Source organism: Vigna umbellata, chromosome 10 (genome assembly GCF_029865625.1).
Source record: "Vigna umbellata cultivar VRB3 chromosome 10, Vumbellata_1.0, whole genome shotgun sequence".
Taxonomy (NCBI): domain Eukaryota; kingdom Viridiplantae; phylum Streptophyta; class Magnoliopsida; order Fabales; family Fabaceae; genus Vigna; species Vigna umbellata.
The window spans coordinates 11,710,070-11,781,125 of NC_142174.1; the positions used below are offsets into that span (position 1 = coordinate 11,710,070).

General features: G+C 32.0%; 8 protein-coding genes, 1 long non-coding RNA gene, 1 other non-coding gene and 1 pseudogene across 15 annotated transcripts; 6 read left to right on the top strand and 5 right to left on the bottom strand.

Moving 5' to 3' along the window:
• Nucleotides 1–1,916: 1,916 nt before the first annotated feature.
• Nucleotides 1,917–3,991, bottom strand: LOC124836976 (Putative AT-hook DNA-binding family protein). Its single transcript, XM_047312253.2, has one exon. It carries the CDS (start codon nt 3,628–3,630, stop codon nt 2,728–2,730), a length of 903 nt encoding a protein of 300 aa, XP_047168209.1. The 5' UTR covers nt 3,631–3,991; the 3' UTR covers nt 1,917–2,727.
• A 1,960-nt stretch (nt 3,992–5,951) lies between these two features.
• On the top strand, nt 5,952–9,023 carry LOC148191912 (mitochondrial import inner membrane translocase subunit TIM23-2 pseudogene; annotated as a pseudogene). The gene is made up of 3 exons (XR_015782500.1): nt 5,952–7,664; nt 8,583–8,682; nt 8,774–9,023. The product of XR_015782500.1 is annotated as a mitochondrial import inner membrane translocase subunit TIM23-2 pseudogene (transcript).
• Nucleotides 9,024–10,902: 1,879 nt separating this feature from the next.
• Nucleotides 10,903–13,193, bottom strand: LOC148191913 (uncharacterized). 2 transcript variants are annotated; one of them, XR_015782736.1, is made up of 3 exons: nt 12,802–13,039; nt 12,318–12,389; nt 10,903–11,274 (listed from the first exon to the last, which is right to left on the bottom strand). It is a non-coding gene; the product is annotated as an uncharacterized LOC148191913 (long non-coding RNA). The 2 variants fall into 2 exon arrangements; XR_015782735.1 differs by having other exon boundaries at nt 10,903–12,389; nt 12,802–13,193.
• Nucleotides 13,194–23,126: 9,933 nt separating this feature from the next.
• On the top strand, nt 23,127–25,165 carry LOC124836966 (MATE efflux family protein). Its single transcript, XM_047312236.2, has one exon. The coding sequence runs from the start codon at nt 23,453–23,455 to the stop codon at nt 24,977–24,979; it is 1,527 nt and encodes a 508-aa protein (XP_047168192.2). The 5' UTR covers nt 23,127–23,452; the 3' UTR covers nt 24,980–25,165.
• Nucleotides 25,166–25,295: 130 nt separating this feature from the next.
• On the bottom strand, nt 25,296–32,970 carry LOC124836967 (Double Clp-N motif protein). Its single transcript, XM_047312238.2, has 5 exons — nt 32,718–32,970; nt 32,591–32,629; nt 32,387–32,496; nt 26,770–26,949; nt 25,296–25,588 (listed from the first exon to the last, which is right to left on the bottom strand). The coding sequence occupies exons 1-5, from the start codon at nt 32,933–32,935 to the stop codon at nt 25,431–25,433; spliced, it is 705 nt and encodes a 234-aa protein (XP_047168194.1). The 5' UTR covers nt 32,936–32,970; the 3' UTR covers nt 25,296–25,430.
• Nucleotides 32,971–38,779: 5,809 nt separating this feature from the next.
• On the top strand, nt 38,780–41,842 carry ACR7 (ACT domain repeat 7). The gene is made up of 7 exons (XM_047312245.2): nt 38,780–39,009; nt 39,607–39,652; nt 39,771–39,885; nt 39,998–40,065; nt 40,172–40,738; nt 40,827–40,931; nt 41,024–41,842. Exons 1-7 carry the CDS (start codon nt 38,948–38,950, stop codon nt 41,384–41,386), a joined length of 1,326 nt encoding a protein of 441 aa, XP_047168201.1. The 5' UTR covers nt 38,780–38,947; the 3' UTR covers nt 41,387–41,842.
• Nucleotides 41,843–45,047: 3,205 nt separating this feature from the next.
• LOC148191914 (protein cornichon homolog 4-like) lies at nt 45,048–48,095 on the bottom strand. Of its 3 annotated transcripts, none has more exons than XR_015782688.1 (5): nt 46,847–48,095; nt 46,569–46,750; nt 45,864–45,986; nt 45,656–45,783; nt 45,048–45,292 (listed from the first exon to the last, which is right to left on the bottom strand). XR_015782688.1 is itself a non-coding variant. In XM_088100918.1 (4 exons), exons 1-4 carry the CDS (start codon nt 46,916–46,918, stop codon nt 45,759–45,761), a joined length of 402 nt encoding a protein of 133 aa, XP_087957044.1. In that variant the 5' UTR covers nt 46,919–48,095; the 3' UTR covers nt 45,432–45,758. The 3 variants fall into 3 exon arrangements, 1 of the variants encoding a protein (XP_087957044.1); XR_015782689.1 differs by having other exon boundaries at nt 45,048–45,521; XM_088100918.1 differs by lacking the exon at nt 45,048–45,292 and having other exon boundaries at nt 45,432–45,783.
• Nucleotides 48,096–48,245: 150 nt separating this feature from the next.
• Nucleotides 48,246–50,535, bottom strand: LOC148191915 (PPR containing protein). The gene is made up of 3 exons (XM_088100917.1): nt 50,081–50,535; nt 48,899–49,115; nt 48,246–48,777 (listed from the first exon to the last, which is right to left on the bottom strand). Exons 1-3 carry the CDS (start codon nt 50,357–50,359, stop codon nt 48,533–48,535), a joined length of 741 nt encoding a protein of 246 aa, XP_087957043.1. The 5' UTR covers nt 50,360–50,535; the 3' UTR covers nt 48,246–48,532.
• A 3,462-nt stretch (nt 50,536–53,997) lies between these two features.
• On the top strand, nt 53,998–54,070 carry TRNAK-CUU (transfer RNA lysine (anticodon CUU)). Its single transcript has one exon. It is a non-coding gene; the product is annotated as a tRNA-Lys (tRNA).
• A 3,858-nt stretch (nt 54,071–57,928) lies between these two features.
• Nucleotides 57,929–61,204, top strand: LOC124841656 (uncharacterized). The gene has a single exon (XM_047317969.2). It carries the CDS (start codon nt 58,544–58,546, stop codon nt 60,800–60,802), a length of 2,259 nt encoding a protein of 752 aa, XP_047173925.1. The 5' UTR covers nt 57,929–58,543; the 3' UTR covers nt 60,803–61,204.
• Nucleotides 61,205–67,125: 5,921 nt separating this feature from the next.
• On the top strand, nt 67,126–70,613 carry PHR1 (photolyase 1). Of its 2 annotated transcripts, XM_047317974.2 has the most exons (9): nt 67,126–67,520; nt 67,967–68,316; nt 68,395–68,635; nt 68,768–68,925; nt 68,990–69,026; nt 69,262–69,320; nt 69,836–69,917; nt 70,012–70,083; nt 70,341–70,613. In XM_047317974.2, exons 1-9 carry the CDS (start codon nt 67,203–67,205, stop codon nt 70,527–70,529), a joined length of 1,506 nt encoding a protein of 501 aa, XP_047173930.1. In that variant the 5' UTR covers nt 67,126–67,202; the 3' UTR covers nt 70,530–70,613. The 2 variants fall into 2 exon arrangements, with proteins under 2 accessions (XP_047173930.1, XP_047173931.1); XM_047317975.2 differs by lacking the exons at nt 70,012–70,083; nt 70,341–70,613 and having other exon boundaries at nt 69,773–69,912.
• Nucleotides 70,614–71,056: the final 443 nt, after the last annotated feature.

Genomic DNA, 71,056 nt, shown 5'->3' on the forward strand with positions numbered 1-71,056 from the left:
ATTCTTTAAATAAAATTATTTATCTTATCCATATATCTATATATAAAAAGAATTTTTCTTTTTGTATCTGTTTACATTTATTTTTCAATTTTATTCTTAAAAAGTATTTTAAAATTAAAATAATTATTTTATCAATTTTATCCTTTAAATTTTTAAAATTGAATCTTTTTTAAACTTGATTATTTTTTAATTATAAAACTACCTACAAAATAAATACAAATTATTTACAGTTATGAAAATTATATATATTTAATTGTATAATAATAATAATTTTATTATTTTTTATTATAAAAGAAATTAATACACATATTTTCATTGGTTACTTTTTAAAGAAATTAAAATATAAAAAAATGTATCATTCCCTCAGTGTCAATTCAAAAGAAAAATACATTCTCGTAAGTTCCCTTGTATACTTCTTTTAACAAATGCTTAAAAAAATAATATTTGTATCTTATTTTTCTTTTTTCTATTTATTTACAGATAAAGAGAGAGGAAGGCACCTCTGAACAAATAAAAACAATGTCCTAAAAGAACTAAGAAAACAGCCCTAAAAGAAAAAGGTTTACGTGTTTCTTTCCTTAAAGAGAAAAAGGTGATTAAGAGGAGTAGAAAGAGTGAAGCATGGGTATGATTTTGGATGTAGACCAGAAGAGGAGCAACACAACTCAACAAGGACAAATAATTGGTTTAGATTAGACAAGCCAGCCTCTTCTAAAGTAGAGAACTCAGTTTAGGTGCATGGAATGTAATTTCAAAAACAATTTATTTACATTAGAAATATTGATCTAATTAACACTTAATATATATATATATATATATATATATATATAGAGAGAGAGAGAGAGAGAGAGAGAGAGAGAGAGAGAGAATAAAATTGGTATATTGATATAATATGATAAAAAGATATATAAAGAAAAAAGTATATAACAAATAAATAAAATTAAGGGTTGAAAATATTTTTAGTTTCTAAAATTTAATTTAAAATTAAAATTTGTATTTTTTTTTAAGTTATAGGTATAATCTTTCTAACTTCATTGCATTAAAAATTTTTTGGTTTATCAAGAGACGATTTAGTTTTAACATATTTTAGTTCAAATGTTAATATAAAATGTTGTTTAATAAATAAAAAAGTTAATTATTTTTAAAATTTAAAAATTAAAAATATTAACATTTTGAACAAAAATAAACTCTAATTTTAGGTGTAAGCTTAAAAACTTAAATCATATTTAATAGTAAAATTAACATGTATATCTATTATTCTTAATAGAATTTGAACTTGTTTGATTTGAGTTGAGCCTTGTGATGAGTTAAGAAAGGTGTGAGTGAAGGTTTAACATGATCTTTAGAACAAGAGAGAGACAAAGAGGGTGTGAGGGAGACATGTTATATATATAACGTTGTCTTGGTTAATGAAAATATGCCCGAATGCCTCGAAAAACAGCTATCATCAGACATTGCATGTGTCAATCTAGTTGCCAAACTTTCATCTTATCTTCTACTACTACTAACTATATACTATGTACCATAGCCTCTAACATAAAAAAGCATCAATATAATAATCTTTTTCTCTTTCTCTTATGTTGTATGTGCATGAGCATTATAACAACCTAAGGAAATTTTTTATATAAGCAAATTTACAGCGAAAAAACATTTATGATATACGAAAGCATCATGCACAAGGTACATCAAAATCACTAAAAGAAATTAACGATAAATAATTTTAAAATTTCCTAGAATAATATAAATGAGAGATATTGTAAGAATGATAATTAATTAACACTTATTGTTTTTTCATTGGAAGAAGAGTACTGTATTTCTCAAACAAGACAGTCACAACATTTTCTTTAGTTTTTAATGGATATTAAAGTCTAACTATTTAATTAGAATTTGAATAACTTAACTAAGATATTATGCATTTGCTCTTTGATCAAGTGCTTCCACAAGAAATCACTATCACCATTCACTAAATCCACCACAGTATAATGCATATATATGTGTTAACATAAATTAACAAAAGCATGAAACTGAAAAGAACAGAAGGACCGTTACCTTGAGTTCGGAAATGCGAGATACCCAAAACCATTGTTCTTTGGTTGCTAAACCTGCTTCATGCTGCGCTGATATAAGAACCACCACAGAAAAACGAGGAATATTGCAATGATTCAATGAATAACAACTGCAAATGTGAGTCTTCGATTGAAGACACGACATGCAGTAGAACTAGAACTCGATAATTGGTCCAGAATATCTTCGTGTTCTACGTCGTTCTCTTCTTTATTGTGGTTTGCGTTGGTTCTCTTCTTTAAGTAACACGAACTCGTACTACTTTTCCGGTGGAAGTGGATGATAGATAGAAGTAAATTGATTCACCGTTTTGTTTTTCCATAAATAGAATAAAAGTAGGCAATGATGATGCATCCATCCATGAATTTAATTACAGTCTCAAATACACGTGAACATATACCTAAGTAATAATCGAAATGACAGACAAATACTACGAAAGAAGCGAATGGAACCAGAATGGCACGTTGGTTCAACTTAGGATCACTATTCCCTAGCTTTTGGTAACACGACAGTTTGGTGAATCTCTTGCTACGTACGTACCCGACCCACCCAAAAAAGCTAAAAACAAAAGGCATTAATCAAGGAAATTAACCAGACACAGCGATTGATAGATAGCGTTTCACTTACACCAACCATCCACACTGTTACTGTTACTGTTACATGTCAGTAAGGAGAGCGACCCGTTGCCCAGAACGTTTCCGAAGGCATCTGAACGGAATTCAGAAGATTCGGATTAAAGCCGTGAAAAAGAGGAGCAGTTGAATCCCCCAGAAGCGGCTGAGGTGTCTGCGCTTGACCCACCCCGCCGTTGCCGCCGCCTGGTGACCCAATCGAACCTCCCTGAAGCGGCATCGAAGGGTCTTCGTCTTCCAACGGAAGTCTCTCATACGCAGCGTTGCTGAACGAAGCTGACATGATAACCACAGGCCCCGAAGCAATTAGTGCGCCAACCACGCTTCCTCCTACTACCTGCCCTTGTCCTCCAGCCAGATATATCGTCAAACCGGTAGCGGCGGGCGGCGCCGGAGGTGGGAGGAAGGATCCGGCTAGGGACAAGATCTCGAACCTGCCGTGGAGCGTGACGATGGCGCCGGAAGAAGCGGGTTGGCGTAGGGTGACATTGGTGACGGTTCCGGTGCCGCTCATGATGCAAACGCCTCTCTGGCGGCGGCGTGCGAATGTGGAGACGCTCTCGACGATGTCGCAGCCGTCGGCGACTTCCATGACGTGCGTTTTGAGAGCGTTGGCGCTGTCGCGCGTGATGATGATGGGGGGTTTGGGCTTGTTCTTGGATCCGGCGGGTCTTCCGCGAGGTCTTCTTGACATCTCGGTTTCGCCGGAGCCGCCAGCTCCTCCTTCTTTTCCATCACTGTTATTGCTGTTGGTGGTGTTGTTTTCTTCGCGTTCTCTTTTGTGAGCCATGTTTAGGCCTCCGCTGCTTCTGCTTTGCTCGTCTTCGGTGTTTTGTTGTAAGGAGTGAAACTGGTGTTGGTGGTGCAGGTGGAGATCTCTTGCCGCGTGGAAAGGAGGTGAAAGAGAATGGGCGTGTGATGTTATAGGATCCATTGCTTCTCCTTTCTTCTATCTTTTTATTTCTATCTTTCTATATATGCAGCGATGAATATCTCAACCTGATGAGTGGGTACGTATGAGGAGCAGAAAGTGATTTGAATTGCTGAATTCCAATATACGAAATTTGAAAGTAGCAGCGAGGTTACAAGCTTGTTTTGATGGAAGTTAATTTAGATACAGGAAGAGAAGATAGAGGGAGAGATTGAAATTGGAGAGCATGGAAATTGAAGTTGGTCTGCAAGATTGAGATTGAGGAAGAAAAAGAAAGAAAAGGAAGCAGAAAGAAGAAGAAGAAGCAAATGCTGTGTAATGTTGGGTTAGGGTTAGATTCAGAAAATAAATGAAAAGTTTGGGTTAAAGTTTTAACTTATGGACGGTGATTGGTCCCCACCTATGCATTACACTTATGTTTAATTTTTTATTTTATACATGGAGAATCATCTTATTCTACAATAATCCATATTTATTTTTAAAATTGTATATTTGATTCAAAATTACTTAACAACTTCATGTTAAAAATTCTGTCTCTGCGACCCAAAAACTATAGAAAGATAAAAAGTTATTCATATAGCTGGTTAATAAAATATTTGTAAATTGTGAGTGAAAAAAACAAAGATCCTTCATATTTATATATAAACTATCTTTAAGAATGATATCTAAATTCTTCTATATATGTTATAATATCTATAATTTTTTCGGCATCTCTCCTTTTATTCATATATATCATTTAATTTGCGAGGCTAAAACTTTGATTTAAAAAAAAAAATCGAATATCAAATTAAATTATTAAGGGCACTTTTTCTAACTCAACTAAATCAACGTCAAACACTCTATCGTATCTAAAAAGAAGATATATCTGGTGAAGACATGCACACACCAGAAATCATGCTCAATTAGTTAGAAGCCCATCAACCAATAGAAGAATTCTTCATGTTATCTTATTTTATGATTGAAATTTTACTAAATGATACGAAAAGATTAGCTCAGAATCAGCTAGTATAAAAGTTTTCATACACTATTCAATTATGTGTAAATTTTCTATCACATCATTAATTAAACGTATACAATTATAAAACGAGAGTCGAAGAAAAACAAAACCTATAAAACCAACTAGTAATTAATACAAAAAGTCCTGGTAACGGAAACGAAAAGATTAAGATCTGCTGGTGTTAGTTTCGTGATGCTATGAAAATACAAAGAATTAATAATAAATTGACGTGATTAAGTTTGAGTAGGTTTTGTTTGTCGTTTGTGGAGAACATCCACATCAGAAACGGGAACTACGGTCATATGTGGGAGATTTGATTTTTTTAATGAAACCATAGCTGGCACAATTAAAACTTAACTGGACTAGTGACATGCACACACACACAGAGAGTCTGAGGGTGTTTGTTTGTGTTTCAATTTTCTATGAATGACCACATGCACCACTTGGGTCTTCTGCAAAATTCCATCTTTATCGAATATATCTCAACCAAGTTCAACATCAAGGTTGAGCCTGTTCACCAGGTCCACCTCCTCCATGCATGACGCGTGCCTCTTCCCCCGTTTTTCTCGGGTCTACTCTCTGCTCTCTTCCTACTTTAATTTTACTCTTATTTCCCAAACTATCAATCATGTCATCACTCCATTGTTTTACCTTAATTGCTGGCATTAATTATATATATAATATAATCTATCGTGTCTCTTGTCCGCTTCTCGTTTAAACAGAAGAAGGGTTTGCGCCAATTCTTAATTATTAAGGATGCAGAGAACTATATATTAAAATATTAAGTGAAGAAGTTTAATACTTAACTTGTATTGGTGCAGGTTCTAATTAACATGATTGAATGGATGTAGTTGGGAAATTGATTTATTTGAATGGGAAGATTTAGAAGATGGGAAAGAGTTGCATGGTGTTGAAAATGCAATGAGAGTGAGAATGGAAGGGGGCACAGGGAGTGACCCACATGCACCACACTTTGGGACAATCGGCGGCTTAAGTTGAAACCTTTAAGGAGAGTGGAAGCAATGTATTTGATTAAATTATTACTTGAAAACTGAGATTAACATGCATGACATGAAACATTGGGTGCACTGCCACTGCCAGGAAATGATGAGTCTTACGAAAAGAAAGATAATGTAGATTGAGTAGTAATACAATGACACGCCTACGTGGCACTTACATTCATATGACACGGCCGACTTAATATTTTTTTAAAAAAAATTACAGTCTGGATTGAGGGTAAAAAGGGGAGAAGGTTTCGTTCTTGTTTCGGTTGTGAATGAAAAAAAAATTACTACTCTTTGTTTGAGAACCAACTTTGTATTTCTAAACCATAGCTTCTGCAAAACCCTCTCTCCCCACCCGAGCTTACGATCCCTACAAGGATCTCGATGCTCCAATTCGAAACCTTTACCACCTCCCAACCTCGCCGGAGTTCCTCTTCGTTGAAGAGGCCCGCCGAAAGCGCCGCTCATGGGGCGAGAACCTCACCTTCTACACCAGATGCGGCTACCTGGCCGGAGCCGTTGGCGGTGCGGGCTCAGGACTCGTTGAGGGCGTCAAGGCCTTTGAGTCCGGGGACACAATGAAGCTCCGAATCAACCGCGTTCTGAACGCGGCGGGACACTTGGGTCGGGTCTGGGAAACCGGGTCGGGATACTAGGGTTACTCTACGCCGAAATCGAGAGCAGAATCCAGGCGGCAAGAGATGCGGACGACGTATGAAATAGCGTCCCAGCGGGGCTCTGCACCAGCGCACTGTACCGGGCGGCGAGAGGGGTGAGATCAGCGGCGGTAGCCGGAGTGGTGGGCGGCGCTGTGGTGGGAGTGGCCGTGGCGGGGAAGCAAGCGTTGAAACGATATGTGCCTATATAAAAGAAAGATCATCACCCGGTTAGAGTGCGAAACAGAACCTCTAATATCTTTTAATTATATCAAACTTTGAGGGATAAAGAAATGACATAGATTACAGTGTTAGAAAATGATTGTAATAGTTATGTTAAATACGGTAGTGTTGATGGTAGTGACTGAGCATCTTTTGCAGGTTGCAGAGTATTGCTTTCATGCCATGTTTTTTCACTTTTACTATGACTGCAGATTATAGTGTGTAATTTATTGAGTCACCTTGTGATGAATATAGTTTGTGATGCCACTAAAAAAATTGTGATTCTTTTGCCTCTTTTTATGTGATGGGCTTTGCTGGATATGATTTTGAGTGAATACCAAACCTCATCTTGTGTTTCATTGGTTTGCTGGAAACATTTTGGACCGAAAAATCTCATTTTGAATGTGGTTTTTTGTGTGACTGAGATATCATATCAGAGTTCATTATAGTAAATTTTGTTAAACTTATGGTACTGCATAAATATATAGTTTCATCTGTGAGGGATGCGATGGAATTCTTACATAGATTAAAAGTATATTTTATTTTTCAAACCAATTTTATGAGATAAGTTAGACTTCAATTTACTATTATTACCTTATTCGGAAAAGATTGTTTGTGCCTCATCAGATTTTTGATGAATTTTGGTATCTTTGATGATATATTTTGCATGTTTCATTGTTTCTTACCTTCCTCATCTCTCATTGCAGCCTTGTACTTTGAAGGTGTATTAGTAAAGTTGATTATGGCTTGTGATTAGTGATGATGTTTACTCTTTTATGTTTGAATATATGTGCACAAAAGAAGCAGTTTCGAGTGTCAAGAAAGTATTGTGGTTATAATTTATAAATGTGTTTTTGTTGAGAAAATCAATGGTGTTGCTTGGGTTTTTGATAAAATGGATTCCTAAATAAACCTACGGTAGGAGGGGGAATTTTATGAAAAGCTTGTGGCAAAGGTATCTATGTTCAGACTTTTTAGATGAAAGTAAAGCAAAGGTATCATGGAGATGGCCTAAGAGGAAAAGCATAATCTTGGATGTGGCAAAGGGGTTGGCCTATTTGCAGTATGGAGTTCAACCTATAATTTTGCATAGGGATATCAAAGCCACCAATTTTGCAGAGGGATATCAAACCTGCAATCAGTAGTTGGGGATTGAAGGTTTGAAAACAAAAATTAACAAACTAATCTATGTAAAACACTGTGCTGTTTGCTATATTAAAATAAAATTCTGCAGAAAAATGGTTGTTGTTTTAGAATAAAATTCTGCAGAAAATGGTGCTGTTTTGACATAAAAATGCTGCAGAAAATTGCTGTTGTTTTATACTACAATTTTGCAGAAACCTTTGCTGTAAAACCTCCATAAAAACTTTGTTGTTTGCTGCCAAAAAGTCTGTCTGTTAACTATTATAAATGCTGTAAATTCCTTGCTGTTTTTACACCAGAAAAGTCTTTCTATTGGGTTAAAAATCCTGTATAAAACATTGTTGTTTGTTGTTGTTTTGGCTGTTGTTACTATCGTAAAATCCTTGCTTTTTTAGTATAAAAGTGCTACAGAAAAATTCCTTCCTGTTTTGGTTAAGAAACTTGCATAAAAGACTCATTGTAATTGCTGTAAAATCACATGTACATAAGTTTAGCATTGACCATGGCTGTTGGATTAACGTGCATGAAATGTGATGTTAATAGATGTGGTGGTTTAAATAGGTGATTTATATATATGAAATTGACTGTTCGAAAACTGAGTTCATTTGAGCAAATAAACAATTCTTGTTGTTAATCTTAGATGATGGATTGCTAGAAATTAAAGGTTATCATGTGAGAATGGATCATGATGATATTATATGCTATGCTAGTATGGTTTTACAGAGTTATATGGTATAATTGTGATGTTTATGTTGATTAGTGTATAATAGAATTAGTGACAAACTTTAAATGTTATGCTAAAATAGTCAAAGTGATATTATTGTTTAAAATATTAATTGATTTACTAATTTTATGGATGCAATTTTTGTATGTTTAAAATATTATTGGGTTGTGTGATATAAGTGATGTTTCTAATATTTCTTTAATGTGTAGGTATGATTGTGGTATGTTGGTGATTAAATATATGGAGTTATGGGACGACATACCTAAATTTGATAAATTTGATGGGAATGAAATGTCCGATTACACAATGGTTTGTATTATTTATGTATATCTTTATTTTAATATAATTTATGATAAGAGATTTATAACTGGAATATTTGACAAGAGTAATGTTATTGCAGGAACAATTACAACTTCTGCCACAACAATGTTCATCAAAGTACTGTCATGAAGAAATGTGGGATGCAATATTCAATGAAGTCATGAAGTAGGAGAATATAAACAAGTTAAATACACTAAAGAAGGGGAAAAAGTTGTAATAGGAGGTCAACATGATTTCATTGATGTACATATTGAACACATGCTTCATGAAATATGATTGATTAGGATATAATTTTTGTTATTGGTTTTCATGTTGTTTAGTTTGTGTAATGAAGAATATGTTGTACTGGTTAATGTTTATGAATCTTATCATTCAATATAAAATGCTTCATGGTTTAAAATATAAGTTTGGTTAAACATAAAAGTTTTGATGCCAACCATATAGTAGTCCCTACATTTTTAGGAGAAGGTGATAGTTCATGGTGATGAACTTGATATAACCATTTAATGCACCAAAGAAATTGAGTAAAAAATCACATAACATTTATGATATAACCGCTTACTGCACCAAAGAAATGTGATAATGGATATTGAATTTAATCACTTATATTATTGTACAGAATCTCTTTCAAAAATAATCACATAGGAATGAGTAGATAACCACGTAACACTTATTATATAACCACTTACTCTACCAAAGAAATGTAATCATTAATATTGAATTTAACCACTTCTACTGTTGCACAAAACCTCTTTCAAAAATAAAGACATATAACTTAGTAGATAACCATTTACTGGACCTAAGAAATGTGATGATTGATATTTAATTAAACAATTTCTATTCTTGTACATAACCTCTTTTAAAAATAACCGCATAGGACTTAGTAGATAACCACTTACTACACCTAAGAAATGTGATGATTGATATTGAATTAAATCACTTTTATTGTTGTACAAAATCTCTATCGAAAATAACCACATAGGACCTAATATATAACAATTTACTGCACCAAAGAAATGTGATCATTGTTATTGAATTTAACCACTATTATTGTTGTACAAAACCTTTTTAAAAAATTACCACATAAGGCTTAGTAGATAACCACATACGGCACCAATATATTTGATGAAATCTAACCTCAAAAACCACAACATTTGTTGTTCATAAGAAATTGAGTGTAAAACCACATAACACCTATTATATAACCACTTACTACACCAAAAAAATGTGATCATTGATATTGAATTTAACCACTTTTATTGTTGTACAAAATTTCTTTAAAAAATAACCACATAGGATTGAGCAGATAACCATATACTGCACCAATAAATTTGATGAAATCTAACCTCAAAAACCACAACATTTGTTGTTCATAAGCAATTGAGTATAAAACCACATAAGACCTAATATATAACATTTTACTGCACCAAAGAAATGTGATTATTGTTATTGAATTTAACCACTTTTATTGTTGTACAAAACCTCTTTAAAAAATAACCACATAGGATTGAGCAGATAACCATATACTGCACCAATAAATTTGATGAAATCTAACCTCAAAAACCACAACATTTGTTGTTCATAAGCAATTGAGTATAAAACCACATAAGACCTAATATATAACAATTTACTGCACCAAAGAAATGTGATTATTGTTATTGAATTTAACCACTTTTATTGTTGTAGAGAACATCTCTCAGAAATAACCACATAGGACTTGGTAGATAACCACATACTGCACCAATAAATTTGATAAAATATATCTTAAAAAACACAAACATTTGTTGTTCGTAAGCAATTGAGTAAAATACCACTTAGGCATGAGTATATAAGTACTTCCTGCACTAATAAATGTGATCATTGATATTGAATTTAACTACTTTGTTATTGTTTATTTGTACATAACTACCTTAACAAATAACCACATAACACTTAAGACATAACCACTTACTGGACCAATGCTTGTGAAATCAGTTTTTCACTCACTTGTGCCATTTATCTTTGATTTTTGGCAGGGTGTTCATAATTATTTGCTTTAATCATTGTACTTCGTTGTGCTATGGTTTAAAAGTTATTCAACTGCAACACTTGGTGCAATTTATTTTGTTATTAATCATTTCGTCAGTTGTACAAAACCACTTTAATATATAACATCTTTAACCAGTTTCTGGACGAATTTGTCAATTTTTTTTATATCACAACATCATATAAAACTTAGAACATAACATACATTACATTACCACTTAATTACATTATCACTTAATGCAACAACACATTCATGAAGCTAACTTTAGTACTTCACTAATTGTACTACATAACAAAGTCGTGTAACCACGCACAATATTCAAAAATGACAAGGATAAAATTGAAATACAAATCAACAAATTATGAAAGTCCTCAATTTGTTTTACTTTTAATTGTTCTTATTTGATCCACTGCTTTCATGTTTGTCGTTGTAAACAGGTGAAATCAATTTGCTAAGGATGTCATCAACAGAACGTGTTGGAGGCTTTTGGTAACAATTGGTATTGATAGACGTACTAGGTCATCACTTCGGCAACCAATATCACTTGCAAAAACCTGCACATACGGGGAGTATCATTCAAAGTGATAAAAAAAGTTCAAAAAATATATAACACCACAATAATTCTTTGTTAAAACTGCATTAGCCTCTTTAAAAATCTGTGGTTGAATGTAAATGTTTATCCTACTAAGTATCCTATCCATCTTTCCGATAAATGTACATCTCTTTAAATTTCCTCCTTATTGGTGTGCCTAAAAGATTAAAAATGCATGCGGTATCAATCAGGATACAACCACCTTAGTTATAATTGTAGCTAAAGGATAAATATTTCTATATTGTTACTTGGTTGATATGTGACCATTCCCAATGGTTATGTGCTTGTGGAGAACAATTAACTTCCAATAAAGCACTTCATATCATCAAGCATGATGGAAACACAAAAATTAGTATACTTAGAGCAACCAATAAATTTCTATAACTTATTTTAGTTGTTCCTACTTTATGAAAGGAGAGTAAATCTACCATGACAACTTCAGATGGCCATATAACCTGTTAAAAAGAATCACAACACATGTAACCAGAATCAATTAAAACAACACAGCATATATACTTCCAATTTCCAATCCACAAATTAAAACACTAACTAACACCCACATGATACTTCCAATACTTTCAACCCTCTTCAATTTCACCACCCACAAAAATCTATACGCACATTCTATTTACACTAAAGCCACTCCAGTATCCAACTTAATATTCTCCCTTGATATGACGCTCTTGAATTCTAAAGAGTGTTTCTCCCCTTTTTCAAATTTCAATTCCTAAGTTGTTATTCACAAATGGAAGGGCAAAATTCACAAATATAAACCATTTACCAAGAGAATATTTATTGTATATACTTAAGACATAAAAGTGAAGATACTTCTTCATTTTATACACTTTTAATTAATCCAAACATAATTATCCAAGTGTGAGAAATTCATTAATAACTGTGTTTACAGTTGTTAGCAACCCTAGGTCAAATAAATATGAAATGCATGACGATATGTCAATAGAGAAAAAGAAAAGGATTATTTATGATAAGGGAAAAATGAAGAACTTGTCCAGTATTTGCTTCCTCCTCTCCGACAACCAACATGTACTTGTACTGAGCTAATTGTGCTTCTCGTACCTGCAAAATGTCACAACTTCAATTTAAAGACATTTCTCTTCAATCAAGAAACAGCTTTCAATTACAGATTTACTAAACATTTAGTATACAAGTTACAAATCAAGCAAACCAGATTTGTCATAAATCAATATTAGTTTACAATACAAGACAATCAAATTTGTCAAACAGGGAAACTAACCAAAATAATATGCCAAATTACACATTCAAACACAGTTTTCAAATTAGACAGAGATAACTCCCCAAACCGTATTCTCTCAGTGCTTGTCACAGATTGAGAATTTAGTGTTCTCCCTACCGCAACTCTCCCTCAGACCACCTTGCCCCCTTTAGTATAGGGTTCACCAAAATGAAGCAAATACAAATGGAAAAATACAAAAATCATGACAAAAGAAGAAACAAAGAAGAACCATACACCCTCCGATTAAGTGGCACCCATGGAGTTCTCGCCTTCTCTATCAACCGAACCCTACCACAGCACGCTAAAGAAGAACCATACACCCTCCGATTAAGTGGCACCCATGGAGTTCTCGCCTTCTCTATCAACCGAACCCTACCACAGCACGCTCTTCCACTTCTCCGCTTCTCTATCACCCCCAACCCTAGCAAAGCACGAAGAGCTCTTCCAAAATGTGAAATCAGACAAACTGCAAAACTGAATACAGAGAGCACCCTAAATAAAACGCAGCGTTTAATTTAGAGGGTAAATGACAATATCACCCTTCTGTACATTCACAAAATTTGGGCCCCACCGCGTGTCATATGAATGTCAAATACTTTGACCGTGTCAAAGTATTCTTTTTCAATGTAGATTATAGCACTTCAGTTGCAACAAGGTGTGAAAAAGAGTACTCTCTCCTTTCCCTTTTTAATCATGCAGCCACTCATCCCTACGTACCTTCACACAAACTAAATTTTACAAATTTAATATTACTCACAAAAAAATTATATAAAAAATAAAAACAGGTATCACCATAATCTTTATCCAATATAAATCTTATAACTGTGTTCTCATCGATCATTATTCCTTCACACTTTACGTTTTTTTCTATTTTATCTAGGGTTTCCTATTTTTTTTATTTTATTTTGAGTTTTTTTCGGTTTCTTATTTTTTCAAAGTTGGAATCGAATGGATAAATAACTGTCAAAGCATTCTGATAATCAATTAATTAATTATATTGATCAATTATCACAGTTAAATTATGTTTAATAAATGTAATCATTTATTTCTTTACCTCTGTATTTCAGAGTTAGTTTTTGGTTAGGATTCATTCGATTGTAGTCCAATAACCAAATAAGTATGCTTTATTTTATTTAATTATATTGAATTTATGTTGATGAGTTTAATACGTAAGTTACCTAATGATCATCTATATATATAACAGCTAATCGTTGAACGTGGTTTCCAAAGTCACTAGAAATTAATCATTTTTATGAGATAAATACACCGACGATGTATACGGTACAGTAACTAAACTTGAATTTTGCTTTATCAATCTAGGAGTGGTGGATATAAAATAGAAGGCAAAATCCAGAGTGTGGGTGGACAGAGAAGACAACAGTGAAAAGCGGCGGAGAGTTTGCTGATATGAAACTGAAAGAAATTAATTAACAGAAAAGTGAATGAAAGAGAAGAGAGGTAGCTGGTGAGAATTAATCGAGAAGTTCCCACAAGCTAAGTTAAGATGAATATGATATATATGGTGTCATTCTGCGTAAATAAAAACTCACTCCATGCATCCAAAGATGCTCTTTGTCGGCTCCAAACCCTTTCTTTAACCAAACTCATGACGGTGGACCCCTCCCTCCTTCCCTGTCAGATTCTTAATTAGTGCTAATCCAAGTTTAATCCACTAACTATTCAACTCTAATTCAACCTTATTCAAACCTCATATTTCCATCTAATTACTTTTATATCAAATCCTCCTATTTTTTACTCCAAATCTTCAATACTTACAAATCACAACTATCACCAACAGTTCTGCATAATCTAACTATACTATGCAGTACTCTGATTTCTATCAGTAACTTGAGAAGTTGAATTCTGCAGAATATCCACGGTTTTTACTTCTTTAAATAATAATATAGCTGTTACCACATGTGTAAAATTAAAAGACAGGGATTGAGTATGGACAAAAATACAGACATGCAGGTTAACCACGCTTAATTTACAGTCATCCGCTGTGTTAATTATTTTAGTATTATTGACAAATATACCATATAAGTTATAAAAAGTTAACATCATCTTCTTGACGATGGCATATCTTATTCACTTTCTTTCTTTTACGAAATTAAAACCCTTATATCATTAAATAGTATACATAATATATTAAATTTTATTTAAATACTTAATAATATAATTTTCTCACCCAAATATGAAGTTATACGTGCATTATTTGCACTCAAACATAATAATTAACTAAGAAGGAATGCGTATTTTTTTAGTTTGGATATATGTCTAAATATTTTATTTAAAAGTAGCTAACTTTTTCCTTAAACTAATAATTTATTCTTTTAATTAAAAACCTATAATAAAATCATACACTACTAAATCTTGTAAATTTATAAAGATCTTCTAGTTTTATTTAATATATATGTTCAATATATTTTTTTTTTCTCAAAACTTTACTAACAATAGTTACCTAAGGTAAAAGTAATTAATATTTTAATTTATTTCTTATGTCACTTTTTACAGATGGAAAAGTCTCGATAAACGTGCAAAAAAAGTATATAAGTAGCATTCAAAAATTGAATAATAACGTATATAATAATTTATTTTACAATAAACATATCTTAAGTAAGAAATACAAATAATTATATTTATAAAAAATACAGAAAAACTATGCAAGGCAATTTTTTTTTATCTTTTAAATGTAGTTTTAGAACTATAATTGAGTCAACCAAACATAATTATTGCTGTAGATGCTTGTATGTTTGACTGCCATCAATGGCTGTATATGCAAATATAGGCTTAGCAATCAACTCGATAAGCTCCATATCTAAAAACTTCGTTATGTTCTGAGCTTGATAAATAATTTTTATTGATTATAAACAAGTTGACGTAGTTCAATGAAATATATAATCCAAAAGCATGTTCTTATTGCACAGTTTTACAAGGATCATTAATCCACTAACAGTAGCAAGAATCATATACATATTAGAATCATTATCTGTAAACAAACAACGAGAAACAGATGTTTTTTTAATAGCATCCCAGAAACAGATGTAACTTGAGAAAAGGAACAAATATATAGAAGTGTCAAATGTTTAATGATCAATCTCTCACCTCACATCTTAGATTTAGAAAGTTTGGTAACCTTATAAAAGTTTATCCAATATATATAAATTTATAAAATTGATAATCATTCATGTTGTCTTTTATCAAATTTAAAACATTATAAGTGAACTTAGATTACTTTCTTTATTAATGTAACACCTGTTACTTTAGATTTAAATCCTACAAAAAATACTAAAACATAAAAAATACAAACAAGATAGAGATAATACTAAGAGTTCATTTTGTAAATCCTACTATTGATTTAGGAGTAATATATAGATGGCGGACTCAATTATTCAAAACACATATCCTTAGAATTCTTCCAAAAAACACCAGTTAAAAAATTTACTAAACCATTCAACTTTTCTTTCACATATTTATCCTTGTCAAAAATTAAAAATAAAAATATCAAATATATGACTATACTAAAAACACAATATATTGATATATTTATTTATGTTTTATTGGGACAATTTATGTAAAGAAAATTTATTTTATTTTTACGGATTCTGAAAAATTATAATCACACAATACTAAAAGTAAGCATAACGTCGAGAAAAAGAAACAGAAAAATAAATTCATGACTTCATACTATATTTAAAGTATGCTTACATTTTATTCGTCGGTTCTTACATTAATAATGAAAATAAAAATATTCTGCTTTTATGATTATTTTATCTTTATATTACGTGTCAAATAAATATAAAAGTTTGTTATCAAACTTTTACTCTATAATTTAATTATCTATATTTATCACTTTGGATTATATTGTTATTGCATATAAATAGTCGATTTACTAATAGTCATGACAATTATTTTTCCTTCGTAAACCCATGGACAAATAAGATATCAAAATTCGGTGAATATCAATATAAACCAACATTCGTGTCTCTCTCTACCAGACAATCGCATGAACTAATTTAATCCTAATGACTCAAATTTATTACAATAATTAAGATTAGTTGAGAGGATTAGATTTGATGAAGGTGAAGATCTTGAATTCAATTAGCATGATCCGAATAATAATAATAATAATAATAATATATGATAAAAACAGGAAATTAGACATATCGAGTCGAAATTTAAAATGCAGAAAAAATAAAGAGATAGATGGAGAGACAAATGAGGATGTGATGTAGGGTAGATCCATGTGAATAACTAATCCATGGATTAATAATAACAACAACTTCAATCACCCTATCCCTGTCCCTATCCCTATCCCAGATGTACGCTATAAGCAACCTTTGACCATTTTTTTGTCCACACTCATACATAAATACACAAATATATGTGTGTGTATATATATATATATATATATATATAGATTGACCCTTCAACACTAATTTCTCTGTCTCGCCATTTTTTTTCTTTGTTTTATATTAATAAATTCAAGAAAAAAAATAATTGTTCCAATTAATTATTTATAATATACTTAATTTAGACACATTTGATTTATTCCTTTTAATAAAAGTATCTTCTATTTCGCAAATCTCTTAGAATGTTGATGAAACCAAGTGATCATTTGGAGAAGTATTTAACTCTCCAAAACTTTACTCTAGTTATAATAATAGACATCCTGTATATCTTTAATTTTATTTTAATTGATTCCGAACTTTGGTTCATTTATAAATAACTATTTAAATTTTAATTTTGTGTAATTGATCCTTAAAGTTGTATTATTGTAAAAGCATGCCTAAAATTTTAATATCGTAATAGTTTTACAAAAATTTCCATTTTTTTATAAATAATTATTTCCAAAAATTAATAAGTTTTCCAGATTGATTAGAATAGCATTAAAAATGTAGGCATCAATTATATTAAAAAAATATTCAATATTGTTACAGATAATTAATCTTTAACATTATAACAATAGTCTTTAAAAATTTTCATTTTTTATGAAATTTTTCATTGTTTAACATTATAATAATTAATATTTTTAAGGATTAATTAGAATAACATTAAAATCTTTACTTGTTTGTTTATAAAAATACTAAAGTTTAAATATCAAATAGAACAAAATTAAAATTTAAAGTGTTTATTTATATAAGAGATAAAGTTTATGGTATCTATTTGTAAAAATGTACAAAGTTTAGAGAATAAAATACTATTTCATTTTTTTATAAAAACAAGTTTTTTTTATCCGCAACATTTATTAAAACGAGTTAAATCAATATTTGAACGAAAATTACCTAGTAGAAGATGTTAAATTAGATTTCGTAAAGTAGACGAATTTGATAAAATTATGTAATCAACTATGGTGATATGGTTATTGAGTAAAATAACGTAAAATAACCTGAATCATATAATAAAAATAACGTTAAATAAATCATATAATAGCCTCCAAAAAGGTTAAATTAATGTTTTCAGAAACTAAAGCTAGCTTATAAATCAGTTAATTTGTCTATAACTTTTAAATTTTCATTTTTCTCTTATAAAAATCTTTTAAACACATATTATTGTATACATTAGTTTTTATTACACACTATATACTAGCCTTTTATTTCACATTTTATTAACTGGTATTTATATCCCGGTACTTATTTATTTCACATTTAATTAATAAAGATTATTATTGCAATATATATAGCGGTATTTATTAATTATAAATATAAATACTTTGTTTATAGACAGTTTTACTATGTAATAGGTACATCGATTAACTGCACTAAAGACTAAAAAAAATATAATTTATAAGACTCTTATTTACTAAAAACAGTTACATGTTTGCATTAATTGAATGGTATGGTAGATCAATTCTAAGAAGAAAGGACAAACTTATGGCCACGTGAGTGGCAGCTGTTAATTGGAATCTGTTTTAGTCGTCACTTGAATTAAAATCAACCTCAGATGCAGTTGTCTGTAAATGAATAACAACCAAATAATTTAATTAATTTAATTTTTCTTTTCTATATTTCATCTCTGCCTTATTCTTTCTTATTTAGTAATCACAGATTACCAAAGTACTTACTTTGTCGTCAAATGTCACAATTCTTCACTTTAGGAGTAATTTTTAAAACACTTACCAAAATACATAGATTTAAAAGAGAATAAAAGAATAATAAGCTATTCTTAAAATAAGTTGTTTATGTTTATGATTTTTCTAAAAGATATTCACTCCAGCTTTCTTTTAAAAGAATACGCTAAAAATGTGTTGGGTCAAAACATTTCAAAATTCTGAAATAGAAGATCTCTTTTAATTCAGCCCGTGAATCCGACCCGCATTACGATGTTCGTTCATTTTAATTGGGCCGGTACAGATCTGTTTAACCCAGCTCATTGTTATTGGGCTTAATGTTATATTCCAATCTTATATACTTGTTAGGAAAGAAAAAGTTATCAATGACACTATTAGTTTGTTGTAAAAAAATTAATTTAACAGTTATATTTTACTTCTCATAAGTTATATGAACTTTAATAAATTTTAAATAATTAAATTGAATTAATATTTCGTTGTCTTACTTTAGTGTACCCGTTTCTTAAAATATTTGTATGATGTTATTAATCAATTACATATATAAATATTTGAATCACAGAATTTATACACTTCATCATCATAATAATTATGACATATAAATTGTGTGTTTATTGATTGTATAATAGATATTCTTTTTTATTGTGACCAATAAAAACTATAAATACAAACGTATAGTCAAAATTAAACGATAAAAACGTATAACATTTTAAAATATAAGTAACAACTAAGAAAGAAAAAGTTATATAAATAATGTTAAATGTTAAATATTATTACCATATTTATATCCGTTAATATATTTTTTTTCTAACCATTTCATTAGTTGAACCACTTGACGATTTCTCCATAATCATCTATTTCAAATTGCCCGCAATTTTGATATTTTTTTAATAGTTTATGTAGCAAGCATTGGCTTTTATTATAAAAATTGTGGGTGTTTTATTAACGACATGTATTTAATATTAGTGTTACACTCTTAGATTTTATAGTTATACTTTACAATATTATTTTAATTTTACTTTTTTATGTTAAATTTGAAAATCCTAAGTTCTTAACTCGCAAAGTTTTTTCTGAGTTTGTTAAACGTTAGCGACTTTCTAATAGTTTCTTCTTTGAAATCCATATAAAATAATTATCTTCTTTAACAAAATTATAGAATAAAATATGCAAGCAATGATTTTAGATAGTCATAAAACATGAGGATACATATTAAATTGTTACTTCCTACAAATATGGTAATTGTTTTTAAGAATATAGCTGTAAAAACCTGCACAAATATGGTTCCAATTTCTCTTCTAAACCTGCAAAAATATTATATACAGTATAAACTATAAACTTCAAAATTAGTCCTTAAGATTTTATTATGGGTGATTAATGGAATTAGTAGAATAAATTTTATTTTAAACTATAGTAGATTGAATAAAAAAGAACTTTTAATTTATTTTGATTTATTAAAAGTTTAATTAAACTTTCCGATGCATTCATAGAAATAGTATTGAAAAAAATATATATACATTTGAAAGCTTTTTAAAAAATACGAAATTTTTTATCATTTTTATATTTATAAAAGGAAGTATTTTAATAGATGAATTTATTCGTAGGTAGACAGGATAAATAATGGATAAATGAATTGTTTTATCACTTTATATTTTAACAGTTAAATGTCTTTTTTTATAATCTTCAAAATTTCCAATTAACTTTAATATATGAAAAAACAATTCATTATGGTAATTTATTAACTTAGTTTTTCACTATCAAATATATAAAACAAATATAATTTTATAAAGTAATACTGACGAGTTTTTTCAATCTATTTATGTAGTGAACCAAAAAAGATAAAAGTTATTTAGATAGATTGGAAACACTGCTTAGTAGAAGAATCCCTTTGAGGCTGAAATTAAGCGGTGTGAGATATTCTTAAAGATTAGTTGTGAATCTTAGGTTCTTTTCATTCCTAGATCAACTCCAAACAAAAATAAAAAATAAAACCAGTGTGGCACTAGTTGAAACTGACATGTGACTAGATTCCTATCACAATTAAACAGTAAATCCAACTGGTTTAAAAAAACTAATTTCTAGATTATCTCTTCAAATCGTATGAATAATCAAGGATTTAATTTGGATAAACTTCATCCCACGATTGACTTTGGTAACTACTAACTATTGTTAATTTTTGGCCACATAATCTAGCATCTAACCATTTTTTAACCCCAAATTCTTCATCAGGAAAACACTTTCATGTAGATATTCAGAACTTTGCTTCTTTTGCCCTAGTGGAAGTGTGGTTGTGTTGTAATTTGAATGTTAACTAGCAGCTAGGTAGATTTCTTGGCCCATTGAAAGTTTTTTCATGTTACATGTAGGAGTAGGACAACGTGATGAAAATGTTATGAAACCAATTCGAAGAAAGATATGAATCTTCATGATTGAAACAAAATAATACTTCCATCTTTTCTTCTTAAACCTTAGCCCCTTTAAGACAAAGTAAAGAGGTACACATCAATTTCCACTCAACAATTTTATATATAACAAACATACTTCAAGACAACTTCTTATACCTTTTTCTATCAATAATTTCAACTTTCTAAACTTGTTTCCTTCTTATTTTTCTCTTTTATCATTGTCACTTAATTATCTTATCATCATTCCAATTACAATTATTTCTTCTTTTTCAACCCTCACCATCATCTATTCTCTCTCACAACTCCATTAGCTTCTTCTCATTATTCTTTCTTACATATAAATCGATAGTTATTAACAATCTCTGGCATTCCATTTTTTGCAATCCTCTTTACACCTATTTTCAGCTTTCAACGTGCACAAATTTTGAAAAGGGACAAACATTGAACATAATTTCTAAAATTGTATCCCTCTATCATTCTCGTATTTATCCTTCATATTAATAAACATCTAATCGACTCTTTAAAATTTTAGAGTTTCATTTAAATTTCTAAGTGTTCGATCTTCAAAAAAAGATAACGAAAAAGACAACTCTAATAAAACTGGAATTCAATACGTATAAAGAATCAACATAATTATCTTTCATCTTAAAATATTAAGATAATAAATTTATATTTTCGTATACGATCATCAATTTATTCAACGTATATTTTGTAATAAAAATAAAAATAATATAATAGGAATTAAATGGAATATTAAAATATTTCAAAAGCTAAATTAATCATTTATTTATTTTATTAAAATGAGTAACTTATTTGAATCAAATCTATACATGAGTGTCTGTAAGTAATGTACAGATATAATCATTTAACTTCATTTACACGACATAAATTACTCATGATATTGAAGTTTCTCACTGCCATTTGCATACATAAATATATGGTTCAAGTTGTGAATTAGAATATGATTGAAAAGGAAAATAATATAGTGGCAATGGAAGAGACAAGTTGAAAGATTGGGTTTTGTAAACTTTTGTTCTGCATTTGGACCAACCCTTCACCCCACTAACAACTTTACAGCATCGTGAATGGGAAAGTAGCATACGTGCAGGAGATTTTCAACAATAAAAGAAAAAAAAAAGATTCAACCCTTAAGTATACGATTCCAGCTTTCGGTTCTCTTTTCCACTGTGCTCGCTGCTATCACAATCTCTATATTAATGATATTTATCTGTTAAAGTAGCACTTCATGGTTAAAAATTCCCAAGATTCCTTAGCCTTAATGTTGGAACTATATCCTCCTAGTACCTACAACAGTTCTTTTGTATGTTAAATTATCCAGGTAGATACTCATAAGCTTGTAGCATTTCATTGATTCTCGCTCATGCATATGCACTGAAATGGCCAAAGACATGAATATAAATTTCAAGTTTCGACCTAACTGGGTATCAACCGACGGAATTTAATTATCAACCAGAATCAATGTATACATTGTGGATTCAAACCGGCTTTTATTCTTCATTAATTCTTCAACTTTCTAAGATTATGTATTCGCCAATATACCTCGCTCGAATGGGATGGGATCGATCATCCTAAGATTGATTGCAGTTGTCGCCTACCTGCATGCATGCAGTGTCAAATAAAAAAAAATATGGTGTAATTGAAATTTTTTTAAAAAAAAAGAGACATAGTATAACAAAATGTCATAATAATATAAGTATTTTGAATGTGCGCGTGGGAAGATGAACCTGGGAAGGGAATATTACCACCGATTTGATTAAAGAAAGAATATATTTTCTTATATTTTTGGTTGAAAAGAACGTATGTTTACAGTGTGTAAGGAAGGTTCTCTTATCTGCGAATCGAGGGGCATAAGCATAAGACGGTGAAGGGATTATTATTTTCGCACTTTAGAATTTATCCGCTTGGTTTGTACGTAAAAACGAAAATCTCGTTTAAATTTTAAATCAGTTTTGAAATTCTACGTTTTCGAAAAACTTATCATATAATTTAGTAATAAAATATATTTAGCTATTGTTTGTGTTGTAGTTTGTACAAGTAATATAATTATTTGTGGTAATGTTTTGATTTGAATAAAAAAAAGAGGATACCCCAGAGATACTGCATAAAAGGGTTTTGCCTGAATGCAAATGAGTTGAAGAAAACGTGTAGTTGCAAATATTGTTCTGAAAGTAGGGTTCTTGTAGTAACTGAAGTGCGTTATATGGTCTAAGGCATATGGCTCACGCACTATAAATCTTTTACCAACCGCTTCCTTTATTTGGCACTTGAGAAAAGTATATTAGCACCCCTCTGTTCCGCTTAGAAAAACTAAAACTCCCTATTAACAAACTCCTGCATTCAACCAATCCGAGGTACAAAGGGAAAGAGACCAGACGCAGAACTTAGCACAGCAACAATGTCAGCAACATGTAAAGTGGGAGACAACCTAAGCTTAAACGACGAAACCAATCAACCCTTGTCACCTCCTCCTCCACTACAAGACCAAAACTATGCAGCCAATTCAGTGAAGATGCTGATCTCAGAGCTAAGAGTTCAACGAGGAATAGCCCTTCCAATGGTAGCCATGAATTTGGCTTGGTTTGCCAAAACAGCCATCACAACAGCTTTTTTAGGCCGTCTCGGGGAGCTCAGCTTAGCAGGTGGAGCTCTCGGCTTCACTTTTGCTAATGTCACTGGCTTCTCTGTTCTCAATGGTATATGCTGTGCCATGGAACCCATATGTGGCCAGGCTCATGGTGCCAAAAACTTCAGGCTCCTTCACAAAACCCTTCTCATGACAATCTTATTGTTGTTATTGGTATCGCTTCCCATCACTTTCTTGTGGCTTAATGTTGACAAAATTTTGATTCATTTTGGCCAACAGCAAGACATCTCCATTGTGGCCAGGACCTATGTTTCCTCTCTCATACCCGACTTGTTTGTTGCCTCGCTCTTCTGTCCCTTAAAGGCCTACTTGAGCTCTCAGAGCATAACTCTTCCCACCATGTTTGGTTCGGCTGTGGCACTAGCTTTCCACATACCCGTTAACATAGTGCTCTCAAAGACCATGGGCCTCAGAGGAGTCGCCATGGCGGTTTGGATTACTGATCTTATTGTTGTGATCCTGCTAGCCATTTATGTTTTAATTCTTGAGAACAAAAAGGGAAGCATGTGGAAGGAAGGAGGGTGGTGGGATCAGAGCGTTCAGGATTGGATCAGGCTGGTGAAGCTTTGTGGATCATGCTGCCTCAACACGTGCCTTGAATGGTGGTGCTATGAGATCCTAGTTTTGCTTACTGGCCACCTCAAGAATGCTAAGCAAGCCGTGGGAGTTTTGGCCATTGTGCTAAACTTCGACTATTTGCTTTTCTCGGTGATGCTGTCGCTGGCCACATGTGTTTCCACGCGTGTCTCAAATGAGCTTGGTGCTAACCAAGCTGGCCTTGCTTACCGATCAGCGTATGTGTCTCTGACATTGGGTTTTATCTCTGGTTGCATAGGCAGTCTGCTGATGGTGGCTGCCAGGGGAATTTGGGGGCCACTGTTTACCCATGATAAGGGAATTATAAAGGGAGTAAATAAGACAATGTTGCTGATGGCTGTGGTGGAAGTGTTTAATTTTCCTTTGGCAGTTTGTGGAGGGATAGTTCGAGGAACAGCACGACCTTGGTTGGGCGCATATGCGAATCTAGGTGGATTTTATTTCCTGGCTTTGCCACTTGGTATTGTTTTTGCCTTCAAGCTCCGTCTTGGGCTTGTTGGACTCTTCATTGGACTTCTTGCTGGTTTAGTTACGTGCTTGACGTTGTTATTGGTATTAATTGCACGGTTAAACTGGGTGGAAGAAGCCGCCAAGGCACAAACACTGACAAGCGACGAGCAGGTTAAGGAATTTCCCAAATATGACGCAGAAACACGAATAGACGCCCGTGAAAAAGTATAAGTGTATCAAAGCTTCATCTAACCATGTTCATACGTATCTCCAAACACCGGAACAAAACTAAAAAGACATGGAGCCCATACATATAATATCTCAGTTGCTTGTCGTGTCATCCCCCATTTTTGTGATTCAGTGCTCAAGGACTTTCTTGAAAATCCCTTTAAAGCAACCCATATGATTTACCTGTCATTTTATGTCCCTTTCTCCTGCCTTACTTTAGCGTGCGTGCGTGTTTATTACTTTCTTTCTTTCTGTTTCTTTCTTTTTTTTCTTTTTTTTTTTTTGTGTTTTTGAGAGGAAGAAAGAAGGACACTTCACATTCGAAAATAGTAAGTTTTATGCATTCCAAATCAGTAGGCACAACCGAACAGCCTATTCATATATCGATTGTACAAACAATGGCATCAATAATAAATATAAAATTAAAGCTAAAACTCTTGCACGTAGACATTCATCAATCATCCGTACATCCAGGTTTAGAAATTAAGGACTCAAGCTCTCCAGCTTTTTCATCATTAAAGCCAAGGGTGGACAGAATCTTGTGACCAGGAGAGCCAGCTTCGGACCAGATACCAAGAAGTATGTGCGCCGTGGTCATTTCCCCGTCATCACCTGCAAGTCACGTAAAAGGATTAATTTTTTTGCCTAGATCGTAGAACATTTGATTGGAATCGATCACCTTTTGAAAAACATAATGTGTGATGATGCACAAAGTGAATGAAACAAAACCATTTGCGACGTTGCTACCAATAAATGTATAATTTGAAAGTGGCTAAATATTGAGAACAAGTTTGTCCCACGAAACAAAACCATTTGCGACGTTGCTACCAATAAATCTTTATCAAATAATAATTAAACAGGGGAATATCACAAAGGGTCATTACTAAAACATTCTCATAAACAAAGATCATCTTTTGAGTAGCAGGAAATATACTGACAAAGAAATGTCTTCGGAAATGACAAATGGCTCTTCTGTTTTGCTATAGAAGCAACATGTCATCAAACTCTTAAATAAATGTTTCAAACTCCATCAGACAACTCTATATTTACAATACATTTCCTAATTGCCTCAGGTTCTTTATCTTGGACTTCTAGTTTAATATTTTATTCTATATCAATATAATTTCCAAAATCAGAATTTAGTCTTTTTAATTGTTAAAATATGAACGAATGGCATTAACTAACTAACCATCACCAACCAGAATGTAGGTTTGACAATTATTTTTGCTAGAAGAAAAGCTTCAGGATCTAACAAGAAGTGATTAGCACACCCAAATAACACAAGTTCTTGTAAAAATGTTAAGCAACCAGAAAATAATTAAGTATAGGCATGCGAATAAGAACCAGGGTTTTAGAGAAAATAATACCTGCCATCCTCAACTTCAACCACATTTATTTAATTTGGCAGGACTACAGATAAATGTGTAAACTCCATACATATTTGTTTAGAAATTTTTTATTAGAATTCATTACAAAATGATATATTTTTGTCAAGCTCAAATACAAAATACAAACTGTGTTCCATCACTCCATGTTTAGTAACTAAATTGGCCCAGTGCTTAGTAGAAGACGAACCCCAAATGACATCATTCTATAAAAAATTTATGTCATACTTTGTGTTTTCGTGTTATTTAAAGTTAATTTAGAGGGAGAGAAGAGTAAAAAAAAATAATCAGGTAGAATTTAAACCACTAGCAAAAGCATTAACGCACAAAGTACTATAAGCATTGAAACGGCACTCCTCTGCAATTGGTGATAAACAATAGTAAATAAGAAAAATGAAAATAACCAACCAGATTTTATTTTTCGATCAGCAGCCCAATCAAGAGCTCTCTGAGCCTCATCGGTCAGCGGAGGATGCTCCGGGCTGAAGAAAAACAAATCACCTTTTCCAAGTAACTTCACTGTTTCATCTTGAACCTTGAGAAGTGAAATTCCATTGGCTCGCAAAAACTTGGCAGCTAGATTAGTACCTAAAGCCCACAGATAGGTTAGGAATAATGCTTAACCTTCTATGTTGAGATCTTGAAGAAATGTAATAACAACACACGGAACACAATCAAATAATCTATTAAAAGCAACCTAAATATAATAAAGGCACAGACTTTCGTTAAAAACAACTCAAAAAATGGAATCATCTGTTAGTGGCCTGGAGTTCTTAGTATTTGATGCAATACAGGTCGTTTATGCTGATTCTATCTATTACTTTTCTGTTTTAGTCACAACAGATTCAGTAGTCTGTTACTATCATGGGTTTGAGATATTGGTCCTATCTATTAGGAGTTTTCCAAGTTTGTAATATGCCAGATTTAAGAGGCTCAATCGTTCTTAATAAAATGTAGAAAACTTAACAATCTTCACCTTGAAACAACTCAAAAATGTACAAGTTATGTTGCGCAAAAAATGTCCATTTGTCCCAATGGAATAACAAATCTTTTCTTGTCTTGAATTATTTGTAACAAGATGTAATCATCTCTGTACGCGAGTTCTAGTCAAACAAACATAGTGGGTTGACAGTTTGATGGTCCCAGTAAGTTGTAGTTGTCAAAGGAGTGCCAATAAACTGCTCTTCAGGATACTCTAATTACATTTCTTCCCTAGATGTATATAACAAATATCCATGGATATATTTTATCAAAAATAATCCGAATCATTATTCATCTTCAAATAATTTAAGGCACTACTTATAAAAATCAAAGCCCTTTAAACTAGATGTGAGGTGAGTTTGGGCCCTTCACACAATATTTCACTAATCTTGGAATATAACATATATGCATATGTTGCACATCATCACAACGAAGATTTTGAAAAAAAAAATGTTCTTTAGTTGATATCGATGTTCCAAAAATCACATTTTACCAGGCAACTCATGATCCTAAAAGTTTTGCGTAGGTCAATAAGCAAACTTGGACCTGAGATCGTAAAGGAAGTATATTGCTATTTCCCTCTTGAACTGCCCCAATTGCCAATATTTTACAAGTCTTGCATCTTTTCTTATGCTGACCTAGTTCTAATAGCGGCAAAACAAAGTCGTTTTGGCCTTTCAAAGTCAAGTTTTCACTGACTCAGTTTTGGAAACACTAAATCCCAAACTGTGTGGGAACCAGACTCGATAATCCCCATTTTGAGACAACGAGCAATTGGAAACACATCCTCTTAGTCTAATCATCATCACCACCACACCAGTGTTGTATTTTACTCTACACTCTCCGTTTTGTTGTATGACATTTCTCCCTTACCTGAGTGACCTCGGTTCTTAGTTTATCATTTCTTGTTTGGTTGGGAGCTATATGGATGTTGTTCTTTGACTGTGGGTGTGTGCTGGATTCTTGTCCGGCAGGGTGCTTGGGTATTGGTGCATGTTGGGAATGTTTTTGGGTGGTTGTCTGCATGCTGTGCTTGGATTGTTCTCTGTTGTTCTCAAATTGCTGACCAAAATAAGGCTTCAAACACTACTAGAGGTGGTATAAAAAGCAGTTGGTTCAAGAGTGGAAGCAATAACTGAGTTACAAATCAGTCAGACTGAGTACTGAGTACAAATCATTCATGATCAGTCGTGAAGTATTTGAAGATGAATTTAATGTTAAGAGACTGAATTAGTTGAAGTTACTTCTTGATTAACTAAATTTAGAAGTCATTCTTCTCATAATAGTTTTCAAACTCCTGATGCATGAATTTCCATTTCCACAACTGTGTGTTTAGTTGACTCACAAGCAAGGTCATTTTCCAGAGAACTCAGAAAAATTGGGAGTAAATTCGCCTGAACTCAAATAAACTTGAGTTCAGCACCGGTAAGAAAGTGAACTTGGATGCCCCTTTTCACTGTACACTCAGAAAAATGACAGCACCCAAGTCACTTTTGGGTTGTGATTACATTCAGAAATGGTAAATATCTGAAAACCACATAGGGTTTTCACTTACTATGGACAAGGACATTATATCACAACAATACTAATGTGTTATAATTGATTGGTGAACATTTTACAACTATAGATTTTATTTTTATTACAATCTTTTTATCATTTTAAATAATTTAATCTCCTTTTATGGTAAAATTTATGCTTATTCGTGTTTTTTTATCAGTCAAACAATTTAGTCAAGTTTATATACAATTATAATTTTTGTACATTAAAATTCACCTCAAAGTACATGTACCCTGGACTTTTGAAACATCATGTACCCTAAACCCATAGCAAAACTACATGAACTGAATGACTATCAATTTCTAAATGTTTATATTAAAAATGGTATATATAATTTTTATCATACAACTCTTAATTAATTAACATTAGTTTAGTGGTAAAGCAATTTGTACATCCTTTTCATGTCTTTGGTTCCATACCCACCAAGGCCAATCCTAATTTCAATCAGTTATTTTCCAATTTGATTCAATTACCATGCATGTGATCGTGAGTGATGCTAGGCAATTTGAACACTTAAATTTTTTCATTGTTCACAAGTTTAAAATTCATGTGCATGTGAGTGTATGAGGTTGGACAATGTGCCTCAAAAAGTGAAGCTGGTGAGTGCTGCAAGTACTCCACAGATTGCAGTGTGCTGCAAAATGTGATGGGGGAGGCAGTCATAGGTCTAGAGTCACAAAGTAATCATACTTGGAAATCAGATAAACTAGGCAATGGAGTTAGACAGTTGCGACTGGTTTAGAACTGACTTTTGTAGCTTTAACTACTTCAACTGAACTTTTTTTGGATTTAATTAAATGATTAAAGTGATTATAAGTTCGGTTTCCAATTAAATATGTCAGACAAAACAATCAAATGAGTCTTAAAACAATACTTGTACATGTATCCAATACCATAATCACATCCATGCATTTAATGTAGGTATCTAGCAAGCCTGATCCTTCTCTTAAGATACTTAAATCTACAACAGCATGGTTTATATTTTAATCTATGTAGAGGTGAACCTTACTAGGACATCTAACACTCTACAGAAACCTCTGATTACCAGGCTTAACTCCAACTGTGTCCCTAACCAATTAGGTGACTTAGATCATTTCCTTGGTGCTGAGGTCAAGCGCTTACACAATGGCTCTCTTCTACTTTCTCAGGGAAACTATATTAGGGACTTACTGCACAAAGAAATAATGTAAGATTCCAACATCTTTACTCCTCAGCTAGGAGGCATCAAATGCTGACTATATGGAAGATCCAGCCATTTATCGTTCAACTGTAGGTGTACTGCAACACATCACCTCCACCAAACCTGAATTAAGCTATAGGATCAACTGCTAAGATCAGACAATCTAATACACCCACCAGACGGTCTAATTCATGTAAGATCACCTAATAACAAACACACCAAGTTAAGTGAATTAATATTACATAAAATATTTCATACATGTGTGTTCATATAGTTGAAGGACCTCAAGATAAGTTTGTTTTTCTCTCAGATTAGACAACCTATAGGATCTCATCCGACACTATCAGACAACATCTAATACATCAAATCATATTAGAATAAAATCAATCAAGCCGTAATGATAAATGTTCTACAGTCAAAGTTAAATTATGTTCAAATGGTTATTTTATCCTTGATTAAATTGGTTTTACTGAAATCAACATCTTTATAAACAACTCTTTAGGAAACAAATAAACTTATGTGCTGCTGATTATCCATGTTTGATTACACTTAATAATTATATATGCATATTCTATTTGAATTGTTTCCTTTAGCAAATTTAAATATGAATGTTGATAAGATTAAATCAGATATTTCCAAAGCATTGTCTACCATAAAGATCAAACATACAACTTAGATCTCTACACAAAGACATTGCAAGATCCAAGCCTACCTTATGTAGAAGCAACGGTCAAGTTTTTAGATGCTATATAAAGAGATCAAGTTAAAGTTTGACGAACACAGATCAACGATTCATCTTATTTGTATACATTGTGTTCTTTGTTGGGTTGAGAGAAAACTTTGTAATTTGTAATTCTTCTTAATGTGAAACCTTCTCAATTAAGCTTAAATTGTGCTCCCTGTGAAAGTGCTTTTCTTTCTAGTCTTAAGATTGAGAGTTCTGAATCTCGGTGGGAGATTAAGAAGGAGTAACTTGGAGAAGTTTGTACACTGGTTGTAACATGGAGATGTTGGTATACTCATTGTAATCATTTTTGTTGATTAATAATAGAACCTCTTCAGTTGTGTGCTTAAGGGAGAACAAGCTGTAGGTTTCTATTTTTGGTAAATAGACAGTCTAGTCTACTACTGTGCAAGAGAAGAAGTCTAACGCTCTATTCAACCCCCTTCTAGAACCAGTTATTCTAACATCAACAAGCAGTACTAGTCTATGACTCAACCCTTGGCTGAACATTGGAAGGCACTCAAACAAAATTTTTTGGACTTAAACGGCACTATCCATCATGGATTTTTTTATGCAACCAACTTGCACTCGATTACATCTTGCATACAATGATGCTAATTAGGCATCTGATATTACTTCAAGGGTTATGTCTTTCTTGCTCTCATCTCTCAGTGGTCCAAGAAGCAAAGCTTGGTAGCCTTTTCAAAGGCAGAAACAGAATACAAAAGTTTAGCCATGGAGACTGCATATATTATATGGGTTCAAGTCTTTACAAAGAGAACTCCAAGTTGCAGTATCCACTCCAATAATTTATGATGACAGCCAAAGCACAAAGCCCTCAACCCCTCATACATAATCATGTTCTTCAATCTCACATAAATCGTACCCTATTAGACATCGTTGTACATAAAAAAACCTTTCAACGTGTCTCTCTTTTACTCACATTCAGTGGAATGTGAGTCAACTCAAGACCAGAAAACAGACGTCCAAACGAGGGCTCTTTCAAAACTTCAATTTTCCTCTCTTCGAGACAACAGATGTCCCATGGAACCATAGTGTTTGTTAGCAATTAGATGTTATGTTTCTCTTTTTTTTTTTATTAAATGGATTTTTCTGTTTCAATAATGTGGTCAGCTGTGACCTATTATGTAGGAATATGGTGCTAAAATTTAGCCCGTGATTTTAGGAAACCACCCACGACTTTATGCATAGAGTTAGTGGGTGCTGAGTCTGTTTTTTCGTTTTTAGTTTTATGGCTATAAGGCCAAACGTCTGCATTTGAATTCAATAACACCACGAGATTACACAAAACAGAGAAAAAACCTTACCTTTGTGTTCAGTGTTTTGCATAAAAACTTAACAGGAAACCAATATCTATTATATCAAGGATATCCCGAATCCGCATTTTTGAGAGTAAGCTCCATAAAAAGTGTGTTAAGTTAAAATATCACTTCCCAAAACACAAACAAATTTTCCTAATCTCAATTCTTCCAAAATAAATCCTTCTAAAATCAATTCCACAAAATTGAAAAAAAACTAACACAGATATAGAAAATTTGCAATGTATAAAATTAGATAGTTACCCTCGATGAGAACCCCCATGAGAAGGGCTTCAGTTCCGGTAGTAGGATACTTGAGTTTCCTAGCCTCCAATTCAGACATTGCAAACGATTTTATAGCCTTGGAAGACCATCTTGCTTTCATCAAAGAAAATCAGCAATGAAATAATGACAACCAAACGGGAAAATGAAGTAGAGTGAAAATAAAATTTGGGCGATACTACTCACTTGGGAAATTTTTGGCCAGGAGAAGCACGCTCTGGTTTTCTGTTATCAGAAAAACAAAATTCAAACTTAAAACCCAAAAGGAGGCAAATCAATTCCGAATTGGGAACTGAAAAAAAAAAAGACTTACGCCGTGGGAAGGCTAACGGAGACAGTGACGGCTAGGGGCCGGCGCCGTGAAACAGGCACGTGATTTCTGAGATTGAGACTGCATGATGAGACCCTAAGCTCAGTTCCAAGCAACGAACTTTGAGGACTCTCTAGCGTCAAAATCTGGCCCAAACGAGCTCCAGTATCGGACCGGAATATCAGACTCGCCGCGCAATGGTAGAAGTGTGCACAAGCCATTTGACGACAAATTAATGCCACAGCTTGGGACTGGATAAAGCTATTTTAAGCATAAGAAACATACGCCGTGTATGTTGACATTATACTTTGGGTCGCATGCAAACCATCAGTTGGGTTTAGGGCCTCTAAGACACTCTTCTTGGGCCGAACATTTTTAAAAAGGTGAACCCAAAATTGATCTTTCTTTCTGCACCTTCAACTTTTCTTCCTACACCTCCAAACTTTTATAAATTCTTAAATTGATTTTATGACTAGAGTAAAAAACATTCTCTCATTTTATTTATCCCATTTCTACTCACTGAGACTTTTTCTTAACTCTATAACGTTGCATCACACAACCAAAAAGTCATTTTCTTCTCTCTCACCCATACACCTACACCTAGCATGCACTCACCCACTCACTCCAGAACACACCTTCAAGCCAAATATGTCACGAAAATTGAACAAAATACACATTTTTATTACATTTTTAAATTTATAAATGTTTAGTTGAAATATGTAATTATAAGAAATGAATTAAGAATTTAGGATTTAATATCAGATTTTAAAAAATGATTTAGGAGGGTATAATATTTCAAAATTTAATTAAAGAAATAATAGATATCCAGTTACACTCTTTGATCAAATTTAACCACCATTAAATTAGATTTTGAAAATTCAGTAAAATATTATACCAGATAAGATGTGTGTGTCTATGTCAGTGTGTGTCTGTGTGTATGTCTATATGTGTGCGTTTGTGTCTCTCTGTGTGTGTGTGAGAGAGAGTGTGTATGCGTCCGTGTCTGTGTGTGTTTGTGTGTCTATGTCTGTGTTTGTGTCTGTGTGTGTTTTAATTTATTTTCTATAAATTTTATTTATTGTTTGTATTTTTGTTTAAAATTTAGAACTTAGAGTTTAAGGTTTAAATATATATATATATATATATATATATATATATATATACTAATTACTTTTAATTTTTATTTTAATATATTTTAAAAAATAATAATTTACTTTAATAGTTTATGGTTTTTGTTATTTTTTAAAAATTTATTTATTTTGTGTGTTATTGATTAGAGTTTAGGTTTTACTTATTTGTTATGGTTTAGAGTTTATTTATTTATTCTCTTTAAATTTAATTATTTGTTATGTATTGGTTGAATAAAGCCTAATCCAAAATTAGTTTTGCATTCATCTCATCTTATAAATTTACTTCTTTACATTTCTAAAGTCTTTTCTATATATTTTTCATTTTCCAAAATATCTCTATTATATTTACACAAATCAAAATGCGTATAAAAACATAGATAATATATACTCAATTTCAAAATAATTATTCTAGAATATAAATAATACATTTCAAAACAATTATTTCGAAGGAATCATTTCAAAGTATAAAAAAAATTAAAAATGACTGTTATGAAATATTAATAATACGCCCCTATTAAAAAACGATCGTTTGCAAACACATGTGTATTCTATTTCAATAAAATAATTATAATATGAAAAATACACATTTGCAATGATCCCGTGTAAAATATGAAGAGAGAAATACTTTTCATAATATTCATTTTATAATGTTATAATATGAATGGCCAAGTAATTAAGAATTGTATCGAATTTCAATATAAATTGTTTAGCATAAGTTGAATGGATTTGTTAATCTATTTTTTTTTCTCTTTTAATTATTAAAAACAATATCCTGATAAAAGTTGTAGTATAGAAAATATTTATTATTAATATGGTTATTGACTTATCTCAAATGATTTTAGGTTTCACAAATTACACTTGATAATAATTTGCCAAGAAAGTAAATATACAAGAAGAAATCGAGGAAACAATGCTTCCAAATTATTAGGAAGGTTTTAAGGGCGTGAACGAAGAAGCTGATGACTGAGGTTGTACTTGCAATAACACCAATGTTACGTGGCTTCCTATTTTATTTTTATTTGCTTTTTGGTACAATCTCTTCTTGCCGTTGCCACCTTCGTGGCTGCTTCCATAAACTACTTAAATGGTTTGATCCATTTCTTATTCTATATATTTGTTGTCACTGTTCAAAACCCACTTGCACACTTCAATATACGGCCTTTCATTTATGGTTGACTTCTTTAACCTCATATTTTTGCAAATTAAAATTTAATCATACTTAACCTATTTAAATGCAGGTTTATCCAGTTTAGTAGCGTTTAAGCCAGTTTTTTTTTTTTTACTTGAAAGCCACCTTTTTTATATGAAATAAAATAGAAGCATTGTTTATCGAATCTCATTCTGTTACAGATTAAAACATGGTGTCCGTATAATTAGCAGGAGGGTAGTAGTTGCGGAGTGGAGTGTCACACATTCTATTTAACTTGTTTTATTAATGAAGAGTATCAGGCATTCTGATTTGGGTGCATTAGGGTAATAATAGTGATTATTGATTGAAACATGTTGATGCACGTTGGAGCAAGACAGACAGAAGATTTAGGTTGGAGCAAAACATGCGGTGAGTGTCCCACGGAAAGACATGCGGCGCCGTTGTATTAAAGGTCTCCCACTCCGCCTCCTCATTCTCCTCTTAACAGTTAATCTGAAAACCCTAAAACCCTAAATCGAAGTAAGAAGTGCATGGTACCAAAAATCCTTGTTGGTCCTCGTACAGTGTCCCTTGGTTTGTGTAAAGAGACACGCTGACAAACCAATTACAGTGTGTGCGTTGTGTGTGCCCCCACACGCCTTTTTAGGACGGATCTGTGTATGTTTGGCATAAACCACGTCTCTTCTCCCTACACTTTCAACCATCTTTTTCTATTCCCCTCAACCAACCTGTCTTACAATTCTTTATTGTTTCTTGCAGGCGTTCAGCATTTTGTCTATCTTTCTTTTCCTTTTTTCATGGAATTCCATATTTCAAATATTTTGTATGTATGTATCTTCTGCACATAATACGAATATATGCTGTATTCGTATTAGTAAACCCTGGAACGTGTTTTCATGGCTCCCAACCCCACTTTCTCCTTTCCAGTTTTATATTTCTTACAAATAAGAATATTGTTCATAACTTTTTAAATACATTGTAAGAGAATGGTATTTCTTAAATATGGTATCGGACTAACTATTCCTTCAAAATCTCATAATATAAGTAAGATTAAATCATACAATTAACCACGAATATTACCTAAAATATTGATCACATTGTAAAAGAATGCATAATACTATTTGTAAAGAACTAACATTAAATATGATTAGTAGATTACTGCATACAATTTGTGTAATTATATATCTATTTTAATATAGATCTTATTTAATAATTTATTGTGAATAAATATTTCGATACTTTCGTACACATTTTGTCAAGTATAATAATGACTTGTATTTTTAAGTTGATGTAAAAACTTTCGTTTATTCTTATATATTTGTCTATTTAAATATTTGACAATTTGTACAAGTTAGATTATGGCTCAAAGTTATTAATTAATACTCACACAAAACATCATTAACTAATTGGTATTTTTTTAGACTATTTGAAAAAATATATTTAATTATCGTTAATAATTTCTCAACTTATTATGACTGTAAGGTTTATTTTATTATCGAATCTTACAAGTTTATCTCCATACCTAATATTTTTTTTTAAATTGAGTTTTTTTTTTCGAATGGGATAAATAATATCTACTTAATATCCCAAGTACACATCACATTTGTTAGGTATTTATTTTGTATATTGCGTTGAATTAATTTAAAGTATGCATTGCCAAAATAAAGACAAAAAATATATAATATATTTATATTTTTAAAATTACAAATAAAATATATTAAATTACATATAATATTTAAATTAAATATCACTATTTAATTTTTATCTTTAAACAATATATAATTAATATAAAAATAATTCTGTTCACGATATATTAATATATTTTGTTATATCTTTTGAGATAAAATTAAACGTTAATAATGTAATATAAATTATCTATAATCATTAAATATTATAAGATTAAACTCAATACATAAAAAATAAATCATATATTACAAATAAATTTTAGTTAATCTATAAACATATAATGTTAAAAGTAAATAATTAAATAAAAAGTGAAAATAATATATATAAAAGGTTGTACTTATATTAAATAATACATACATACTGGTTATGTCTGTTGTGTACTACAAATAAGAATAATATCTTAATTCAAAGCACTTTTTATTATTTTGATTATATTATTTAATATTTCACTTTTTTAGTGTTAGTTGATGATAAAGGCTAAAAGAATTAGAAAACTAAAATTAATAAACACTCATGCTACAATAAAATCAAACAATATAATAAATATAATAATAATAATAATAATAATAACAATAATAATAACAACACCAGTGATAATAATAATCAATTTAAAATTACATAAAATTTGGAAATAATTTGTAATGTAATTAGTTTGAAAAAGACAACAACTGAGGGAATATGTAGTTAAAAATTTCGATATATTTCTTAAATATATAAGGTTCCATCATCTTATGTTTTAATGATACATTAAGTGATAATTATTGAATATTATTCTTAAAAGTGTAATATTCATGTATATATAATTGAAAAGTACATTAGAGATATGATAACTAAATTGATATCAATTTGAAAATATGTTAAATAATTTGGAGAGATACATATTAAATCCACACTAAAACTCCCAAAACAATAACTGATTGCATTTAAGCTAGTTAATTATATTTATACAAGAAATATTATCCTGTACTCATAAATTTAAATACATATGAATATTTTGAGTGAGTTTTCCTCTTCTTTCAAAGCAAAACTTATTTTATTAATAAATAGAAATATTATTAACATTCAAACACAATTACTGTTAAAATCACTTCATTATCAATAATTTTAAACAATTCAAGATATTTTAATTGGACGATAAAAAGTTGTAATGATTTTTTACAGAAAAAAATAATAATTAGGATAAAATTACTAAAATACCTACATCCTGTAAATTGTAATTGTTATTTGGCATTTTTATATTTTAAAAATATAATATACTTTTTTATTGTTAATTTTATAAAAAAAAAATAAAACTAATAGCAGTACAGTAAGATTTTATGGAGACAAAAGTAAAATTTATTATGTAAATATGAAACCGGGGACAAATTTCTACCATATATTTCTTAAATATTATATATATTTAAATAAAAAACTGATTAAAATTTTATAATTTATCAAAAAAAATTGTTCTATATGTGTTGATCAATGGTTAGTAATTAATTGATTAAAATTAAAATGAAAATAAGCAAAGATAAATACCAAGATAAAAATAATACAATAAAAAAATTAGTATAATAACCAAAAGAGAATATCAAAGAATGAGGAAAAGCAACTAAGAAGAATGAAATGCTAAAAGAAAAGTCAATCCAAGCGGTGTTATCACGTGCGGACGTCATCATTGAGGTGGCAAAATCTCACCTTAATTACCAAGTTTACTCGTAACTCAATCCCGCCACGTGGCTCTACCTCTCTTAATATGTTCTTACCTGTTGAGTAGAGAGAAAGCAATGCGACATGCACAGGTCCCACGTGTTGTCCATGCTGGATTGCTAGTCACGCTAATTGGTTTTAAAGGACACGAGTTATTCTTGTTTAATCAAAGATTAAACCGCTAATTAAACGATTTAACAAAATTATGGGTGTGACTTCAAACAGAACAACTAAATTAGAAAGTTGGGTCAGCGGCAGGCGCTAGTCACGCCATGTGACAGCACTGTGTGTGTTTTCTTTCCTGTGTTTAGAGATGCTAGGGATACCCTATACTAAATATATTAAATTATATCAATAAAAAAATATCTTTAAATATTGGTGCCAGATATATATAAGGGTGTTTCTTTGTAAACACGGAGGCAAATAGAGAGAGAAACAGAGTCACTGTTTGTTGCACACTGGGTTAAGGGAAGGAGAAGAAAAAAAGAAAGACTGGTAAATTTTCATTCTGGTTCTGTTTTGTTCTCATACAGATACAGGAATCTTCCTCCTCTCTTTTGAAGAACCGCAAAAGGAAAATGGAATGGCCGGCGTGCACGGATGAATACGAAAAGCTTGTGATACGAATGAGCACTCCCAGGTTTGCAAATCATTATACCATTTGTTGCCTCTTTGTTTCTTTTAGTTGAGACTACAGTTTGTAATTCTCCATGTTTTGAATGGATCTGTAAGTTTTGAAGCTGATTTTGTGTAATCTTAAGCCATCAGTCTGTTGACTCTGGTTTTGTGTTGATTTATGGGCACGCTATATGATTTTCTGCAAAAAATTATCATTAAACTATGTTTTTTTTTTCTTACTCCCACTGGTCGGAACCCCCTTACTGATAATTCCAAAGCAGGTGCTATTTTTTCTTGTGTTAGTTTGTTTTCCAGCCAAATCCCTTTTTGGCAGACAAGAATTTTTGGTGTCTATGCTCTTTGCATTTGTTCCTTCTTGCTTCCAATATTTCAAAAGATGTATATTTTTTTAAAAAAAAAAAGTCACACCGACTTTTGAATTTGATTTGTCTGCTGCTACTATTTAACAGGTTTTTGACTTTTCTAATTGCGTATGGCCTCCTGCTCTTGTGAAACGTCACTGTTCCCTTTAGTGCATTCTTTGTATCTTAATGTTTGGAAGAAAAATCACGGACAGATCAATTTTGCTAATTCTGAATTTTTCTTTTATTTGAAACAGGGTTGTTATTGACAATTCCGTGTTCTCTTCAGCTACTCTTGTCAAGGTAACCTCCCTACGAAACTCTTGTCCAATGAAAACAAGTTGTTCTAAAAATATTTGGATTTCATGGAAAGAAAGAATAATTAATTAACAGTAGTCTTTTTTTTCAATGAATTTCACAGGTTGACAGTGCTAGAAGGCATGGTATTTTATTGGATGCTGTACAAGTGCTCATCGACCTGGACCTTTCTATAAAGAAAGCCTATATTTCTGCTGATGGCAAATGGTGTATGGATGGTAAGCTAATTGTTATTTCATTTTTTTCATAATTATTTTGGTTGGGGATTCTTCTCCTGAAATGGGTAAATGCCCTGTGCACTTATATTTTTTTTGCCTGTTCAATTGACAGTTTTTCATGTCACTGATCAATATGGACACAAGATAACGGACGATAAGGTTTTAAAATATATTGAGCAGGTATTAATGGTCTTTACAAGTTTTAAATGAATTACAATTTAAATGTTACCAGATATGTTTTTAAATTGTGCTTATTGTGTATCTAATCTGATTTTTCTCACTACAGTCACTTGGGAGCATTCAGTATGGAAGAACCGACAGTTCCAATGGTCTCACTGCGCTGGAATTGACAGGAACTGACCGAGTTGGTCTTTTATCGGAGGTGTTTGCCGTACTGGCTGATCTTCAATGTGATGTGGTTGAGGCAAAGGTTTGGACTCACAATGGCCGTATTGCTTCCTTAATCTATGTAAAAGATTCTAGTTCTGGGTCTACTATTGAGGACTCTCAGAAAATTAAGAAGATTGAATTGCGCTTAAGAAATGTTTTGAAGGGAGACAATGACATTAGAAGTGCAAAAATTTCTGTTTCTATGGCTGCGATGCACACTGAAAGAAGGCTACACCAAATGATGTTTACCGACCGTGATTATGAGAGGACTCCCATTCTTGAGGTTACTTCTGATAACCCAGTAGTGACGGTTCAGAATTGGGCAGGAAGAGGCTATTCAGTCGTGAATGTTCAGTGCAAAGATCGAACCAAGCTTTTATTCGATGTTGTATGCAATTTGACAGACATGGAATACGATGTTTTTCATGCAACTATTAACACAAATGATGACAGAGCATACTTGGTGATTATTCTATTTCCTTTCCTCAAAAACTAGTTTATTCCCCTTTCTTAATTTGTGTTACTTAAGTTTGTTCTGATCTTCACTGTAGGAGTTTTATATAAGACACAAGGATGGCACTCCAATTAGCTCAGAACCAGAGAGACAACGTGTAATTCAATGCCTAAAAGCTGCTGTAGAGAGAAGGGCATCTGAGGTACAGGCCTCCTTCCTCTGGCGATTGTTTTGTTATTACTTTACCTTCTGATATAAAGTGAAGATTTTTAATTTTTAATTATTTGATTGTAGGGTGTTCGGCTAGAGTTATGTAAAGAAGACAGGCAGGGGCTTCTGGCAGAAGTAATGAGAACTTTCCGCGAGAATGGGCTCAATGTGACCAGGGCTGAGATATCCACTGTAGGGAATATGGCTACAAATGTATTCTATGTAACGGACGCCATTGGAAATCCAGCTGAGACAAAAAGTATTGAATGTGTTAGGCAGAAAATTGGGTTAAGCTATTTAGAAGTGAAGGAATTGCCGTTGGTAAATCATCAGGAGATACAGAGAGAGGATCAAGCGGTTGGAATTGGTGGGGCAGTGTTGTTTTCCATAGGGAGTCTGGTGAAAAGAAATCTGTTTAGTTTGGGATTAATCAAATCCTGTTCCTGAGCCAGGCTATTAAAACAGAGGAATTTAGGGGTGAGGTTTTCTATGCAATCTTTTTGTAGCATATTATTCTTTGCTTCAGATATGGGTTGTGTGCAGAAAAGTTGGAAGGTAGAATTTGGTGATGGCGGTTGTTTTAGTTGGTTGGGTTGGGTTTGGTAGGTGGAAACGGATAGTTAAATGTACAGCTGTGGTGGATGGGGTGCCCACCGTTTTAAATGCTCCTTTTAATTACAATATATTTTGGTTAATGCGGAAAGGTGTTCAGCTCGGTTGGGAAGGTTGTTAATGTGAGAAAGAATATAGAATTAGATTCCTGGTGGCAGAGGCACAAGTTTAGGTAGGAGACAGAACAAATTGGGTTCATTGTTCCTTTAGCACTAGCCTCATCTGTACATATCCACATTTCCTCCCATGTTATCAGTATTCATTTTACTGCTTTACTATTTTTAAATTCAACTCTCCCTTCTTTTCCCTTTTCTCACTCTTTTCACCCCAAAAAGATTATTCTAATTGAATGCTTTTTATATTTATTTGTTATCTCTTGAAAAATATAATTTTTTTGTAAAATAAAAATGAACTACGTATAATTTGCTCACATTTTTTATGGACGGTTTAAGTAGGCATTACATTTGGCTTGTCTTATTTGTTGATAAGGTATTGAAAACAAAATAATTGACTGTAGTGTAATATCCCTATCTATTAGAATAAAAGTTAGGCAGTTGTACTTATTTGGAATAAAGTTTTATGAAATAAGGAAAGGGACCGGTATCCTATCGGTGGTTGAAATGATTTTAAATTAAATGAGAATATTAAATAGGGAATAAATTATATATTCTGAATATCTCAAAATGTCAATCTAGATGAAACTAAAAGTATTCTTTTTTGTCTTGTATGTTCAATCTGAAAGTATTCTAGAACAACCAAAACGGTAGTCTGGGTGCATTTTTTTGTTTACACACTCACGCTTTGTTAATTCATTCTCGATTGCTTTCAAAAGAATTTTCCTTGATTATCGTTGCAGAGTGGAAGATACTTAATATTGGGTCTTTCATTAAATTTTGATTAACTTTGAAGACAACCAAAGACATAATCTCATGATTCGTTGCAAAGGGTTTTATGTTTATTATGATCTTTGCATTATGCTGTGGACTTTTGTAAATATTTAATAATAATAATAATAATAATTTGACATTATATTAGTAAACTTATTAAAATATAGGTTTAATACCTCTTTTGGTCCCTCGAAAGGGGGCCAATGTTCAAATCGGTCCTATCTTTTTTTAGAAGTTCAATGTGGTCCCAACTTTTGTAAAAAGTGTGCAATCAAATCCTTTTTGGAAACGGCGTTGAGTTTTTAACGGAGCAGCTGACAGGGTGGACTGAAATTAGCTACGTGGCTGTGAGAGGGTGATACGTGGCTGTGAGAGGGTAAATGTGATAATATTACTGAGGTTAAGAAATCAGAAGTTAGGGTTTGAGGAGTTACAGAGAAATTGGTAATTTGGGATTTATCATCGTGGAGGAAGTGTGTTGAAATCTGAAGCGCGAATTGGATACTGCAAATCTGAAACTGAAATTGGAAACCACAAATCAGGTTAGGGTTTATGTTTGATACACAGTTACTGACTTATTCATACAAGTCAATATCAAATGCAGTAGCTTCTGGTTCAGTTTCATAAAGTATATTTCATCCAAAAAATATAAAACAAAAAAGGAGTAAATATGTTCATAATTTATTTACGTCTGAATTTTACTTAGCATATCTTAATTAATTACATCAATAATCCAAGAATAAAATACAGTAGTTGGTCATAGAAAAATCACCAATTATTTAATTGGTGGTGTCGCTGTTATCAGCCGGAGATGTAGATGCAAACGCAGATGCACTTTTGGGGGTAGAAAACGGCAAAGACGACGGCGGTAGAAACACCAGACTTTTCGTCTGTGTATTATTCGCTGGCGTTTTGTTCAAGAAGCTCGATGCACAACCATTGACTTTCGAAGTTGAACAAGACAAGGTAGAAGATGAATTATTAGACGCTGCAAACACCTCACCACAGTAACAAGTAGGGATTATCCCACCTCCTCTCACACCACAACCATGGGACCACCGAGAAGATCCTTTGCCCCAACTTCTCGAACACGACGAACACCCTTCAGAAGAAGCCATTCGTATCTCAAACACCAATTTCTCTGCAACTCCTCAAACCCTAACTTCTGATTTCTTAACCTTAGTAATATTATCACATTTACCCTCTCACAGCCACGTATCACCCTCTCACAGCCACGTATTACCCACACACAGCCACGTAGCTAACTTCAGTTCACCCTGTCTGCTCCGTTAAAAACTCAACGCCGTTTCTAAAAAGGACTTGATTGCACACTTTTTACAAAAGTTGGGACCACATTGAACTTCTAAAAAAAGGTAGGACCGATTTGAACATTGGCCCCCTTTCGAGGGACCAAAAGAGATATTAAACCTAAAATATACATCTATAAATTTTATTTAACGTGCGTTTAGTTTCTATCCACTGTCTAATTTACTTTTATATACTGTTTATTCACAGAAACTGATAGTTCGTCAACAAATTGATAAACTGAACCATTTATTTTTTTTAATCAACCCAACTATTAGAACTTAAAAAGTTATGAAAATCTTAATTGATTATTGTCGTAATTCTTGTTCATTACGGATCAGTTAATATATAAGACATGTATCAGGCCAGTAACCCAATGAATCGATGCGTCATCTGAAGTGTGAATTAGTGACGAAGACGAAAATAAAAACAAACGTAAGGTTGATATTAAAAAATTGGACAAAAAGTAAACAAAAAAAAATGACAAAAGAAAGAAACAAATGAAATGCCAACAATGGAACCTCCACATAATATTTTAATGATTTGTTCACCTTTGTTTTATGGTAAGTTGGAAAGCAAGCAGAAAAAAAAAAGAACCAGTGACTAAAAATAAATCAACAAAACATTTATTCACTCTGCATAATATACAATAAGGAGTTTCTTAATTAGCAATGATTCGTCCTTTATGCAAAAAGGTATATCACAATCAACAATGTTTGATTGAAACATTAAGGCAATGTTAAATTAGGCTTAATTCAAATTTGACTATATATTTTTATAAAACAAGGACTGCGATACAGTATATAAAATGTCTGAACAAGAGGAATGAACAAAAGAGACGGACTTTGTTTTTGTTATTCAGAACAATGTTCTTGTTAATAGGCATAAAGATCGAAAGGGTTAAATATTTACTTGAGCCAGTTCAAATTTATTTTTATTTCAAAGTTGGATAAATTTTGTTTTTCAAACTTTTAAATATAATTATTTTAACTTAATGACTTAAATTTCACATCAAAATTTAGAAATTAAAAATATGTTTAACTTAAATTAAAAAAACAAAGTTACTGGAAGGAGTTAAGAACAAATTTAGAAGACATATATATAAAAGATTGGACAGTCAAACAAGTTATTTCCGGTGTGAAACTTTGATGACTGTTCATACATAAAATATTTTACTGATTTTCGGTAGCAGCAAGCCGCCTTACCCTTTTGGAGAAATTTGTGTCGTTGCATTTGCAGAAAGCATACGTTTGGAGTATGAACAATGATGCAAAGCCAAGGAAATAACAGTTAAGAAAATGATGTCAGTAACAGATGTTGTTTTCCTTTTCATAGAGTGACCTGATAATCTGATATAACGATAATGACAAGTCACCAAGTTGCACAAATAAATTAGGCTCGTATTTTCAGCTAGCCAACAATGTTTGTTCGTTAAACGTTACAATCCAAGTTGCACACTGCCTTGTCTTTGATTACATTGTTTTATTTAATTGTCGTGCAAAAGATTATTATTGGCTGCTTCTGGGAAGAATCTTGAACCGATATGCGCCTGCTCATGCAAGTGTCAAAACCAACATGTTTTCAAATGAGATTACAATGAAGGGTATAACATATTTCAGAACTATTATTTGCCATTTCCTAAAACTATTTTTATTATTTTGTATGAGATAAAAGGAAAGAAGAACACATTTCAGTGATTTTTTAACTTCATTTTGGTAATCATTAAAGGATACAAATAAGGTATTAAACATCTGTATGGAAGTAAACTCAGAATCCACCTGAAAATTCAGAAATATTTAAAGATATATTCAATTCGTGATTTTAAAGCTAAAATTGTGTTTAAGCTAAAACATTATTCTTTACCAGTTTTTATGAGTATCAACAAACAATCAACACAGACCAGCAACCTCACCTCTAAAGTTCATGATTACAGTGTGAGAAGTAATTAAGTGTTCTCTACGGCAAGCTTCTGGGAGTTTGCAGAACCCCATAATTCAAGCAATCAACTACAATTGCTACTCCAGTGATGAGTAAATCATCCTGCAACAGGATTAACAATTATGAATAAAAACATCCATTTTAACAAAATCTATATAAAAGGAGAGACAACTAAACGTTACCAAAATACTGAGAGGAAAAGGGTAAAGACAAGGTAGAAGAATTTGACTAGCCGTTGCTTCTTTTCCCAGTGGAGCTGGTTGAATATCTCAGTTACATCAATCAAATGCCTTCTTTGCCTGTACCTGATCAAAGGATTAAAACATGCTATCAATACAACTATATTATGAACATTTCAGTACATTTAAATTTCAAGACTATTGTTTCGTGTCCTTTAATCCTCTAACCTGTATGCAACTATCTAAATCCATGCAATGGAAAGCTAATCCCAAACTTGTATGTGTTGCAAATGTAACGAACACAAATTAAGACATGAATGAAAATTTAACTGAATGTGAGAACAAAAACCCAGTAAGAAAATGAGGAAAAACATTATTTACTTGGTTTGTTTCAGCTCTCTAAACATTCCTAGACTCTCTAAAATGTAGAATACTGCAAAGACCCGTTTAATTAAATTCATACTCTGTTTCCTTCTCTCACCTAAATATAACAGCGCAAAAGTACATTTTTTCCTTGTAAAGGTTTTCTAGAGATGAAAAATAACTAGTTATCGTAGTGTCTGTTTGTTTCATGTCGAGAATAGAAAGTGTCAAAGTTCAAAGTCGAGCTTGTTTTTTTCTCACTCTCAAAATGAAGACGGGAACATTTGTAGAATCTGTGGTTGTGTATAATCAAGAAACAATGAAGCAGAATTGATACAAACTTACAATCGAATGTTGAACAAAAGATAAGGAGCGCAGAAGAGTGCCATTATCCAATGCTGAGTAACAAGGTAGAAGAACCATAGGGCAGCTTGCGTAGCAAACTCGGGCAAAACCACCACATTTATTCGAGAAGAGGAGTCATAAGGATTTATATAATCAAATTCTAGGTCTGCTAGGCACATTAACTGCAACAAAAGTGAAATCATGTAAGAGGGTAATTATATGTAACTTGTTTCTCCATATTATAACATTGAAGAAGGAGGAAGAAGAAGAAGAAAAACCTGGTAAGTGACTAGGACAAGCAAGGCAATGAGGAGGAAGAAGGAGATGAGCCAAGCAAATAGATCGCCCATCTCTCTTCTTCTCCTTCTTCCCCCTTCAGTGATGGGGCGTAAGTTAGCCGGAGCCTTTCTCCAGTACGTGCGCAGTTTGCACGTCTTCTCCTTCCTCTACATTTCTAGGCCATGCACGCCATGCACGCCATTCTCGCAACACCACTAACTCAAACAATCATCCCTTTTTCTAGCTTATTTTGTTAAATGCTATTCATCCAATATTCATCCAATTAACTGTGTTTTTAATCCAAATAACATTAATAATCCTTTCCGTTTTTATCTTCTAAAAGTCTGACATTTTGACATTCGTTCGTATCATATTCTGTGATACAATACTAATCTCTGATATCTTTAAGAAAACTGTCTTTTCAAAGAAACTGAGATATAAAAATTGCGACTTTATATTTTGGATTCTTTTTACAGAAATCAAAGCTCAAATTTGCAAATTTTATAAAGAATAAATCAATCATTATAAAGCTTTCAGAATATGTAAAGAAAAAATTATAAAATTTAAAATTAAAATTCTGTATGGTTTAAGAATTAAAAAAAATGTTTAAATTTCATTACTCATATATGTTAACTTCATTAATGTACCCAAATTTCTATTAATCTATTCAAACAAGTAGTAATAAAAATTGTTTTAATTTAAAAAAAAAAGTGTTTTACGACGTACATAAGATATAAAATGTAAACAATGCATTAGTATAATATCCAACTAATACTTTTTATTTGTTTGAAATTTTCATTAGATTTGAATTGCTTTCTTTAACAAAAAAAATTTAATTTTGTTTTAAATTCAATTATTTTAAATATTTTCTTTTATTGTGAAACTATTAATTAAAGTGTGTATTTAAATATTTACTTATTAATTAAAAACTTATTGCCATAAGTATTAAATTTACAAAATTCATTCGATAAACGGGAAACTTAAGAGCTCTTCTAAAGCTATATTTATTTATTTTTATACAATGCCACACTGTAATTTTGTGTACTTTATCTAATTTAAAAACTATATTTTTAAGCAATTAATCTTATATAAAATTTGGAAAGTATCTTGCACGTCTCTTATCATTCAAAATAATAACCACAACTACAAATTACATGAGAATTTATCATATTTTATTCAAATTATACTCGATATTTCATCACACTCTTCATTGTTTTTATGTTTTTTTTAAATTAAAATTGTAATTCCATCTTCTCAGTCCAAATCCAATCTCCGGTAAACAAAGTTGAAGAGAATATTAATAAATCAAACACACAACAAGTTATAACTATGAAAAGTTCCAGATTTTTTTTTCACTGCGAGGGATTTAAATGAGATCGAGAAGAAGCCAATGCCATCTCGGAGATACAAATTCATTGATATAGACTTCATTAGAATACATTGGATGTATATGATAAAGTGAATTTAAACTTATTTCAACCCAAAGAAAAATTAATAGGAAGAAGTTTATGTTCACTTACGTATTAATTTAATAGTAGCTTTAATTGATGTGAATGTAAAAAATGGTAAAGGTAATATTTACCCAAGTGATAACCATACTTACAGCTGAAAATGAGGGGTTGAAAGGCAACATATTAAAAGTTGTTGCTTTTTCCCATCATTGACTGAAGAGAGTGTGAGCGTCCTCACTGGGAGCAAACAACGATGTTCCAAAGACGCTGAGCTCTTCTTACAATTTTGCTAATCTTGCGGGCAAAGAAAGAATGGATGAAGAATGGAGGAGGATTTGGTACGGATGGAGTAGAGGCACGACTGACTAATTGGGGAGCACTTCCCGAATGAAATGAACTCAAAATAGAAGCACTGCTATTCTTCCGCAGATAAAAACTTCTACTACCCACATCCGCAATCACTTCTGACTTATCCAAACCTTCCAACCAAAGTTCGTAATCAAAATAAATAATCTCTCCTATAAAATCCTCTTCACGTATATATCTTTACTAATAGTTCTGGAAAAGTGACGAATATGATATGTTTAAAATTTTACTTACTCTGGAGACTGAAATGAGAGTGATGCAATTCGAATGAAGATGTCATACTAGGATTGATATTGGGGCTCCTTCCTTCTTCTCTGTATTTATCTACCACAAGCTTGATTGTGTCGTCCACACTGGAACCCAGTTTAACCATGGTTCGAACTGGCCCTGGACTTCCCTCAACGGTCACATTAACTACCACCTTAGCCTCTTTGTCGTACCCCTTTATTATCTAATAATACAATAACACATGACCAGTCACCAAGACGAAAGCGTGCTTTCGTTCACTATGCTTGACCAAGTTTAGCATGCCAATTGCTCTTTATTTTTAGTACAAGTAGCCATTAGTTAAAAGCCATGACTAAGTCTAATATTTAAATCTTTATCACTTGAGGTGCCACACAGGGTAGATTATTAAATTACAGACTCCATATTCATTTAACCCCAAATGGCATAAACAAAAAGACATTCCATGCTCATAAAATAATTTTAAAATCAAACACCATAATTAGTTTCTTCAAAAATAACTTCAAAGAAAGTTGTTTTATGCAAGGCTGGTCTGACTAAATTGTGAGATGCTATACTACTAGCAAGCACTTTCATGGATAAATTATGTCCGTGGTTTGCTTAATATGATATTCTTCACGCCACCTCTAAAGTTTTTCAGGGCTATTCTTGCGTAAACTAAAAGCAAAACCAATGGCAGGGTTGAGACAAAGGAGAAAAACAAAATTCTCTCTCCCTCAAGTTTGACCCTGTTCTGTCTTAAACCTTACATAACAATAACAGTGCTTGGCCAAAACTTCAGGGTTCTTTCCAATTTCGGATCACATGATAAAAGAAATACAGTTTAGTTTAGCTTAACTTGGTTATTCATACCAAACTTCCCTTTTGGGTTTTCCTCAAACCAAAAGAAACATCTTAGACAGACTCTCGCTTATCAGATAGCAAATTAAGCAAGCTTGTCATACAAGATATATCAAAGGATTTCTCAAAATTAGAAGTTCATCCCATTCCACCAACGTAATTTATAATCATTCAACCCTAATTTTAGCCTTCTGCTAACAGGAGAGAGCAACACGATGTTCGTTGAAAAACGTTGCAAAAAGCAAACATTTGTATTTTCATGATAATGATAATAAAAAGTAATTAATTAATTAAAAGGAAGAAGGAGAGTTTAGTAAAGTTGAGAGTAACCTGCTTAGTGTGAATCCGCGGGGAGGAAAAGGGAGAAGGGGAAGACAGAAAGGCATCGGAAAACGTTTTAGGACGGAAAAACGAGCCTCTTCCACTTTTCCAATAATGGCCGTCAGCATCGCCGTTTTCTCGTCGTGTAAGCAGAGGCGCCGATGAGCAGCGCTTCAAGACCTTGACATGCTTCGGCTTGTTGTTCGTCCGGCGGTGGGGTGACGGCAACGGTTGCCGCGGCTTATTTCTCCGAGCGGAACCAATCGGCGAACTTATCCGTGGAGACATAAAAGTGGGAATGATTGGAGTTAAATTAGACGGATTGAATTATGAGTGAATAGAAGTTAAAAGAGAATGAATTGGGTAGTTGCGCGAATGGTTGTTGATGTGGACTTTCTTCCTGTTTATCTTTCATTAACTTCTCTTCTCTTCTATAACGTCTCTAATCTACCATTCCTCATATCTTGCATTTCTTGCCCCTACCACGGTCCCGCAATCTTTTTATTTATTTAATAAATACCTTTTCACGTACTTCTTTTCTGCTTCTTTATTTTTAAATTCTAATATTAATCTTTATTTTTTTTTCAAAACATGTATTTGATAAGTTTAGTTTTCTCTCAATTCAATTTATGATGGTAAAAAAAATGTTAATAAATTACAAATTTAGTTATAAAAATTATTAAAATTACAGTATACTAATGTCTTAATAAAACATTAATTACAGTATATTTCGTTCCAAACTAATATATATAAGCAGATGATATATGACGAAGCTTTCGGCACCGGCCATCTATTATTTTATATACTTTTCTTTTCCATTAGGAAATGCAAATCGTGATTTTGGTGATACAATAAACACTATTTTTTACGAAATCTTGTCTATTTTTCATTTGCCCAAGGTGCATCTCACGTTTTGTTTTCTTCTACACCTCCAAACTTTTTTCTTTTTTCTTTTCCACTTTATCTTATAATAATAAACTAGATAATATAATCCGAAAAAACTAATCAGATCAAAAATATTCGAGAGACCAAATGTAAACTGAAACAAAAAATCTAGTTAATTTTTTTAGAGATGTAGTTATTGGATTTTAAAATCCATTATACAATTAAGCATATCAGAATTTTCAAATTCGATGACCACTGATAAATATAATATTTCACAATCCGACGTTAAAAGTATTTGACACTTAATCAAATTTTAAAAGTTAATAAACAAACACAATTGGCTAATAAACAGATTTTGAAATCTGATAAAAAATTTACAATATAACTGTATTTCAAAATAATATTATCATATTTGAAAGCCTTTGATTATGAAATTTTATATAAAACTTTTATTACTAGTTCCAGTATTTTATTTCATTCTTTTATTTATTTATTTATTTATTTATTTCGTCGAACCATTTTTAATTTCAAATATAAAGATTGCTTTAAAAAAAATTATCAAATCAGAATTTAGAAATTAAAGAACAACTGTATAAAAGCACCATCCATAAACTAATTAATATAGAAATAATTATGAAGTAGAAAATTATTTTTTGGAAAAAATGTATTTACATGTAAATCAATTAGGATTATAAGTTATCACTAACAAAAATAAAATAAAAACTGGTGATGTGGTCGAAAATATGAAAAACATAAATTTGGCATGCAAAATCTGTATACTAGTTAAAAAAATAATGGTGTTGTTGGTACATGTCTACTATGGAACTTGAAAATGATAATCACCCGATTTCGCTATTTGTCAAGCATTATTAGATTCTCAAATTCGATTTTGCTGATTTTTATTTAATTTTGAAATTAAGTAAGTGTGGAATTTATCTTGTTTACTAAATTTCAAAATTTGATTTTGATCAAATGTCATTAACTTTTAAAATTCCATAAAGTATAAAATTTATGTTATTTATTGAATTCTGAAATTTTGGTCAAATGCCTCTATCTTTTAAAATCTGGTTTTGTTGGTGTTTGTCAAATTTTACAATCCGATAAAATATAAAATTTAAGTTGTTCATCGAATTCTAAGTTCGATTTTACATAAGTGTCACCAGATTTTTAACTTCAATTTTATTAATCTGTACTTAATTTCCAATTTTAATTCTTCTAAAAATATTTGAGTTTGTTCGCAGGGACGACGGAAAGATAGTTGGGAAGTGCAGGATATTGTGACTGCGGCAAATGAAAAGATTGTGGAATAAGGTTTTTATCCTAATCAAGGCAAAGGGTAGTTTAGGGATTTTAAAAGAATCGGCAATGCAGGAAGAAAACAACGGGGTGCAGAGAGAAATTCCTTTGCCCAATTCGGTCCATTTCTTAATAGTTCGACCTGGTCCAATATAGGCTAATGCGATTCTTACCTGTTTCAAAATAAAATATATATATATATAAAAAATAATATATATATATATATATATATATATATATATATTAAATTAATTTTAAATTTAAATATGAAAGGTTAAAAATATAATATCGTTTTATAAAATTAATCCACATCATTATAATTTATATCCACATATGGATTTGACCTAAGCTTAATTGGCCCACATGCTAAACACACCAAATAAAAATAACTAAAATCCTAATTTTACAGTTTTAAAATCTTCAATTTGAAAAAGATATCTCCACGGGATAATATATTTATCAGGGGTTGGTTTCATCATCATATTTTAAAAGTGTACTTAAATTACTATTCACTTTCTAATGGTTAAATATATTCGTGTGTGTGTGTGTGTATAATTGCATGGAGTTTTCTTATATAAGGTAATTTTTTTTTCAAATATTTGTGGTGATTTGACAAAAAAATAAATATTTTTAATTTATTCCATCATTAAAATATGGCTTATTGGATATATATCTAACACAAGTTATAGGACATTCTTCATATAAACTATTCTCAAGAACTTGAAATAAGAGATTAAAATAAATTAAATTTGTACCTGATCCAAAATTGGTTTGTACATCATTTAAAACTATTGTAAAAGAAATAAAATGATTGCTATGGATTATTTTATATATAAGTTAATTTTAATTTATAGATAAAGTATTTTCTTTGTATGTAAAAATAGTTTTTAAAATACGAAAAAAACTTTAACATTAAGCATTTATTAATATGACTAATAATTAAATAATATCAAAAAATTTGACTGATTATATATTGTTAAATATATAATCAAAATAAATAATCAAACATGCAAATGGTACCGTAATTAAAGTTCATAAAAGCATTATAATGAAAATCGTAATAAAAAAATATACTTAAGTATAAATAATATGTTCAATTTAACATAAACAATTGCGATAGTTGTGTGAAGTATATATCGAAACGCAAAAACATAAAAGAAAAATAATAATGAGATGATGAGAAATGCGACAGTCGTATTTTATAAACTGTGTATTCTGATATACGTGACTTAATTTAGAAACATAAAGTAAAAAATTGAAAACATAAGATAGAAAAAAATATGATCGACATTTGGTAAAATAATGTTAACCTTTTCAAACAATTAAAATCTCAATAATGGAAGAATATCATGAAGGAAAATGACACTTGAACAACCATTTTTGACAACATTTAGACACGCGCACACGTGTTTAAATTTGAGTGGTCCATTTCATTTAATTTTTTCAACTGGACCACTCAAATTTAGATACGTGTGCGCGTATCTAAATGTTGTCAAAAATGGTTGTTCAAGTATCATTTTCGTATCATGAAACTTAACTTAAAAAAAACTAAAAAACGAAGTTACGAATTACAATAAAAGTAGCCAGAACTTATGACAAAATATAATTCATATTTATAATATCAGAAATAATATTTTCAACAAAACAAAAAATATATTATAAATTGTATTTATAATATATATTTTTAAAAATAAATGTTAATTAACAAGATAATAATATGTAACAATTTCAAAATTGAATCATAAGCCCGTCTAGCTCAGTTGGTAGAGCGCAAGGCTCTTAACCTTGTGGTCGTGGGTTCGAGCCCCACGGTGGGCGTTTTGTTTTTGGTGTTCTACATGTTTGTTTGCCTTCTGGGCCGTAGTGATTCACTTGAGAAAAAAGAGAAAGCCCAATAATATTGGGCTATGTTGGGCTATGAAGTAATGGGCTTGTATTTTGGTATCCGAGTATTTTGTTTTGTGGTGGAAGCTTTTTAGCTTGAGTAGGAAGAGTACGAGGGAAGGAGCCGTTTGGCGCTGAGGACTATTATTGGGTCACCACCAATAATGAGGTTTGTAATATAAATCCCATACACTGAAATTTGATCTTGGAAGTTTTGTGATGAATTTGTTATTTGTTGGCCCATATCTTGCTTTTTCCTGAATCACTTTTATAAAGTGAGTGAAATTTGAAATGAGCTTTGTCATGGTTCCTCAGACTTTATGGCTTTCTTTTCTGATGGCATAATTAGGAATTTCAGTTTTTGAATCTTGGCCGTACGCGTGGTAATCAGGGGGATCCCGTTTTACTCCAAACATGCTCCTTCCTTATCCATTTTTAGCATTTCAGATCATCTTCTTACTTTTCTCCCTTCTTTATGTTCACTTTTTAATTTGAAGTTAATTTTTTTATTATTTATTTTAGTAGATTTTGAAAGTAACTGAGAGTGGACTTGGAAGTAAAATGTATGAGAATTTGATTGATGTGACCTGATTAAAAAATTTACTTCCAAATTCACTCTCACATATCTCCAAAATTCACTCAAATAAACAAAAAAAAATTTACCTTCAAATCCTCTCAAATTCATTCAATCACTCTCTCCCAAATCCTTTCAAGTGAACAAGGATTTAATGTTAAATCTCAAATCCGTTTTGTTGTAAAAATGTTGTCAAAAAAAATTGTTAAAGAAACGTTTTGTTTACTGTAAGTATGTTATATTGGTAATTTGGTTATGGTGATGTTTATGGTAAGAATTTGAGAGTTTTACATATAAATGCATCTATGGTTGATTTACTTTATACAAAAAAAGTGGTCTCTTATCTTCATGATGATCTCTGTGGGCCAATATTAAATTTTTTTGTTCTTTTTACAAATGAAAAATCTACATTAGTGCTGTTGTATCTTTAGGTTTGATGCTCCCTCTCACCCGTGTTTTTTCACGTAACATGAGCGTAACTTGGTGTATTATTAAAAAAAAACATGTATTACTAATGCCGTATTTTTTATAGTGCTATCTATAGTAGATATTAACTAATATATCATTTCCATATGTTCGAATGATTTTTTAAAACATAAAAGTCTATTCGTTGCTTTTATCCCTTTTCAAACAATTTTGTACTCGATTTCAATTATATTTTTGTTTTTATATGTTTTATATAAATTACTTTGACCCAAAAAATGCTGTCCTCCTCCTATTCTTTATTTAAATTACTTTATTTAAAATCGACCTACATAATGTTTTACCAAAGTTTCAGCTTCCTGAGAGTCTAAATATATGCATCAGTTTTGTAACATTCATGAGATTGACATTGTTTTATGCTAAGTTAATTATACTAAAATTTTCATAATTTTCTAAAAATTGGTGCTGACGATAGTGTTTACTTGAATGGATTTGAGAAAAAATGATTGAAGGGATTTGAGAGGATTTGAAGAAAATTTTTGTTGTTGTTTATTTGAGTGGATTTATAAGTAAGTGATAATGAATTTGAAAGTAAAGTTTGTGATAATTAGTGTAGAATTTGATTGATGTAACATATTAAAAAAATTTCTTCCAAATCCATTCTCACTTATTTCCAAATCTACTCAAATAAACAACAACAAAAATTATCTTCAAATCCTCTCAAATCTCTTCAATCACTCCTTCAAATCCATTCAAGTGAACAAGACATAAGTGTTGAATTTGTGATCGATGAAAATAATACTCCTCGCACTAATGTTACTTGATACAAGTTGAAATTTTCACTTACGACATTAGGTTAGAAAAACAAATAATAATATATAAAAAATTTGAAACAACATTTAAAAATGAAAAAATATATATTAAAATAAAGTAAAAATAATAAAATAGGTATAATTTAACACATAATTAATCATAAAAAAATTATAGAATTAAGGATATAATAAGAAATAATACTTTAAAAACATAAGAAGATTTATTGGATATATAATCAAACATAGTAAAAAGTTTTTTAGCAAAATAAAAATTATTCAGACAAATATTAGAAATCAAATCGAACAAACAACTTAAATTTTGTATGTTATAAGTCAAATAAAGATTTACATAATTGAATACGTTGAAATCGAAAATGAGCCATTCTTAATTAACAAAATACATAATAAATAAAAATATTAAAAGAAATTAAAATAATAAAGTGTATATCGTAAAAACTATTTGATTCAATAAAATTAATAATAGATTACTTAAACATAAATGCACAAAAAGGAGAAAATAAATTTAAAAACATAAACATCTTTAATATTTGAATGAATTTTATGAATATAAAATAAATAAAACGATTGAATGAAAGAAATGAAGAAATATATAAGTGTATAGAGAATGAAAAAAAAAACCAATACTTATAAGTTTATCAAACTACATCATAAACTATGAGTACTTGAATAATATAAATGGTATTTAGATATATATATATATATATATATATATATATATATATATTCATCTTCTTTCTTATTTAATTTAAAAAATTAAATACTATCAATACTTTACTAATGCACACTTTTTTTTTTTCAAAATACAATCAAGTTTAATAAAAACTTATAAGAACGATTTTATTGCTATCCCTATTCATATCAGTACTTTAAATGAATTATGTTAACTATTAAGACCAATTTACTCACTAGAAATCTAAATTAAAAGGTGTTGAAGAGTAAAAATACATAATATAGTTCTAATTTTTTTGCTGTGGTTTGAAAATGTGTAACTATTGATATATTTAATCAACTACAACAAACTTAACTATTGTCATATTTAAAATGTTTACTTTGTACATGTCACATCTAACACGATATAACAACTAATGTGTCATTAATATATGATATTAGTAAACTAATAATACTAGTTAGCATAATTTATCTAAGGAACGTGAAAGACAAAGTTGATTTTGAATACCAAATTTAAATTTAAATTAAAGTCGTTATATTCTTTCATATAATAAAAAGACTATTTAATTATTTTTATATCTTATCAGTGCAATATTATCTATGCATAAAAATATTCTTAAAATACATGTGATAAAAATCAATTAAATGATCATATAAAACATTTCTTTTATTAAATGACCGTGCCAAAATGTTTTATATTACAGATGTCTTTTTATTAAGTCTAAAAAGAACCATGTATGCAAATCATAAATGACATCTTATCATATGTTGATAATATAAATAATTTTTTTCGTATTAATTATCTTAAAATGGCCTTTTAAAATAATTCAGAAAATTAATTGAAGTGACACTACTTATTCAGACCATATATCTGTGTTCTCTATTTTTGTTAACAAATATTAATAAAGACTATAAAATATGAAGACTAAAAAGCCCCTTTTTTCTTTGTCAAAATTAAACACTAGAATAAATGCTAATAAAATGCAGGTAACAGACCCACGACAAGTCCCTGAGAGGAAAAGGGAAAATGATAAATATTTGTCCATACTTTATTATGAGTAAATCTAATTACTTTTACAGTGACTAATAATATTAGTTAAATTAGTCTAATATATTTATTTTTATATAATAAAAAATAATTTCCTAAATTATCTTTTAAATATATAATTTAAAGACAAGCTTATTTCAAAATAATCATTAAAGAATATTTAGAAAATAAACATTTACTAGTACAATTCAGGAAATTGAAATTGATTTAATTTGAATTTAAGTGTAGAGAAGTAATAAAGAGAGGTTTAAAAAAACACAAACAAAACTATAGAACGTCAAACAGATGCGGAAACTCAAAACTAAAAGCCTTCTCCGCGGCGCGTGATGTCCACTTGCCAGTGAGTGGGAATTGGGCTGCGACAGCCATCATCATGTCTTGGTTTCGTTCGTGGGATAGTAACAGGTGTTATTCCAGCGTTACCTCGTTGTAGCAGTTCCCATCAACATTCCTGAAGAATGTCCCCCACTCGCAGATAGTTTTCGCGTGAAGGTGACGGAATTTGTTCTTGTTTTCTCTTTCAGCCTCATGTGCCTTGCTATTTCTGGCTCCCTTCTTTCTCCCTAAACAAACTAAATCTCTCAAATTTTGCAGAATAATAAGACACATCTTTCAAATAACAAACTCCATTTCCCCCCTTAAAAGTCCTGACGGAGATGACCGCTTAGTTCCATGGCAACCCACCGGAAATTCAAATTCCGGCCGCTGCTGCCACCTCCTTTTCCCGACTGAATGCACAGAACTTGATGCATTTGAACATGTAATAAAACAAAACCGTTCATCCTCGCAAAAGAAAACTACAGTTTTCATTCCCCTTTCAATCCCAATTGAAAATATTACTCTTCAACTTCCCACTTGCGATGGCGAGTACCACACCCTCTGCCGACTCAGCTTCAGCCGATGAACTCACTGCAAAATCTGCGCACAAGCGCTACGAAGGGTTGATGACGGTTCGAACCAAAGCTATGAAGGGCAAAGGGGCATGGTATTGGGCGCACCTGGAACCCATGCTGTTGCACAACACCGAAACAGGGCTCCCCAAAGCCGTCAAACTCAGGTGCTCTCTGTGCGACGCCGTTTTCTCTGCTTCGAATCCCTCTCGCACGGCCTCCGAGCATCTAAAGCGCGGAACGTGCCCCAATTTCAATTCCGCCGCCAAACCAATCTCCTCCGTATCCCCCTCCGCCGCCGCTGCCGCCATGGTCGCCTCTCCACCACCTTCCCCGACCAACCACAACAACCGCAAGAGAACCTCAGCATCCGGCCGCGCTTCATCCTACGAAGTGTCGCCGCTGGCCGTAGTGGATCCGTTGCGATTCTTCGGAGAGCTGACGTACGCGCTGCCGCAGCAACCGCATTTGATGTTGTCGGGAGGGAAGGAGGATTTGGGCGCCTTAGCTATGTTGGAAGACAGTGTGAAGAAGCTAAAGAGTCCCAAAACTTCACCTGGTCCAACTCTCAGCAAAGCTCAAGTCGATACCGCTTTTGATTGTCTCGCCGATTGGGTCTACGAATCCTGTGGTTCTGTCTCTTTCTCCTCTCTGGAGCACCCCAAGTTCAGAGCGTTTCTTAATCAGGTTGGGTTACCCTCAGTGTCTGTCAGAGAGTTCGCTGGAAGTAGATTGGACGCGAAGTTTGAAGAAGCTAAAGCAGATTCAGAAGCGCGAATCAGAGACGCTTTGTTCTTTCAAGTAGCCTCGGATGGGTGGAAACGGAAGGGGAAGAAGTACTGCGAAGAGAAGTTGGTTAACATGACCGTTAATCTTCCCAATGGGACCAGTTTGCACAGAAGGACAGTGTTTGTTGGCGGTTCTGCTCCTTCCAGTTACGCGGAAGAAGTTATTTGGGAGACAGTTACCGGCATTTGTGAGAATGTCGTGCAACAATGTGTTGGCGTTGTTGCGGACAAGTTTAAGAAGAAGGCATTGAGAAACTTGGAGAATCGAAACCCTTGGATGGTTAACCTTTCTTGTCAGTACCAAGGGTTCAACAGTTTGATCAAGGACTTCAACAAGGAGCTCTCACTGTTTAGCACCGTAACTCAGAATTGTGTCAAGCTCGCGAGTTTCGTTAACTACGAAACTCGAGTGAGGAACAGTTTTCACAAGTACCAACAGCAGGAGTACGGACATGCGTGGCCGCTGCGAATGCCGTTGCCCTCGCGGGAGTTCGAATCTTTTGACACCGTGTATGCAATGATGGAGGACTTGTTGAGTTCGGTCGGGGCATTACAGCTGGTGCTTTTGGACGAGTCTCTGAAAATGGCATCCGTAGAAGACCAGAATGCGAGGGAAGTCGGGGACATGATTGGAGATGTGGGGTTTTGGAATGAGTTGGAAGCGGTTCATTCATTGGTTAAGTTGGTGAAGGAGATGATTCAGGAGATTGAGACAGAGAGGCCTCTTGTAGGGCAATGCCTTCCACTATGGGGTGAGTTAAGGGCACGAGTGAAGGACTGGAGCTCCAAAACTCAGGTTGGGGAAGGAGAGGTGGAGAAAATCATTGAAAAAAGGTTCATGAAAAACTACCACCCTGCTTGGGCTGCAGCTTACATTCTTGATCCTGTGTATTTGGTGAGGGACACGAGTGGGAAGTACCTTCCACCGTTTAAGTACTTGACACCGGAACAAGAGAAAGACGTGGATAAACTCATAACAAGGCTCGTTTCAAGGGACGAGGCTCATATTGTTCTAATGGAGCTTATGAAATGGAGAACGCAAGGGCTTGACCCAGTGTACGCCCGTGCTGTGCAGATGAAGGAGAGGGATCCTGTTACTGGGAAAATGAAGATTATGAATCCCCAAAGCAGTAGACTCGTGTGGGAAACTCATCTCACCGAGTTTAAGTCCTTGGGAAGAGTTGCGGTTAGGTTGATTTTCCTTCACGCAACTTCACCCGGCTTCAAATGCAATTGGTCTTCCTGGAGATGGGTGTGTGCACAAGGACACTCCAGAGAAGCACTGGATAGGATTCACAAGTTGATTTTTACTGCAGCTCATTCCAAATTGGAAAGAAAGGATTTTTCAGGTGATGAAGAGAAGGATGCAGAGCTGTTCAGCATGGCAAACGGTGAGGACGATGTCTTAAACGAGGTTTTTGTGGACACTTCCTCTGCGTGACAATTCTTTTAGGAATTTTAATTTTTAGGATTCATTTAATTCTTTCCACTACCTTCTCTTCTTTCTCTCGTCCCTTTTTAGTTATTTTCTTATATCTATCTAGTATTTGTTTCTCGCTCTGGTCATCTGGCGATTGAATTTTTGTATTCCTGCTACCTGACCTCGTGATTCGAGCAACTTCCCAGCGGTAATCGTCGCATATGGTTTATCTGCAAGTCGTTAAATATCCTGGGAACTGAGAAAGGATACGTATCTTCTTTGTTCGTAAAGCTACAGAAGTAAGTGCTTGACCAGCACTTATTTGTAAAGGCGATAAGAGTATCGTAGAAAATGTATGTTGTAATGTTCCAGTAGTAATTTTGAGAATTAATAATATAATCCGAGACAGGAGGCTTTTGTTTTTTTGTTTTTGTCAGTTTTCCTATAATCTAAGATCGAATCTATATGCTCAAACTTTATCAGCAATTTGGAATTACAGCCAGGAGTGAGCAATGCGGGATATTATTTTTTGGGGTCTGGAGTATGCAAAGAGTGCTGTTCCGTTTTATATCTTTCACAAACAGCTGCAATTATTCTCCAAATATGTGAAACGTTTGGCACGAGAAATTGTCTTAATGGAATGTGGCATCGGATATTGTTTCTGTTGCAGAGAATCTTGAATGGCACATGACATGACGATGATGCATTCGTAAAAATCTAAGTTGTTACTCCGCTTTCATCACTCCTAAATTGGTGAATCCTTTCCGCTCCGTAGTCCAAAGGCATTAAGCTTTCTTCCTAAAGTCAAACTCGTGCATTAATCATCCCAAAGTCTTGTTCAACTCACGTCAAACACGCAACTTTACAATGACCATTGCTTTCAAGTTCCGTCACGACGTTGATTCTTAATAAACTCTTTCGATTGTTTTGTCCGCTGAATATAAAGAACGCCCTACCCCATGGAATTTGTCTGTTAGCCAACACGAACGTTGGACGTAAACTTATAGGGTCCCAATTCTTTTTCTCTTTCCGCTGGCAAATATACAACTCTAATCCTACAAAGAGTGTGTATATACAGAAGTTGAAGACATGACATCCGATAATAATAATTGGTTGTTTATAGAAGTTACTGGAGCGTAGAGAAGCTAGAAAAGCTAGGAGGTCTGATTCTGAGACGTGTGGAGAAGCATGAGTTGAATTTTTGATGTCTTAATGGGTGAAGGGCAGAGACGGTTGGGTGTGGTGGATAAATAGAAAATATATAATAAAGTTATGTTGGGTAACTTGTGTTTTAAACATAGTTGTGATGTGTGATGCAGAGAGAAAAAGAGATTGGTGTGAGAGGACCCAAAGGAAAGGAAGGGTGTCGGCATGAAGTAGCACAGAAAATGCTGGAGAGAGCGATTCTTCAACAACGAATCTCAACCGACTTCTTTCTTTTTTCAAACCTTTTCCCCATTTCAGAAGGGGTTGTTGAAACAAAATTATTAACATTCATTTTATTCGCAAAAAGTTCAATGTCTTAATTTGCTTCAGGAACATTTTCTTCCAGCACCACAACAAACTTTCTTGTAACTTTGTAATTATATATTGCACATCATAAAAGGGAAGGTCGTACTCCTATGATCAAATCCTGACGTCAACATTACAAAACCCTTCTTACTTCTATTCCACCACTTTTTCATCTTATACTTATTTTCTATTTTTCTTTTATCTTCGTCTACTTTTTCCTGTTTTCTTTCTTCGTCACTTGTATTTTTTTCACTCTCCTTTTTCATTGAATAATAATTTTTAATTTTTAATTAAAATCATTCTCATGTTTATTATCTCTTTTACTCTCATATTTCTCATTTTTTTTCAAGAGGATAGAAAATAAACAACGCATACTTTAGCACCTTTAACTTTTTATTTAGAACAAATGGGTTTCTGTTGAAAGGGACCGAGTGCAACTCCTGCTGCAACCGTTCGGGGAACGTCTTCTCTCTTCCGATCGGTCCTTCTCACTTCCTCCTTCCTTTTTAACTCTTGTTCTGTCAATCTCAAATATGGGGTGACCTGCAGAAAACACTCCAACACTCAAGTCAGAATTTGTCTTTGCAAGTCTATCAAAATTTAGTAAAAACATAGAGTTTACCTTCTCAATCGATTGTTATTTATATGGTTTTATCCATTAATTTACCTGTTAATGACGTTCAATGCTCACCTTAACTACTCGACAATGACCGTTACCTCATTAATTACACATTCATGAACATTCAAACGCTGTCTCAGCAAATTCGGTATCGCCTAAACACATCCCTTCGGTCAATCCTACTTTATAGTAACAAAATGTATAGATTAAAAAAAATTTGGTAATCAGTGGATCAAATACATCACATTTTTCAGATGAAATGAATTCTCCAATCCTTCTTTATAAACTAAAAGTTAGGATAAATACCCGACTCACTTAACTTCACCAACACGTAATATTCTAAGTTTACCTTTTCTAATATATTAATATTCCTCAATTGTATTTTTATTACTTCTTATATGCCCTTCGATTTATTTCTCTTCTTTTACTTTACGTTATTAATTTATTAGACCAAATATTCAGTAAGATTGATAAGTTACTCTTTCATCATACTTTTATTGTCATTACATAAGGAAGAAGTACCCTGCAAATACGTCAATTTCATGATCTTCTTCGGTTTTCACTTTTCAAAATGTCCTTTTTCTTTCTCTTCGGTACTCGTTTTCAAATTTTTTTTTTAAATATCTATAAAGTCAATATTATATATAAAAATAATATTAATGTGTTCGTGTTTTATATTTAATTTAATATTTATATTCATTATTTAATTTAATTTTTTTAAATGAAATTTCTTTATCTTCTTTCAAATTTAGACTAAATTTATTTTTATAAAATTATTATTAAATATTTTTAATTTAGGAATAAAGTTGGTTTAAAATTAAAATTAAAATTTAAAAATAAAGACAAATGGTTTAAAATTTTAAGAAGTTAAAAATTATATAAATTATTTAATATTTTATGTGATTTTTAGATTAAAAATCAATTTAAACTATTTAATTCTTTTTGTGATTTTTAGATTAAAAATTAATTAAATAGTTTAATCTAAAATTTAGTATTACGTTTATATAAAAATTCAAACAAAAAATTTTGTTTAAATTTGGAAATAAATAGACAAAGTTATTTTATTTTTAAAAAACTGAGACTATATTAATTATAATAACACTGATACGTGATACTGCTACTATCATACGATACACTAATACAATGTTGATTTAACACATAAAATTTTTAATTAAAATTTAAAAAAAAATCATAAACAGAGGACACATAATATACATTATTCACCTATTTGTTAATCATCTAAACAACATTAAGAAAAATAATTAAATTGAACCAAATTGGTAAAAAATGGAATTTTATTGAATAAAAAATATTAAGACTGAATTAACAATAAGAATGAAAATAACTAAATTTAGTGTTTTAACATTACTTTAGTTATGAAAATTGCATGTTAAGAGATACAACTAACTATACCCACTTACATTATTTGTCTCTTTTCAGTTAAAAAAAGTGGCCAATTGACAGTGTGCTTATTAACTCACATGCGGCATTTATGCTGCCATTGATGATGGTTACGGGACTCAGGTACCTCTCTCTTTTTTTTTTGTCTTCAAACATGGAAAGTTTATAATTCTACGAGATAATAATATTTTGACAATATTTTTTTTACAATATCTTAATATCATTTATGTGTTATTCTGTAATTATTTATGTTGGTGTTTACGATTATTATTATTATTGATAGTGGAATAATTTTGAACTAATTACGAAATGATACGTAATAATGTTAGAATATTGTCAAAAATATGTTGTTATCATTGTTCTAATTCTTTTTCTTAATTTAAAACATTAAAATTAAAAAGAGTAACAACTTTTTCAAGTATGGAAAGAAATACATGGAAACCTGCCCTATATGTTCACGAGAAAGTGAAATAACTATCTATAATCTATAATATTTATAATTCTTTTACGAGGATCTATCGTTGTGTTATATATCTATTTTGTAAGATGATTAAAAATCCATCTTATATTTAGAATATCAGTCAATGATCTTGTAATAAACATCTTTAACTTTTTTTCTTCTTCTTTTCATACCAGCGTTCCGCTATTTATAAAACCATCCTCAATATCCGATAGTTTTTTCTTATTTGCTGTTTGAACTGATTTTTTTATTTAAAAATAAAAGTTTAATATTTCAACGACTGCTTACAAAGAAATTACACCTTTATACACCTACAATTATTATAGACTGTCCACAAACAAAATTACAAGTTTATACATTTATCAACAATATCAATTAAAATATATAAATGCACACGTGTTTTGGCTAACGGTAATAATATATACAGTGAATTTCTTTCTTTTTTTTACTATCTTCCATGATGAATTTGAAAGAGAGAAAATTAATGAATTTGAAAAGATATAAAAATAAATTGATTGTTATTTTTTTTTAAGGGATTTGAAGGTAAATAATGATAGATTTGAAAGTAAAATTTATAAAAATTAAGTATAATTTAATTAATGTAATAGATAACAAAGTATATTAATTAATAAAAATTAAAAATTATCAAAAATATCTTTGTAATATAATATGATTAGCTGGAACCGAATACGTTAAGTGTAAAACTAAATTCGTATAACTGGAATCAAATATCCTTAGATTAGAACCGAATAGAAATATGTTTCATCTGAAACCAAATACGTGCGGCTGGAATCGAATATCCTTGTACTAAAACTGAATACGTGCAATTAATATCAAATATATGTTCTTGATAATTTTAGAAACGGTAGAGAGCAAAAGTGACATTTTTGACATAAATCACTCTAAATTTGAGTGCTTTTGTGAGTGACCAAAAGTATCTCGGAATTTCTTGTTATTTCATTCGCATGTCTGCTGAAGCTAACTATACAAATCTCACAAATCCATTCTCTTCATTTTTCTTCAATAGTAAAATTACCTCATTCGAACACATCATGTTTATGGTTTTATTTCTCGCGCGTCCTCTGCTTGGAACAGTTAAAAGTAGACCCATAATGTTCTACAAATCCTCTATTGAATATTAATAAATATTAAATGAAAAATGGATTAATAACTTGAAACAATAAAATATATTGGAAAAATAGATAACGAGATGATTAAAATTATAGAAAGCAGAGTGAAGAATGATGAGAGTTAGTTGGGTCTTGTAATTAGTGATATAAGTGAGAGACAGAAATGATAGCTAAATGGCTCAGTCACCAACCAAAAACTCATTCACTCACTTTCTACGTATCTACCTGTCTCTATCCTTTCTAGATGCTTCATACGTTTATGCAGTGCAATGATTAATGTAGGAAGACAACCTCTTTATACAAGAATCTTCTTCTGTTCCAAAACTCTTTCCTCCACCGTTAATTCTTGTTGGATTTACTTAACCAATGATTTTAGTTGAATGTTGTCCACTTCTAATAGCAACAGCACATTCAGACATTGATTCTTCACCTCAAAAAGAACAACACACTTGTGACATCTGCTTCTTCAGGATGGGAACCCACTCAAATACCCTTATGCTCTTGCTACTTTAATCTCAATTACTCATCATTCATTACTAAAAACAATACTCATATTAATAAAAAAAAAACAGTTTTTTCAGTAAAAGAAAAAAGCATTTTTCCTTTAAAAGAAAGGTTAAACTAAAATCTCTAAACAGATTTAAAAAATTAACTAATCTGTATTTATCACAGAAAATAAAAACGGACAAATTTTATTAAAGGTATATAAGCCTTTTAAAGTAAACATTTTATCTTCTGTCACCAACCTCTCTCTTTTTACTATCGCTTGAATAATTTCTCCTAAATTAGAAGAAATAAAACTTTAAATATTTTTTTGTTTTAGCATTAGAGTTTTTCAGCTTTAATTTAAAATTAAAAAAAAAGAAATTGGCCATATATACATATATAGCTTAATTGGATCGATCGAGATTTTCTCTGTCAGAACAATGCAGACATATTATTTGGGTTGGGCCTTGAAGATTGACTTAGCCTTTCGGCCTTTTTTCGTATATGTGGGCATTTATTCCTGTACCTCCCTTTTTTCTTCTTACACTTTTATTATTATTTTAATGGGAGATAATTTTGGGATTACCAGGTTTTAGGGGTGCAAGAAGAAAAAGGGGAGTGCAGACGAAAAACCCATAGGTTAGTGAGCTCGATTTTTTATTTGGGCCTAAGTGCAATGACAAACATAATAATAAATAGCATTGTACACGTGCCAAAGAGAGAGTGGAACCACGTACGTTGGTTTGAAACCACACATGGAACTGTTGAATTTCCCTCCAAGACTTGTGGAGTAGAGGCGCTTGGTTGAACACGATGGCTTCCAAATTAGCGTCGCCGATGACGGTTCAGGCAGGTCGGATTCGGACCCTGAAAAGCGGTTCCTCTGGAGAAGCGGGTTCGGGTCCCGTCGTGTACTGGATGTTCAGAGATCAACGGGTGAGAGACAACTGGGCTCTGATCCACGCCGTTGCTGAGGCCAACAAAGCCAACGTTCCCGTTGCCGTTGTTTTCAATCTATTCGACAGCTTTCTCGGCGCCAAATCCCGTCACCTAGGGTTCATGCTCAGGGGCTTGCGCCAATTGTGTCACCGTATGCAAAATACTCTTCAAATTCCATTTTTCTTGTTCCAGGTAACTTGCACAGTTTGGATAGTTTTTTATATAATATTTAGGTCTTCATCAACTTTTTAACTCTCAAATGAAACTTAAGTTAGAATTAGTTTATTTATAAATTTTCGGTCTGTAGAAGATGTTTAGCTAGATTTCCATTTGAAAGAATCATGCACGAGTTTGGTAGAATCACCGTAGAGAACAAAACATTTCCTCCGAGTCATTGTATATGAAACTCGAATTCAAGACCACTTCTTAAGCTAAAATAGTTTGGCATTTGATCAACAAAATCAGTGGTGGTCTCCTCTGTTGAAGCTAATTTATGGAAACATTTTTGCTTAATTTCTTCAAAAGCTGATATTAATTTGTACTCGAACTGATTAATTTTACCTCTTGCATGAGACCGTTAACTAAACAAGGTCTTAACTCTTCTAATATGTTGTTTCTACTTTCAAACTCTATTGTAGGGAGAGGCGGAGGAGACCGTGACAGCGTTTCTTAGAGAATGTGGAGCTTCACTTTTGGTAACGGATTTCTCACCATTGCGGGAAATTCGAAGGTGTAAAGAAGAGATTTGCAAGAGGGTAAGCGATTCAGTTACGGTGCATGAAGTGGACGCACACAACGTTGTGCCACTTTGGGTTGCCTCTGATAAATTGGAGTACAGTGCTAAGACAATCAGGACAAAGATAAACAAAAGGCTTTCTGAGTATCTCATCGATTTCCCTGACGTTGAAGATAATCTACCAACTAGGACGTGGGTCCTTCCCGAGAACCATTCCGTTGACTGGGATGGTCTCATTGGTGATGTGTTAAGGTTAGTGTTGTTTGCACATAAGCAAATTATGTGGATATGATGCCCCTGCCTTGATGATTGTTTTTGTCAAATTACCAGGAGAGGAGCTGAGGTTCCTGAAGTTGATTGGTGTGAGCCGGGGGAAATTGCGGCAAGGGATGTGTTGATGGGAAGTGAAAATGGATTCTTGACAAAAAGGTTGAAAGGTTACTCTGTAGATCGCAACAACCCGTGCAACCCCAATGCACTTTCTGGTTTATCTCCCTATTTGCATTTTGGACAGATATCGGCTCAGCGATGTGCTTTTGAAGCACGTAAGCGGCGAAATTCACATCCTCAAGTTTGTTTACTTGCCCTGCACTTGATTCTTTCGGTTTTTCGATGTTCTTTTCTTCCCCAAAATTGTGATAATAGACAAACATATTATACCCATATTTAGTATAACTTCCTGTTCCTAACTTGTGGTTTAAAGGCCATTGATACTTTCTTGGAGGAGTTGATTGTGCGGAGAGAGCTTGCTGATAACTATTGCTTCTACGAGCCCCACTATGATTCAATAAAAGGAGCATGGGGTTGGGCTCGGAACACCTTAACGGAACATGCCACTGATAAGCGTGAACATATTTACACGTGAGTCACTTTGGTTTGTTTTTGTTTACTTGCAAGTTCAAATAGTTTTCGTATTTTTTTTCAGGAGGGAACAATTGGAGAAGGCACAAACTTCTGATCCTGTAAGCCAATGTTTCATGGATAACAATTATATTCTCAACTGAAGAAATCTGAAACCTCAGATTTTCGTACTTTTTCCCACATAATTTACTATCTCCCTAGTTCTAAGTTTCTCGGTGCCTCATTAATATTTGATGCGTTGTTACGGTTCAGCTCTTTCTAAAGCTTTGTTTCTTTTATTGTCATTTGCCTTAAATAAGTATTGTATTCAATGTATTGTTTTCTCGCAATCAACAGCTCTGGAATGCTTCTCAGCTGGAGATGGTTCACAAGGGGAAAATGCACGGATTTATGCGGTACGTAGCTTCTTGATGAATTCTTGTCTCTTGTTTGTTTCTTTTCGAAGTATCTTATGTTGCACATGCTCATTCTAAGCTTATTATACACGTTGTCATGCAAAGAAAAGAATCCATCAACTCTTCTCCTTTAGTTTTTCTTTTTGCCATAGAGGTTTTCTTTATAGGTTCTTTCATTAATAAGCCTGCATTATAGAGAGAGGAAACATTGTCGTGCATATTAAAGAGTTATCTTCAGTACATCAAAAGTAAAAATTCAAATAAGAAAATATGATCACCATTATTTGGAAGCTAATTATAGACCGAAAAAGGAAAACACAACTCACAACGTGTGTCGTGAAGTTGCGTAACTGATGTTATACCACTTCCTAGTTTTTGTGTGTGGAACATTATTACCAATTTCGCATAATGCATTATGATATCTTATCAGAGACTCACCATATCTCTTGCAGTATAACGCTACCTTTCAAGAGGAGCCTTATTTTGTTTCCTCAATTATAAAATTTGATGTACAGAATGTATTGGGCAAAGAAGATACTTGAGTGGACACGAGGACCTGAAGAAGCCCTTGAGATATCTCTGTATTTAAATGACAAGGTAACGTGCATAGTTTTGGTCAGCACATTTGATTTCATGAAATGAAGCTTATTACAATTTGTAAAAATGACCACTATTTTTTGACTGACTGCAGTATGAATTAGATGGGCGAGATCCAAATGGTTATGTTGGCTGTATGTGGTCGATATGCGGGGTTCATGATCAGGTTCGATTGTGTGATTCTCATTCGTTACATTTTAATTTGAATGTGGAGGAAGAGTGGTTTTGGTAAATTGTGTTTTTGTTCCTGGGGCCGCTACTTGTTCGGCAGAATTGATTTGATCTTTCCTTTTTATCTTCACGAAAATTAAATAAACAGAGAGCTGGGTGTTTTTCCTTGATCATATGAAAAACTAGCAGAGTTGTTAAATTTTCTTGTAAAATTCCGAGTTTTGGCATTTACATTCTTATGATGAATTTCAGGGGTGGAAGGAGCGGCCCATTTTTGGGAAAATTCGCTACATGAACTATGCAGGCTGCAAAAGAAAATTTGATGTCGATAAATACATTGCATATGTCAATAAATTAGTTCGTGATCTTAAAAAGAGAAAGGCTGAAAACTTGCCGTCTGAAAGGGAAAAAGTTCTTCGCAGTTGTGTTCCAGAAGATTGAAGAAGTGAACTAGGCATATCATATTGTCATGTATTTAGTCACTAATATTTGCACTGCGCTCTTAAAGATACTTTTATACAATCACTATTGGCTTTCAATTTTTTTATCACAGCAAACAAAAAAACAATATAAAAAAAATAGAAAAGAGTCGACACCCATGCTTTATGAAGAAAAATTAAGGAAAAACTTGAAAAGAAAATGTTTTAAACTTTGGAATTTAGAGAAAAGCTAATTTTCTTTTAAATATTGTAATGAGTTGCATGCGTGTGAAGATGCATGTGCTCCTAGTGACCTGCCTGGTGTAGAAATAAGTATCACTACAAACATCATTACTCTACATTATAGAATTTTCTTTTTCTTCGAATTTCATATAAATTTCCAATCTGTAATATTATTTTACTATTTTTTTCATTTAAATTATAAATTACACGTCAAATGAAACATTACTTATATATTTTAAGAATAGATGGATTTAAATTAATATAAATATAAATTTTATTTTTCAAATCTTATATATTCAACTAAAG

Bases quoted from the DNA above. Each gene is read 5' to 3' on its own strand.
- LOC124836976 (XM_047312253.2), bottom strand. From the start codon at position 3,630: ATGGATCCTATAACATCACACGCCCATTCTCTTTCACCTCCTTTCCAC.
- LOC124836966 (XM_047312236.2), top strand. From the start codon at position 23,453: ATGTCAGCAACATGTAAAGTGGGAGACAACCTAAGCTTAAACGACGAA.
- LOC124836967 (XM_047312238.2), bottom strand. From the start codon at position 32,935: ATGGCTTGTGCACACTTCTACCATTGCGCGGCGAGTCTGATATTCCGG. The intron at 32,630-32,717 runs GTAAGTCTTTTT...TTCTGATAACAG, and splicing joins TCCGTTAGCCTTCCCACGGC to AAAACCAGAGCGTGCTTCTC. The intron at 32,497-32,590 runs GTGAGTAGTATC...GATGAAAGCAAG, and splicing joins CCTGGCCAAAAATTTCCCAA to ATGGTCTTCCAAGGCTATAA.
- ACR7 (XM_047312245.2), top strand. From the start codon at position 38,948: ATGGAATGGCCGGCGTGCACGGATGAATACGAAAAGCTTGTGATACGA. The intron at 39,653-39,770 runs GTAACCTCCCTA...TGAATTTCACAG, and splicing joins CTTCAGCTACTCTTGTCAAG to GTTGACAGTGCTAGAAGGCA. The intron at 40,932-41,023 runs GTACAGGCCTCC...ATTTGATTGTAG, and splicing joins TAGAGAGAAGGGCATCTGAG to GGTGTTCGGCTAGAGTTATG.
- LOC148191914 (XM_088100918.1), bottom strand. From the start codon at position 46,918: ATGGGCGATCTATTTGCTTGGCTCATCTCCTTCTTCCTCCTCATTGCC. The intron at 46,751-46,846 runs GTTTTTCTTCTT...CTTTTGTTGCAG, and splicing joins TTGTCCTAGTCACTTACCAG to TTAATGTGCCTAGCAGACCT. The intron at 45,987-46,568 runs GTAAGTTTGTAT...TCCTTTGATCAG, and splicing joins CTTTTGTTCAACATTCGATT to GTACAGGCAAAGAAGGCATT.
- LOC148191915 (XM_088100917.1), bottom strand. From the start codon at position 50,359: ATGTCTCCACGGATAAGTTCGCCGATTGGTTCCGCTCGGAGAAATAAG. The intron at 49,116-50,080 runs GTTACTCTCAAC...TTGTATTATTAG, and splicing joins CGCGGATTCACACTAAGCAG to ATAATAAAGGGGTACGACAA. The intron at 48,778-48,898 runs GTAAGTAAAATT...TTTGGTTGGAAG, and splicing joins CTCTCATTTCAGTCTCCAGA to GTTTGGATAAGTCAGAAGTG.
- LOC124841656 (XM_047317969.2), top strand. From the start codon at position 58,544: ATGGCGAGTACCACACCCTCTGCCGACTCAGCTTCAGCCGATGAACTC.
- PHR1 (XM_047317974.2), top strand. From the start codon at position 67,203: ATGGCTTCCAAATTAGCGTCGCCGATGACGGTTCAGGCAGGTCGGATT. The intron at 67,521-67,966 runs GTAACTTGCACA...ACTCTATTGTAG, and splicing joins TTCCATTTTTCTTGTTCCAG to GGAGAGGCGGAGGAGACCGT. The intron at 68,636-68,767 runs GTTTGTTTACTT...TGTGGTTTAAAG, and splicing joins GGCGAAATTCACATCCTCAA to GCCATTGATACTTTCTTGGA.